Here is a 72,089-nt window from a genome sequence, read left to right as displayed (position 1 = left end):
GCGTTCAGTTTTGTCGTCATAAATAAAAAAAATGTGCTTCTTCTCTTTAAAATGTTGAAAAGAAGTTCGCGACCTTCAAGAATTTCCGGCAAAACGTGGCAATCTTCTTTCTTTGCGATTTGTAATGTAACCTTTGAGGGTGTCCAAGAATGATTACCACCTGTAACGTTTGTTAGTTTGTTTTCCTCTATCAACGCCGGAAATGGCTTTTGAGCCTTTTCGAAATTTTCGGCAATATTTAAAAATGGTTAGATCCAGATTCTAATTGGAAAATTCCCTTTTCAAAATTTATATTTCTCAAATAAAAACAACCAAAGATGCGCTCCGTTTTGCTCATTTTAATTTCACCTCACAACAAATCGATACAAACAAATAGTGGCAGGGCAGCACTTCCGGATTAGTTCACCGCGTCTCGTCGGACAAATATTTTGCCTCCTGATAGAGTAGCTTATCGCGTAGATTATCGCACGCCGGGCTGGTATCTTGTCTCTCGTTTGGGCAGCTTAGGATCGTTTTGCGCCACATACAGTAACCGAAGCGGGCTGACGACGGATTGCACTTGTTTGCTACCGTTTCGTCGGTTTTCGATTCTCCCAGGCAGGTATCGACGAATTCCTTGATTTGTTCGTCTTGGAAGACCTCCGGAGCGTAGTACTGGGATACGAACGGAACCAGGACCTCCGAACCGAGCAGATTTCCACTGTCGTCGGTGATGTTCTCCTTTCGAGCTACGCAATCCGAAGCGCAGATGTATTGCTGTTTAAGTTTGTCTAGCCTGTCGCAGGAAAACATATCGACCGGGGATACAGCTAATGGAATAATAGTTATAAAGTATAGATTTGAAGTTTAAGCCATGTTGGTTACTCACCTCTACCGGACTTCGTTTTGGTGGCACTGAGCAGGGAGTTTTCCACGTAGCACACAATCTGCGTTTGTTGCAATTTGCTGAAATTTTCTTCATTCAGGTAATCGCAACAGGTGTACTGCAGTTGGCTCTCCTCCGAATCGGATGCCTTCTTCAAGGCAGGACGGCCTTGCAGGACCATCAAGTCTTCCAACAGAAAGTCATCTGCAATGGAAATGATGTGATTAACAATCAATTAGTAGATAACTTCCAGTAGAACTTACTGAAGTATGGATCTTTGAAGTCGTAGGAAAGTGTTGCTCCGACGAAAAATGTTAAGAACAGCAAAACTCGAATCATGATGCCTTTCTGAATGATGTTTCTTATTTGCTTTTCAATATATACCACGTTTGCGGTAACCCAGCAAAAGTTGTCGTTGAGAGAGCAGATACGAAGAAAGTTCGTTCTTTCTGGTTCTAGAATACGGAACCGGTTCTGCAGATGTAAAAAGGGAAAATATTTCGATCCATGCAACTTATGATATGGGAAATGAATCGCTTTAGGGGGTCATCGTTTAGAACAGGGTTTCCCAAATCGGTAGTCCGCGGAGCCCTAAAAGGCTGTTAAGAGTTCTCAGGAAGGTTGCGAAGCCATTGCTAATAGTGGGTCAATTAATTGAAAATTTCAGCTTGATATAATGGCTAAGATTGATGCACGAGAGTCGTGAACTGAGAAGTTAATCTAAATTCGATTTCAACACAATAATCACGTGGTCCTCTTTCGGAAGAATTAGATGCCCATCCAAATACAACGCTTTCTATTGTTTATGCATTGTATTTGTAAATGTGCATTCATATGGTATACGTATTGTGGTTATATAAATGTATCCTTCAGCGATTTGTTCTCCACTAACAACACGCAACTTCCCGTGATGTCTCTCTGCAACTCTCTTTAGTAATCATCTCTTCATATTCCCCAGTTTTTGCAAGGACGTGGCCAGAACAGCTCTCGAGGAGGAGGATGCCTCAACCTTGTCTAATAGTCAGAGGTTAGTTTTGAATCTCTGGCCTTGGTACATACAACGATCTAGAACTGTACCGCCTACGAATTTGTGCGTTTTGCTCAAAGCTAATGCTGTCTTAGAATCGGACAAAGCCAACACAAACAATGTTATGATCTTATAAAAGATACTCATGATTAAGTGCAGTTCTACCCTTCTTCCTGTGAAATATAAATTAGCTACCTACATTCTACTTATTGCAACGGTTCAATTCCCACGGAAAACTCCCATATGGGTGAGAATTAAGCTTTTTGTGCTGCTATACTGTGGTGATATGTCAACTGTATCGCAATCTGTTAGTTCTGATAAATGATAGGTGAATGAACAGAATGTTCTATTTTTAGCAGAACACAAAAAAAAAAACAGCGGTTTAGAATGATAATATGTTTACATGGTTATTTTATTTCTATTTTGGGGAATCCCCACTATGTCACTTGAACAATTTATCTAGGTGTTTTATAATGGGTAACTATTCATTGTAGCATTCTAGCGCATTTTGTGGAAAGAGTGTGGGAAAAAAGCTTTGATAGTACCGTGATGGCTACGGTGTAGCAACACGTCATTGCCATGCGTATTTAGAGCCTCATATTCTTCGGTACTAGGCACTTTTTCTTTAGTTTATCAAAACAATTTAGAATTTCAAGGTCCACTACCGCTGCGTGCCTATATCCAATGTACCGTTTATTGACGTTTTTGATCAATGATAGCCAAGATAACTGCGGATACTTTTGATAAATTCTAAATGAAATTTTAACAACTTTGATCATCCGCACGGCCCAGCTTTATGAAATATTAGGATTGATCACTTTTTCGGGAATCCCGGAACCTGCTACGGAACCAATAGGTGGCCAATGTTACTTTAGATAATTGCACATTTTTCTGATAAATTTAAATGATTTTGGCACTTATCTGGGAATTCTGTGGCCTGTTTCGAAAGCACTAGGCTAATGTTTCTTTAGAAAACTGAGGATATATCTGATGCATTTTGAATTTTTTTAAAATTTGATGTATCGCATGATATGGTTCCTTCAAAAGTTTGAGTCGGCCACTTATTCGAGAATTCCGCAATCTTTTATGGCAACACTGAGTGGCCAATATTACCTTAGGATACTAAATAAATCACTAATAAATTCTGTATGAAATTCTGAAAAGATTGATATCTCGCATAATATGGTTGCATCAAATGAATAAGTTGACCACTTATCTGGGAATCCCAGAGACTGGCACGGAACCACTACGTGGCCAAAGGTGATTGACGGCATCTCTAATAAATTAGATATGGATTTCTGAAGTTCGATATGTCACATGTTATGGTTGTATCCAATGAATGAATTGACCACATCTCCGGGAATCCCGGAACCTGTTACGGAACCACTGTGTTGACTAATATTGACTTAGAGCCGATTTCTTCACCTTCGCTTAAGCCGTAAACCACGTTTACCCATACGATTAAACCAGGTTTAGGGCCTAAGCGGTGGTGAAGAAACCGCTTATTAGATAACTAAGTAAATATCTTATGAATTCTGTATGAAATTCTGAAAAGTTTGATGTGTCGCATGATATGATTGCATGAAATGCATGAATTAACCACTTCTCCGGGAATCCCAAACACAACCAAAAACAAGATTTTTAGCCAGTTTCATAAAATATAAGCCTTGACGATAATTTTGAGTACAAAAACATTTATATTTGTTGAAAAAACGACTGCGAAATTCGTATGTCAAATCCGGGTCAATATGACCCGAACACCTTAAACGTAACTTTTTTTTCTTTTCGATATTTTTGCACCATTTTTTCACAATCCTTCAAAAAACTCTTCTATTTTTAGAATCTGTATCAGTATTATTCATTGGCCATTTGGTTTTAAAGATATTCAGATGTTCTTTGGAGGATAAAATTTCTTCGACCGCCATTTTGTTTTAAGTCAATTTATCAAAAAAAAAAAAAACTAATATGTGGGCTATACAATGTTAGGTTAAAAGGAGCTCCTCTGGAAAAATCATATAAAACGATTGAGTTGTCTCCAAATAATCTAAAAATTACAAAATGATGTTTTTTTTTAAGTTTTCAAGGTCTTAATACGGCCAGATTAATACCAGAAACAAAAATGTTCATTACTCAAAAACGGTTGCACTAATTTGCTTCATTTTTCACAACAGATTCTCATTGAAGTGTTGTTTCGAACAGTGAAAACCCAATCATTTGAATAATTCTATAGATCGAGATATTTATTTACATAAATTAAAGCAAAATGTCGGTCTCCGAAGAAATTTCTGATTATCTCCGGAATCAGATGCCCAATGGTCAATTTCAATACAGATTCTTAAAATAGAAGAGTTTTCTGAGGGCTTGTGAAAAAATGGTGCAAAAATGTTGAAAAACAAAAAGCAATCGCTGTTTGAATTCCTCGTGTTTGATAATTTTCTTTTACAGCAAAACTTATTAGTCATAAATATCGTAGTATGTGTGCACTAGGGTGGCCCATATTACAAAAAAAAAACTACTTCGAAAATTTGAGTAGAATCCATCACCTCTAAGGATGGGTTGAACGAGGTTGAAGTTTGTAAGAAGAACATCATCCAAATATATAAAAATGGTCCAAACGGTTCTAATTCCTTTTCCAACCATAGGTGGCGCTGTTTTGACGAATCTCTTGAATTATTGATTTAAAGATTCCCCAATCAATAAACGAAAAACTGCAACAAACCGAAAGTCCTGTCATTGAAGAAAAAGCAAAAATGTTTCACCTTTGAAAATTAAAACTTGGTTTTCCACGGATTTTTAAGGTCTATGTGCTATTTACTACTTATCATTTACCTGGATTTTCACAGCCCAAAATTTTTGTCTTGGGAATGTCCCATTCTGGGAAATGGCGTTCTGCGAAATGTCGTTCAATTAACTTGGTCATCAGATATCGGTTTCTGTAGAGACTCTAAATGGGCATTTCACGGAATAACACGCACTTACTTTCGACAGCCCAAAATTCATCATTTTGTACACAGGCGTGAATAAATGTCATATCATGAATTATAAATTGGTTAAGTCAGTAGACCATTTTCGAACACTCGGTGACAGGTTCCAAAAGGGCATTTTTGGAGTATTTTGTGCCGTTGACGTGTAAAGGCTTGAATTTCATGATTTTCCATATAAGGTGGAGGGTATCCTGGGAATTATGAGAACGCACCTAAACATTTGTGTTTCAAACATAAGAATGCAGATTTGTTTCAATGTTAAGAAAAATGGGTGAAACCTGTTTTTTTCCAGGCAGTCGTGCCTAACATCATGGCTACCCAGGCAACCAGAAATCGCATGAAAGTTCACGTTGTAACTCGTTTATTCATACTAATTACATCAAACTCGCAAAACACCGTGGATAAACTCGTCAGATTGATGAGTTTCCTCGCCTAAAACACTTTTTTTCTGAGTTCATTTGTACATTTTGCTTCGTCCCGTACACTCGTACAAAGTAAGTCGAATCAATCCGTAGCAGCTGTCAAATCAACATTTGTTATCATAAGTTAAGTCACATAAGATCACAGGTTTGTTCGGTAGAATATTTATACACTCGCATTGTCGCACTCGTATGTCACATAATATATGCACGCATATTGCCTCCACTTTTGTACGTAGAAGGCCATTTCGCGACATCTTATAAGTGAAATTTTGCACATAAAAAGCCTTCAGGTGATTTCGTTATACGTACATTTTGGTTGTCTGGGTAACTTTTTTCAAATCAAAATCCTGTAAAAAAATCAGTTTGGAAAGAAAATAAGGCAGCGTCCATTTATTACGTAACGCTAAAATTGGAAATTTTTGACCACCTACCCCCCTCCCACCGTAATGCTTTTTGTATGATTTTTTTATATTTTTGTATGAACCGTAACGCTCGAGCCTACTCCCCCCTTCCTTTAGAGCGTTACGTAATTTGTGGATGCCGCCTAGGTGGTTTGCTCATAAGATTTAAAAAAAACCTAGAATTTTTCAGATTTTTCTTTAGATTTTCTGTAATTTTTAAAAGGTAAACAAAAAGTTGATCCAAAAAAATATTTGGCAAATCCTTGACAGATTTATTAAGAATTCTGTCTGGCGCATTTCGGGAGTTACTGGTTGTATTGATTTTTGGTGAAGCCTTGTATGGATTACTAGTTTGACCAAGGCATGTTGCCTTTTATGAGATTGTGTATGTATTTCTGCAGATTTGTAGTGAGTTTGGAAGAATTCCCAACAAATAATATTGGCAGGATCTTTGTTAAACAATTAAATAGCGAGGTAAGGTCTTTTGGTAATCTAGGGTAGATCTTTGATGTATTACTTGAAAGATTCTTGAATTTATGTCACATATTCTAAGATTTTTGTCAAAAATCCCTACATAGATCTATAATGGGGTGTCATCGTTACATTTAAAATACCTTCAGAAGTTCACTCAATCCACTTTGTTTTCCGTTTCAAATTGTTTCTACGCATACAATATAATACCCATTAATCCAATCGTATCCACGTTTACTTGTCGTCGAAATCGTGCTTGTGGTACATCGAGAACGATTCGTTATTGGCAAACTTTTCGCGCATCCTCTCGCACTTCTTGGACGTATCCTGCTTGTCCTTGGGGCAGGCCAAAGTCATCTGACGCCACATACAGTACCCGAAGTTCGACGAAGATGGATTGCAGGTCGTGTGTTCGCCGGATGACTTCATCTTCTCGTTCTTCTCGGCAACTTCCTTCAAACAGGATTCAACCAGTCCATCGACGACGGTTTCCTGCCACGGATCGGCAGCGAAGTTGTCCTTGGTGAACTTAACCAGTTTGTCCGTGGTCAGGAGGTTTCCGTCCTTGTCGATAATGTCGAACTTGCGGCCTACACACTCCACGGCACAGATGTACTCCTGCTTGGTTTTGTTCATCTTTTCACAGTCGAACATGTCCACTGGGTTCATCATGCCACGGGCAGAACGATCCTTGGAGCGGACCTCGTTGAAGCACTGTTTCTTCGTTTCACGGAACTTGTCCATGTTTTCACCGTTGGCATCGTTACAGCACTTGTGTCGGTGATTACGTTTGCACTTGTCGTCCATCATCTCCGGGTTGGATCGCTTAAAACGATCCATCAACGATGGGGCATCCTCGCTGTCCAAAATCTCCTCCAGGACCAGTTCATCTGAATAGAAATATATGTTAATAAATTTGGACGAGCTTTGGATCATAGATCATACTCACTGTAGAACGAATCCTTGAAGTCGTAACAGGCCACCAGGCCCAACGCCGAAAGACACAATACTAATTTCAACATTCTGCACAGTTTTTCACTTTCTCCGATCTCGCGGGTTGTGGGCGTGATGCTCGTCCGGCAATTACCACCGGAATGAATGATTAGCGAGTTTTGCTTGTCATTTTTATAGGTGCCCAATTTCACCTGGACCTGATGGCTGGCCGCCGATCCGGTTAACTGGTTTGCAAACAGCTGATCAGCATCGTCATCGTCGCGTCGTTGGAGCCGTTTAGCATCCACGCGAATGGGAAGCGAGAGGTGTGATTGGTTCTCGGAACTGACCGGGGGTTCACTTTTTTTTGTTGCTGGATTTTCACTCCATAAACCCAATTACCTACAGGGGATCTTTTGGGATGGATGATCCTAAGAGCCTGCAGCGGGATGTCGCTTGAATACATTATTGCACCATCAGTCAGTGGGCGGCTTCAAGATGGGTAATAGAGTGAAAGGTGCGTATGCTGGCGTGTGTGTTTCCGGGACGTTGAGATACGATCTGCTTCGGTGTAGAAAGAATTGACTGTGCAAAAGCAAAACAGAAGATCAGAAGAGGCTTGAAGAACCAATCAACAGTTAGACGTTTTGCTGATTGCTGGAGCCAAGATTAGTGCTGGTTTAATGGCCACTGGAATGATACGCTTCGTTATATGTTTTATGCTTGCAGTCATACGTATGACTGGTAAAGCTTTTCAACCCACATTTTCAAGTTCAAGTTTGACCATTCTGTTTTCTCGAGTTTAGTTATTTTTTGGAAATCTTAATTGTTTAGAGTATTCTCATATTACTCAGAATAGAAAATTTTTGCCAATTTTTTTTGTTTGAGCCCCTACTATTTTCACTGGGCTATGCTCCTCGTTTTTGCAGAACAACTCCACACCCTCGAGATGTCGATTGCACGCTGTTTGTCGAGAGTTGTTAAGAAGAGTACGTTTCAAGCGAATCGTTTGACTTGATCGCGCGGATAAGTGTGGTGGTATTGGGTGAAGTGTTCTTAGTTGGCGTTTTTACCTTTGTCGCACATCTTGAAGTGCTGATAAGCCATATCATCAGCCATCAGTTATGAATTAAGCGTAGTTAGATTGATTGGTTTAAAATCTCGGCTAGCAATCTATTTTGTGTTCAATATATTTACTCTCGGTTGTAAAATTAAAAGTTCTATCAATTCTCTAAAACTCTATAAGGCAAGGTTTTTGTATATTTGTTTTCAGGGCCGGATTTAATATACAACCATCAAAAACTCTATCAGGAAGTCAGCATTTCCTTCTCCATCAGGGCTGTTCACGTTATTCAACGATTAACGTGATTTGTTCAGAGAATTTATTCGGGGTTTCCACGTAATTTCATCCAGGAACTCTTTCGGAAAACGAGCAAATCACTCTCCACAGTTCAGCTAGTCTTTTATTCAGCAATCAATGATACTCGAGACCAGAAACATCTCCGAGAATTTCCCCCAGAAACTCTTCCGGGGATTTCCTCCACGAATTCCTCTAGCGATTTTGTCCGAAAATTCTTTCGTGGTTTTACTCCAGAGAATTTATCCAGAAATTCCACTTAAGATTTCTACGAGGAATTCCTCCGGGGATCTTCTTTAGGAATTTATCCAGGGAATTCGCCCATGAAGTTTTGCACCGGGATTTTCTCCAGAAATTCCTCCAGGAATGGCTCATTTCTTTCTGGATTTTTTCATGGGATTTCCACAAAAATTCTTTGGGATTCTCTCCAGGAATTCCACCAGGAATTTGCTTCATGAGTTATTCCGGGGATATCCTTCAGGAATTTCTCTAAAGAATTTCTCCAGATATTTCTCGGGAGTTTTCCTTCGGGATTTTCTCATGGGACTTCCACCAGGAAGTCCTCCGCGGATTGCTTCCATAAATTTTTGCAGCGATTTCTTACAGCAATTCCTTCGGGTTTCTTCGGGAATTACCTCTAGATTTCCTCAGAAAATTTCTCTAGACTTCCTCGTGCAATTCCTCCGGAGTTCCTCTATGATTCTTCTTAAGATCTTCCAGAAATTCTTCCTGATTTCCTCCAACAATTCCTCTGGATTTTATCTAGCAATTCCTTGGAACCTTCTGAATTTCAACAAGGAATTCTTACTGAGTTCTTCCAGAAATTTCTCTAGAGTTCCTCAAATGGTTGCTCTGGATTTCATTCAGTAAATCCTGTAAAGTTCTTCCGGAGATCCATCGGGAATTCTTTCGAATATCCTCCAGGATTTTCTCCGGAGTTCCTCGGAGTTCTTCCAGAAACGCCTCCGAAGTTCTTTCGGTAACGCATCTGGAGTTTCTCCAGGAACGCCTCCAGAGTTTCTCCAAGAATTGCTCCAGAGCTCCTCCAGGAAGTCCTTTGGAGTTTCCTTAGGATTTTGTACAGCGTTTCTCTTGGAACTCCTTCCAAATTCCTTCAGAGTTCCTCTGAAAACTCCTTCAAAGTTCCTCCGGGAATCCGGTAATTCTCCTGAGCTGCTCCAGAAATTCCTCGGGAGTTCTTTCAGCAATTATTCTGGTTTTTGTCTAGCATTTCCTCCAAAGTTCCTCCAGAGCTCAACCGGGAATCTTTGTGAATTTCAGGAATTTCTCCAGAGTTCCACCATGATTTTTCCCGGTTTTCCCCCATGAATTCCTCCGCAATTAATCCAGCAATTCATCCGAACTTCTTTCAGCAATTTCTTTGGAGTTCCTCCAGAAAATCATCCTTAAGAGTCCTCCGGGAATTCCTTCAGAGTTGCTTCGGGCACTTCCAAGAATATTTTCAGAGTTCCTCCAGCAATTCCTACGGAGTTACAGTTCTTCCAGACTTCCAGACTTCCTCTGGGAAATCCTCTAGAGCTCTGGCGGGAATTCCTCCAGAGTTCCTACAAGCTCTTCTGAGAACTCCTCCAATAATTCATTCGCAATTCCTCCAAGATTTTCCACGAATACTTTCGGAGTTTTTCCAGGAATTCTTTCGGTGTTCCTCTAAAAGTTCCTCCAGGAATTATATCAAAAGTTTCGCCGGGTATCCCTTCAGAGCCCCACCGATCGCTCATTCGGATTTCCTCCATAGATCCTGCAGGAATTCTTCGGAGTTCCTCCAGAAATTCCTTGGAATTCCTTCAGAAGTTCCTCCAGGAATTCCTTTGAATATGTTCTAGAAATTTCTGCAGATTTCCTCCGGGATGTCCTCCATATTTCCTTCAGGAATTTCTCCTGAGTTTCTCAAAAAAAAAAATTCAGCAGTTCCTCCAGCAAATCCTTTGGAGTTCCCTCAAGATTTTTTTTGGAGATCCTAAAAGAATTTCTTCAGAGTTCCACAGATTTTCTTTGGAGTTCCTCCGGTAGTTCCTTTTGGAGCTCCATAGGTAATTTCTTCAAATTTCCGCCATTGTTTCTCTAGCAATTCTTCAGAGTGCCTCCAATAATTCTTCAGAAATACTCCGAAGTCTCCTCTTCTGGAGTTACTCCGAGAATTGTCCTAGATCTGCCGAGAAATCCTTCAGGCTTCCTCTGGGAATTTCTCAAGAGTCTCTTCCTCCTGGAACCCCTCCGGAGTTCCTCCAGGAATTCATTTCTTCCCGAAATTCTCCTTGATTATATCAATTTTTAGGATACAGATTAAAAATACAGATATTTTGCTGCTGGAGGAAATATTTTGCTGCAGGATGCAGAAATACAGATATTTCAATTAAAGAATACAAATTTTAATGTGGCAAACCGAGGCAAGGTCATTCAAGGCAATTGTATGTTCGGGGAAACAGCATTCGGGGTAATAGAATTCCGAGTATTGGTACATTCGGGGTAGTGGCATTCTGGGAGATGGCATTTGGGGTAATGGGGTAGATTCTCATAAAGGATTTCACCAAAAGTTCCAACAAACAAATGCACTTAGTATTTCCGAAAAAAATCGGTTTCTGCACAATTTTCGTCATTTGGTCTTCCAATAATTTCTTTAAAAAAACTCAGAAGTTCCAGTCGAAATTTATTTTAGAGTGTGAAAAAACTTTTCTTCAGTAATAATTTCGTCAGTCAATTTACTTTGCTAAAAATTGCTACAATGTGTTTTCTCTGGAATTGCGGTAAGTCTTACCGAAAATTTGGTAATGAGCTCCTTGTGTCATTTCAGTTCTTTCAAAAATCTGGTGTTGATGTTGCTACAGAAATCATGTTATAAAATCCAGCAAGTTGACACTTCAGTAGTCGCACAGTTGTATTTTGTACAACAGGAGTGAAAAAACCTCGCTCACACCACACTCTGACTGTGAAAAAGGTTTATGAATCATCCAAGAAACGGTTTCAAAAATTCTTGTTAGAAATTATCGAGAATTCCATATCAAAAAGGGCTCATGACGCGTTTTTTGCCACATTATATTCGGAGTTACAATACAAAAAATGGATAGAAGATCTTATAGGAAATGTTATTCCTTTATTGGTATTTCTAGTACCGAGGCAAAACGTGATAAAATATAAGAGAAAAAACAGGATTTTTCATATTTCATTTTACTATATCTCATCAATATCGGTATCGGTGATATATCGGAAATAACATTATCGATATCGAACCGATTCCGATATTTGAGAAATGAATTATCATGTTGTTTCTCTCACATGTTATCACATTTTTCATTGGTACTAAATAGACAATACAATAAAGGAACAATATTTTCGATAAGGTCTCATATCTTTTTTTTGTATTCTAAGATATGTTGCCAGCTCCGAATATAATGTGACGAGAAACGCGTTATTAGCCCTTTTTATATGGAAGTCTCGATAATTTACAGTAAACTAATTAGACAATATTGACTCGCTTATTAAGCTTCATTGAGTTCTGAGGTGATTGTGACTTTCACTTATTTAGTTTTGTTTGAAAATCGCACGCTTAAAAGTTTTTATTTAAGACAAGCAAAAGTTCTTGTCAGAAAAACTTTGTTCCTTAGGTTTGTAGTTAACACAATCTTGAAAAAAAATCTTTCAATTAAATAATGGTTATTTATTTTAAATTCAAAGTATACTGGTTATACCAAATTGCCTTGCTTATTGAGTTTCATTGAATTCTTGGAAAAGTGAACTTCACTTGTTTAGTGTGTTTTGAAAATGACACGCTATGAAATGACACAATTTTATTTAAGGCAAGAAAAAGTTTTTGTAAGAACCATCTTGCGATGTATGGACGGTTTGTAGTAAACATAATTACATATCTTGAGACAAAGTTTCATCAAAATTATAAATGATCATTTTTTAAAATTTACTTTAAATTTTTTGAATCAATTTCTGCGGTGCATTTGGGACCGAAATTTGTTTTACTATCTTTATTCAAAAATTTTTGACAATTATTTACAAGTCATCCATGGAATTATACACGGTCTTCTTTTATCCTCGACTTACTTTTTCTTTTCTGCTCTAAATGCGGGCAATGTTTACTTTAAATGACATCCGGACCAACATCCGGACAACGAATGTTCACCGGATGAACATAAAGTGGATGAATGCACAACGAAATCGTTCATTTTTTGTAAACACGGCCCGCGGTAAAAGGTTTTCTTCCTGGTGGAAGAAGCAGCGTGACGTCATTGTAAATTAGTTCATACAACACTTTTTTGTACAAGCTGTCATTTTTCGATTACCTTATTAAAAAAAAATACAAAATCGGGTACAAAAAGTTTGACCCGTTCCAAAAGATAAACCAGATGAGTTTTGGAAAAACTTAGTATGAATGGCTTACTTAATAAAATTCTACACATCCAGAAATATTTATTGAAAACTGAGAGGGTGCTGCCGAATTTCTGGTGAATTTGGTTGGTTGGCGGTTTTTGGTACAAAAACAACGTTATTGTCTCTGTACCAATCCAACGTCGATCGCGTGTAATGGCATTATACCAGATCCGGCCAAAATAATGTTTCGCCTCCGTGATACCGCAGGAAGGGCAACAGACGCTTCTGGAGGCACTCGGTGCGGTAAATTTCGCTGTTTATGGTACCCATTGTAATGTACGGTTTACTCAGTTTACCGTAGTGGCATATGGCATGCCAGAGCAAGTAGTTTTTGGCAAATTTGTCAATTTTTTCTTCCTTATGGCTTCCGGAACATCTAACCGTGATTTGGCAACGAAGAATTTCAGCCCCGGTATCTGTTTTGCGTCTGCCTTGATGTAGGTTTCGTCATCCATAACCACACATTTCGGTTTCGTTAACCACTCTAAATGATTCTACCCCATTACCCCGAATGTCATTTCCCCGAATCCCATCACCCCGAATTCCATTATCCCGAATGCACCATTACCCCGAATTCCATCACCCCGAATGGTATTTCCCCGAATTCACAATTATCTTCACATGATGATATTGATGACATTTCCCAATGATTTTGAAATTCGGGGTAATGTCATTCGGGGTGATGGGTCGTTCGGGGTTTTGGAATTCGGGGTAATGGCGTTCGGGTTAATGGCATTCGGGGTAATGGGATTCGGGGTAATGGGGTAGAATCCTCTAAATGCAACTTCCTTGCGCGGGCTTTGGTCGCCGTGTTTTGTTGATCATGCTGGTTCGGTGCTTTCCGGACCTTTAATACACGAAGTCCAGCTCGTTTCATGATTTGCTGAACGAACCAGGTGGAACACTAGGCCTTCAGAGCCGCGTCGTGAATCGAAAGGTTTGGATTACGCTTGAAATAATCCAACACGCCCCTTCGCAGGGTCAGCTGTCCTAGAGTCTCTTCCACTTCCAGCCCACCACTCGGTCGCCCGGTTCTCCTTCAAATATTTTACCACCCGAGAGACAGTTGTATGGGTGATTCCCAGTTGTCTTCCGATCCATCTCATGCTCGCAGTCGGATTTTCCATGACGACGCACAAAATTCTGCGGCGATTTTCTACTCGTTTCGATGCCATCTCAATAATCATTGTACCCATTGTTGTGAAATTTTGCACATGTAAACAATACACTCCAATCTAGTTATACCCATATTTTCACCAATTTTTACCCACGGGCAAAAAAAGTTACACACATATAAAAATGTTGCAATTTTTTTTTTCGAGTACAGGCCTTAGCTAGAGTTTTGATTGAATATTTAGATTCATCTTAAAGTTATGAAGTAAGACAAAAAAAAATTTGGAAAATTTGCTGACAGAATCGTGTTTATGTGTATATAGACAGGTTTTTGTAAGGCGAAATCTGGAGTTTTGAAAACATAAACAATAACCAGATCTAACATTATATTTTATCTTTTTCTCTAAAAGACAACCAATTTTAATAATGCATCTCCACGCTTTCACATATTTTTCATATCCATACCTGAAATATTGAGAGAGTCTTGAATATTGAAGATTGATTTTATTTTTTTCTTCTGCTTTTCGAATCCTTACAGCGATTGATTTAAAAAAAATCTTGCTTGTTTAGAAGTCAAATAAAAGACACTACACGTTAATGCTACCAGTGGGCTATTAAGCCCTTTGAAGGAAGCACCACACTAGACAACGTACTAGCATGCAACGCCCAGTGGCACAGCCAGAAAACATTCCTCACGAAAAGTTTTTCGGCCAGCGGCGGGAATCGAACCCACACTTCTTAGCACGATGCGGCTAAATGCCTTGGTGACACTAACCGCACGGCTACGAAGCCCACAAAGTCGTGACAATTGTTACAAGTATAAAAGGCAGACGAGTTGAGCGTTTAGCAAAAATCATCGTTTCAGAATTTATAGCGACTGAGCTGCCGTTCTACGCATATTTATCATGCAGTACATAAGGTTTACATAGAACATAGAACGTAGAAAGGCAGTGAGTGTCTTGAACATACAGTGCTTGTTCGATTTTGGCAACATTCTACAAACATTCATGTTGCCAAAATCGAACGGTTGTTTTTATTGAAACTTTTGAAGATATTTCATGCCTTGAGAAATCGACAAAATTTCCATGTCGAAAAGATCCTCGAACGATGGGATTCGAACTCAAGCCCCCTGGTTGGTCTCGCTGAATAGCTGTGCGTTTAGCTCTACGGCTATCTGACCCCCTTATTACTCTGCAAGTGCTGGAATCGGCTTTAGAGGATTTTTCAATTTTCAAAAAGGCTTGGGGTCCAATTTAAATATATTATTTTCAAAATCATTGTTTTCAATTCTTTTCGCAGATCCTACCATATAATTTTTGTAGCAGCTTTCAAAATATTCACAGTAATGTTTGTCGAGAATTGCTAAGAAGAGTGTGTTCGAGCGAATCGTTTGACTTGAACGCGTGGATAAGTGTGTCCCAGCAGGTGATATTTTGTGAAGCATTCTTAGTTAGCGCTCTTACTTTTCTCGCGCATCTTAGAGTGCTGAGAAGTTTCAGAGTCACTCTTGAGTAACAAGAGCTATGAAGCTTTTGTGACTGACGATAATTCCATATTCACTGCTGAGTAGATTAATCGAAAGTTTTATCTGTTTGCAAACGACATGGAAGGGTGGCACAGAGAAGATTTGTGTCGCGCTTATCTACCCACGATAATTACAATGATGGGACTGACTTCGGGAACATCGGAAGCAGCGTGATGCCTTTAACAGCGGGATTATTCTCGGTGCGTTGGGGCGTATGGCTAATGAACGGTGTTCTTGCAGGGGTCCCGCTGTTTACTTCCAACCGGTTCCTTCCATGCCGTTGACTTGAGGGCAAGTTTTAGCCGGAGAAAGGTTATCGAACGATGCGTGATAGATCTTCGTTTTGTTGTTGATTGCCGATCCGGAGTAGCTCAAATCACAAAATCAAATAAACAAAATTTTATTTTTATGGCCGGATTAGTGCGAAGTGGTTTTGGGCAAAAGAGAAATTGCGAGGACTAGACCAGATTAACGGGTTGTGCTAAACTTGGTCAATGTTGTGAGGGTTTTTAATATTTTTTAGTATCACACTGTTTGACAAATTGACTGTGGTTAAGGTTTTGGATTGAGCTATTTTACAGAGTACTTCATAAGCTCAGAATGATAGCACAAATTATGCGAAAAGCTTTAATTTAAATTGTTTTGTAAAGTCCTTTATATTTTCTTAAGTGATAACAAACTAATAGGGTGAAGAGCTACTTAGGCACTTCCATAATTCATTTTGGCATGGGGGGTTTTCTCGACCGAATTTTATGAAACTTTGCAATAAGAGGCGCTTTAGTATGACGCATATTGTGGCCAAATCTGGTACTGTAGCTTAATAAAAACACTGCTGAAGTGGAACAAAGATATCAAATAAGGATCTGGCTTTCGATGAATAAAAATTTTACTTTTTCAAGTTCAGATGGAAAACATTCAGCACCGGACTACTTGCATCACAGACACTGTTCAAACATGAAGAAAACATGATCCAACCAAAATGATGTGTTACAACAAACATAAACTTCGATGACATTTGCCGCAAAATGAAGCAGCTCGATAATTTTTGAGAGTAGAAATCATTACACATTTAAAGTTCGTCTTATAATTTATTAAGGCCAAAGATATGCGTACCACTTAGTACCATCAAATTGTGTATAAGATTTATCCAGCCTTTTTGGGACTTTCAAATGTGTTTCCAACTTATTTCCGATAGTATTTTGGTGCGTCGATGCAGTTGCGATTTCAAGTTTGCTGATTCTAAATGTTAAACATGCTTGAAACACTCCATCCAATTTGGGCGCTACTTGGCAATTGAATAAAACCAACATCGTGGCTGAATCAGCGCGTGTGACTTCGGAAGCAGGTCATAGCTATTCACAGCTAATCATATGAAATTTGTTGTGGTAATCTAAAACACACAAAACATTTTTTTTTTTACAAAATAAAGTTCAGGCGTACCTATATAGATTTTTTAGGTACTGGTGTTAGATTTCTTCCGGTTTCGCATGCAAACGTAATTGTCATACGCTTTTCTTATGCATCGAGCTCCAATCAACGGCTCTGAGTACGGTCAGTATAATTGCACTGTAAACGATGCATTGTGACAACAATTGCTCACCGATTATCTGCCGTAGTGTAATTTAAGAATTTCCTCTGATTGATATCTTCTAAGGTGGATCTCAAACGAACGATTCCCCCACTATAAAAGCACACAGAGTGAAAAATCATTGAGTTAGTTTTCTAGGAAGTATCTTAAAATGAACAAACTTATTCTAGTAGCAATAGTAGCTACAGTGGCCATCGGTACCAGCCAGGCATTTGTGCCGGTTTTCCACCGTTTCCGCCGTAGTCCTTCGGTTCGTTGTTGTAACGATGGATTCGAGGATTCCATCAACCATGAGAAAGTGGTTGCCGTGAGAAGGACTTGCGCTGAAGAGTTGGGGTTGAACGAGATGTCCGGTAGGTTCCGTGTCAATGCTACGGTGTGTCTGAAATAGTTTTTAACAAAAAACTATGTGAATTTGATAATATTTTAACGGGGGAACAAAGATTATCGTGATTTGAAGTTTTTGGGTGATTTTGAAGGAATATTATATCATTAAATATTTCCTAACAGTGCATCATTACACACCGTAACAAAAATGACATTTTTGTGTGTTTCTGAATTTGGTGTCGTTCTCAGAAATATTCCTTCTCGTCACAATTTTTAGATACAGGTTTTTTAAATGATATAAAATACTGGTTTCATTGATGTTCACATGAAATTTCAAGTATAATTCATCAACCTTTTTTATGATCTAATCCACGCAAAATAGGACTTAAAATTAAATTTAGATATAATTTAGTTGAAATTGCAAGTTTAAATTTGCATTCAATCGATTTTTTCAACATGACAACAGTCTCCATGCAAAATTCTTCGTTTCTCTTATATGGCAAAATACAATACTTTTTTGATCCACTAACTTTTGACCATCGAAAGTATTATAAACTTTGTTGATATGTATTGTTATACACATGAAGTTTTAATTCTGTGGCAAACAAGTAAATAAATTCTCATACAAGCAAGTGAACTTGCGTGCAAGTTGGCTGAAATAGGCAAATTTGGCATTTTCAACAGTCAATATCTAAAAAACTAGAAGTGCATCCTCATGGCGTAGTGGTTAACGCGCCCCAACTAGAGATCGGGGAGTCGTGAGTTCGATTCTCACTGAGAAGACGTGTAACTTTTTCGCAAATCTTCACATCAATTTGTCCATCTAATCCAATTGCAAATTATATGTAATGTTTAGCTTTTCGGTAGTTGTTAAACTTCCACTCGGCTGGTTGGCCGTAAACCACGATTCATAATTAAAAACAAGTATTTATCGAGCAACGGACTCATGTTCCGTAACCGGTCGTTTGAGAACGTCGCGACCCATTGGAAGCCCACACAATAGAAACCTCAGCCAGCGCAGTTGCTGGCTAGTGTAGTGTGCTATTCCTATACCTAAAAAACAATGCGCTCTCGGGCTAGGCATTGGATATATATAGAAAGCGTTGTGTTTGGATGGGCATCTAATTCTTCCGAAAGAGGTGCACTTTGCGAAAGAGGACCACGTGATTATTGAGCTGAAATCGAATTCAGGTTAACTTCTGCGTTCATGAGTCCTCTCATGGCGTAGTGGTTAACGCGCCCCAACTAGAGATCGGGGAGTCGTGAGTTCGATTCTCACTGAGAAGACGTGTAACTTTTTCGCAAATCTTCACTTCAATTTGTCCATCTAATCCAATTGCAAATTATATGTAATGTTTAGCTTTTCGGTAGTTGTTAAACTTCCACTCGGCTGGTTGGCCGTAAACCACGATTCATAATTAAAAACAAGTATTTATCGAGCAACGGACTCATGTTCCGTAACCGGTCGTTTGAGAACGTCGCGACCCATTGGAAGCCCACACAATAGAAACCTCAGCCAGCGCAGTTGCTGGCTAGTGTAGTGTGCTATTCCTATACCTAAAAAACAATGCGCTCTCGGGCTAGGCATTGGATATATATAGAAAGCGTTGTGTTTGGATGGGCATCTAATTCTTCCGAAAGAGGTGCACTTTGCGAAAGAGGACCACGTGATTATTGAGCTGAAATCGAATTCAGGTTAACTTCTGCGTTCATGAGTCCTCTCATGGCGTAGTGGTTAACGCGCCCCAACTAGAGATCGGGGAGTCGTGAGTTCGATTCTCACTGAGAAGACGTGTAACTTTTTCGCAAATCTTCACATCAATTTGTCCATCTAATCCAATTGCAAATTATATGTAATGTTTAGCTTTTCGGTAGTTGTTAAACTTCCACTCGGCTGGTTGGCCGTAAACCACGATTCATAATTAAAAACAAGTAGAAGTGCATGATATTTTTGAAAACGGTAATGGATTCAGCAAGCCTTGTAAATAGCGGTATTTTGGTGCTTGAGACAAAAAAGTTTTCCGCTGTGTTATCGATTTGTAAACCAAGTAACTATATTGTTTGCATTAGGGTGAAGATGAATCGAAGCCAAACTTCAAATTTTCAAAAGCACGGATCTGGAGAACCAAACACCCGTTTGAGCTGAAAACCTAATCGATTGGTCACCACCAGCTAGAGACCAATCGATTAAGTTTTTAGCTTAAACGGATGTTTGGTTCTCCAGATCCGTGCTCTTGAAAATTTGAAGTTTGGCTTCGATTCATCGTCACCTTAAGCATTCATAAGATATGATATATGAGGTATCTTCTCAGAGAGTTTGAAATTATTTGGCCGACAGAATCAAAAGTTGCAATGTTTTGTACATTGGCCATTGTTTCGATTAAGTTTCACTTGGTACTATATCAATGGACACAATTTTCATATCAAAATGTCCGCGGAATTTTAACGCGGAAAGCAAAAGATACATTTTAAGATTTTTTTTAGATAGTTCCAATAGAAAACAAAACAAGACTACTTTAAAGTTTAAGACCATTCTAAAAAAATCAAGCGTCTAAAATAGTTTTCACTACATGCAATTGAGCACTGCAACACTAATTATCGAAACAGATTTGTATTGAGTTTGTAAAACACATTCATAAAAAGTAGTTTTTCATTTTTTCTTCTACAATTTTAAATTCATTAAGTTATGGGCTACCTCATGTTTCATGTATAGCTGATATGAATAATTACCGCATTATCAGATGATTTCTCTAGCATCAGCTCTGTGCTCCTTTGTTATTTTCAAGATTGTTATGAACAACATATGGTTGTGCGTTTGACACTTTATCGACAATGTATGCAACTGAGTACCTTGGTCGTGAAGTTTAGAATATTCAACTAGAGGAACAAAAATTTAGAGTAATTGGAAGCCAAAAAATATTGAATCATGCCTTATAATAGATGCTTGGCAACTTGGCTCTGACATATATTAATAAATATGTGTTTTGTGTTATACCCAAGAAAGATATAGAGTCTAAGCATTTGTTTTCTCGGATTCATTAACACCTTTGAAAATATGTTATGTTGGATAAACCACAATTTCATAGATTCATATGCATACGTCATTTATGTAACCTTCTTGAGCTCTTGTAGGTTACTAACAAAAAGAAAAAGTCCAACCAAAGTATTTATATGATTCTACCTTATTTTTAAACTCAACAATATTGATGCTGATATTTGAAATTTGCGTCAGATAGCAAGTTCGTTTCTTATGCAAAATTGCATCTTGTTAAACTTATTGTAATATTATGTTGTTATAACCAACCTTAAACAAACTTCTGCCAAATATCTTTCCAGTAAATTTGGCGTTGCTTTTTCCCCCCCCTGACGGATAGATTGATTTTCACCATGGAAATTAGCATCTAGTTTCAATTTCTCATCATTTGACTTGAGCATTAATATTTTTAAAATGATTGCGCTCTGATTGATTAAAAAAAATGGGTTTACCAAACAATCCAACTTTTGCCAAAGACCATCCAATGGTTTTATCCAAAATCTGAAAAGTCTGTAATATTTTTATTTTAGTTAGGAATCTACTAAAATTATTTTATGGAACTCAAATATATAAGTTAGCTTTAAATATTTCCCAGCAATTCCACCTGAGATTCCTCTGAATGTTTTTCTTTTGATTCTTCAACAAATTTCTGCAATAATCACTACTGGGTTTCATCTCCGGTTTATTTCCAGAAATCGTTCCTGGGGAATACATTGAACTTCTCCAACGAATTGCCAGCAATACCTCAATGATTTTTTGGCATATTTGGTAATCTACTAGAAATCATTTCAAAACGCAAGAAATGGCTCTAGAAATTGAATTCTAGCGATGAGCTTAGAGTAAAGTGGAGCAAAAGTTTCAGTGGGGCAAGAGTTTGCTTTTAAGATTTCTAACTAACAGTTTGACCCATGTATAAACTTACGACTCAAATCCACATATTATTTTTAAATTTCGCAAGATTTGCCTGATCGTGCAAAAAATGTCACAAAAATATTACATTTTCACTTAATTTTGCGAAAAACTGCTATTTTGGGTATATTACAATTAATCCTGTTTTGTGCAATTTTTTGATGAAAAATTAGTGTGTGTTTTTGGCAAACATAAGTGTTTGGCTGGTATAAAGTTTGCCTGTCTTAAAGTATCCATATTTTGACACAAGTTTGTTCAGCAAAATTATGGCCAATATGTTGAAGGTTCACTGTATGGTATTTATTTTGTTTCAACTGCTATTGTTTTTCTGATAACTTTGATTATACCACTTCCCAGTCAACATTTTGGTTGGTATAACATTTGTTATACAGTGCTGTTCTGAATAATAGCAGCGCATGTCGATTTTCATACAAAATGCTCAACTTTGACATGCTGTAGTTTTGTTCCCTTTCAAGCAATCGAGCTGAAATTTTCTCCAAAGAACTACAAATATGATCAATTTTGTAACTACAAAATTTTAGTTTTTTCTGAGTCCCTGCCGAAAAGTGAGACACTAGGTGAAATTTTTCGAAAAAATAGCAGTTTTTCATTTTAAAATTTTTCTCCTACAAATATTTTAAAAATTTTCGGTTTAGGTGTAGGTTTGATAAGTAGGAGGAGATTGTTCCAATGGTAAGTGATATACAATTTAAAACTATAATGTCAAGCCGAAATTCAAATTTTTAAAACTGCTATTTTTTCGAACAATTTCACCTAGTATCTCACTTTCCGGCAGGGGCTTAGAAACTTTTGAAATTTTGTGTTTACAAAGTTGGGCATATTTGTAGTTCTGTGGAGAAAATTTCAACTCGATTGCTTGAAACGGAACAAAACTACAGCATGTCAAAGTTGAGCATTTTGTATGAAAATCGACATGCGCTGCTATTATTCAGAACAGCACTGTACATCATTATACATGAATCAATTCAATCGTATAGAATGCATGAAATGGTTATTTACCTACTAAAGTGGAGGCCATATGCGTACTTGACACGACTTTTTCAGACTTTCTGCGACCAGAAATAAGATGCCACAAAATTTGGATGAAAATTAAAAAAAAAAGTTTCCAGTAAGCCTCGAACGCAGGATCTCTTGATTAGGACGGCGGACCTTACCACTGTACTCCCAAGGGTTCCTTGACTGCGACGGGGTTTTTTGCATGTATTAATGCATGTTGCATGTACAGCGACAGTTGCTTTATTGTTCTTTGAGGCCCATCGTTTTTCGGGTTCGGGTCGGGTTTGAAGGCTAAAAAATTATCGGGTACGGGTCAGGTTCGGGCTTAGTCGGGTTTGGTGGGGATTGTTCACAAAGTAACAACCTGAAAGCTTCCCTATGCATAAAAAACGATGAATTTATCATCGTTTCGAACTCGGGTTCTATTCGTGTTTTTATTAAAAACATTTTCGGGTTTCGGGTTGGGTTCGGATTTGAACAGCGAAAATTTTTCGGGTTCGGGTCGGGTCCGGGGTTGCTTTTTAATTTTTGTCTCGGGTTTGGGTCAGGTCCGGGTTTGAAAAATGTGAAACCCGACCATCTCTAATACCAAGTTTGGGTGGCATTTTTTGCTAAGCTATTGCGATTTCATATGATGCTTTTTGGATTGATATATGATCTGTCAGTTTATACAACATACAATATACAATTTGTGTTGACATTGATAAGGCTCAATTTGACATCTTGTGCGATTCTGATTTTTGACGTGCGAATATGTGATTTTGGATGCACATTCTTATACGCTACGTGGTTCATTGGGTTAGGTCGAACTTTTGCCCTACTGAGAAGTTTAAAGGTATTTTCTCATTTCACTATTCGTTTAAAATGGTACTTCTCGGGAATTGTGTTGCATGTGTTTTAAAGATTTTTTTTCATGCGTTTAGGAATTACATGAAATTTTTCTTTTAGGGTCGGTGTTCCTTTAGTACACAGTCCCCTATAGTTGCACTAGTGTCTTTTTACGGTCATTTTGCTATAAATCGTTGCTTTTTTTTGTTTTTTGACATGAAGGTCGGGAGCTATTTATCTAAGTACCATTAATACACAGCTCGATTTTGTTCAAAAAATGATCGAAATAAATAGTTTTGCTTAAAATTTAATCTTCCTTGAACCTATAGTAATCCTATGGTTCCTATAGTAGCACTACTAAGACAAATTATTTTATATTAAATATATTAGTTGATGATTTAGGGACTATTTAACATCAATCGAAAGCTTTTGATCCACGTTTTAAAGGAAAAATATAAAAGTTTAGCGAAAATAGGTTTTGATATGTATTTTGCCTACACTGTGAAGCTAGTGCTACTATAGAATAGAAAATAGAAATACTGCTACTATAGGCACATGTGTTACTATAGTAGCACAAGCGATAATTAATACAAAAATATGAGTTTTCGTAGTTTTAATTTTTTTTTTTCCACAAAGCACAAGTTTCAAAAGATGTAGAAATAAAGATGCTGGCTTTATTTTTCGATTTTATACGAATATTTGTTTTTCTACATGTGGCTATTGGTACGACGACCCTATTCCTTGTTCGTATTTCGTCCAGTTTTTACTTTACATATTCAAATACTCTTCGACATATTTTGTTAGAAATCGCCTCTGATGAATCTTGGGAATAATGAATAATTCCTTAGGCTTCTTCAAGGATGTATCCGAAAATACCTGTTCCTGAAATATTCCCTGAAAATCCTCAATTTACACCAAACTGATTTGTTCATGATCATTTCCACCAGAAATTGCTCAGATTATCGATGCACTTTTACATGAACTATTCTAGGAAGTTTAGTTATATTATGTTGCTATAACTCGGAGTCCAACTTAAAACAAACTTCTGCCAAAAATCTTTCCAGAAAATTTGGTGTTGCTTTGTCCCTCTTAGCCTCTAGTTTCAATTTCTCAACATTTGACTTGAGCATTAATATTTCTAAAATGATTGCTCTCTGATTGATTAAAAAAATATGGGTTTACCAAACAAAGCAACTTTTGCCAAAGATCATCCAATGGTTTTATCCAGAGTCTGTAATATTATTATGTTATGTTTAAAAGAAGCTAAAATTCCCAAAATAGCAATTCGCCAATAATTGAATACCTAAATGCTCGCTGTTCTCCAATTTAGAACACGTTGTTACGTCATGTTCAAAAATAGTCGATATTTTCATCCGCTCAATAATAGGAGAATTACCCAGCTGAGTTTTTAAACTTGCATCAACGAATCTTTGTAGAATTTAAGACAAAACATCTCTCTTGATGTTTTCCTTCTTTAGAACATTGGCTGTTCTTCATGCTCAATTTCTGCGCTTTTGTAGATAAAAAATCAATATAATTTAGAGACTAGTCTAGACGGTTTTATATAACTGCGTTTCCAGCTACGACAAAATCATGGCACCCAAGCCACGGTCAAAAATTATAGATGCAGTATTATCACTAAAAAAAGGAAGACAGAGAGCATTATAAGATTGATTAAAGCGAGCTCACTCTAAGGTGCCAAATTAGTACTCACAGCTACAAGTGTGACTTGGAAGGCGCCGGTTGAAATGATTCAATTCCATTGTCTAGAGTTGGATTGGATTAATCGAGTCCAAAGTTGAGAAAAACTCTTTTTGGCAATGTGTTCTTCAAATTATGTTAAATGGCGTTATGCCAAATGGGGTAAAGCCCTTAGGACTTGCTCTACAAATACCTTACAAGTAGTGTGTTTTCGGCATTTCCATCCGGATTATTCTATGAACTATCCCAAGTATTTATATGGTGATTCCTGCGCAATTTTTTCCTGACAATGGTTAGAAATTCCGTCAGGAATTTTTCAAGAAATAAATCTATGAATTCTTCCTGAAGTTCTCTTGTGGATTTCTGAAAAAGTTTCCCAAAAGTGGTTTGGTGTCCGACAGAAATTATACCTGTGATTTTCCTTAGAAAAAGTGTAGTATTTGTTCTCAGGATTCCTCAAAATATTCAAACAGGATTTTTTTTTCAAAATTCAAAATTTTGTATGAGTTGTAACGCTTGAGTTTAATCTCCCCCTCCGTCCTTCGAGCGTTACGTTATTTGTGGACGGCACCAAAGATATATTAGAAGAAATATCCTTGGAGGAGTTCTGGAGCATTTTTTTAAGTTCCTTAAGAAACACCTGAATGAGTTTTCGCAGTATTCTTAGGTGAATGCTCGAGACAAGGCCTCCGAAGAATCTCACCTAATTGTTGACTTTCTAAACGCTTCCATCTCAAAGATATTGAACTCATTGACAGCATGATAAAATTTGAAGGTATTCTTCCGATTTCTTTCTAGTAAAGAGAAAGTGACATAAAAACCATGTCCAAAGCAAAAAAAAAAAAACAGTCCAATGCTAAATCTATCTTAAAACACGATATGGCGATTTTCGCATTTTATTATGAGCAATGTTATGTGGTAAATTCTTAAAGGATTTTTAGAGTTTTTCTTTAAGAATCATTTGAAGAACTTTTGATATATTCTTTGATAGATTTTTTAGAAAATTGTCGACTCTTCTTATTTCGATGTTCTACATCTCGATATCTTTTCCCTATGTCGATGATTGCTTCGTTCTTTTTATTCTGCATACGATTTCTCTCTCCATATCTCGATATCCTCCTTATCTCGACATCTCGATGTGTTTCTGTTGATTTTTTGTTCCCAATTTTCTCTCCGTATGTCGATATGATAATTATCATAGGTTGCTAGATCAGATTTTAGTGATTCAGAACTGTTTGGAAACTCCAAACGAAGTTTGTTTGTTAATTTATTTTCTCAGTCCGTTGCTAGAGTGATTTTCAATCCAGTGTTCATTAAATAAATGTTCTTTGTTTCGATCTTTCCCTATCTCGATGGTCCCTTCGATATCGAGATGTGGAGAGACGTCTGTACATACACCCGATTCTGTTTTTGCACGGATTTTTTTTTACACGGCCGTGCAAAAAAAGTTTCCATACATTTTTTTTTTCGCCAAAACCTTATTTTTGCATGAAACATCGAGAAGTGATGTTACTTTTTTTTGCATGGTTTTGAAATTTTGAACTAAAAACTTTTTTTGCACGGTACGCATCCCCCGTGCAAAAACAGAATCGGGTGTATTTTGATTATATCTCAGGAAAAAATGATTAAATTTAAAAGAATTCATTAAAAGCATCTTAAATTCATCCCTGGAAATACCTTGAACGTATCCTTAGACGAATTTCAAGTGTAATTACTAAAGAAACTCAAGTGGAAATATTTGAAAACATCTGTTGAGAAATTGAATGTTGAACTTGTTGAACTTGTTGAACTTGTTAAAAAAACTTTAATGACAAAAGTTGTTACCTTTAAAGCAGTTTACAGAGAAATCCCTCCAACCAATGATAGAATAAAACTCACGAGTTCATGAATTGTGTTATTTAAGCAATCAATTGGATAGAATACATTGAAAAGTTTCTGGAAGAAATTCTAGAAGAAGAAAATAACCGAACCACCTAGAAGTGAAACTACAAACAAATCATAGAAAAATCTCTACAGGAATCTGTGGACATTTCTAGGATTTTTTTTTGCGATTTTTTGGAGGAATCCCAGACAACCAGAAGTCGCATAACAATTTACGTCAAAAGTCGTTTACTTGTGCGAATTACATCACACCCGCACATCATGGTGAATGAAATCGGTTGATTTATGAATTACCTCGCATAGAACGCTATTTTCTGAGTTCATCAGTGCATTTTTTTCGTTCCGTATAAACGTACCAAGGAAGTAGAATCTATCCGTAGTAGTTGTCAAATCAACTTCGTTGTCATAAACTCAATCGTATAATGTTACAGGTAAATTAGTAATTAAATCCGTACACTCGCATTGTTTGTCAATTGTCATCATATAAATTATGCACATATATCGCCTCCACTTTTGTACGCATGAGGCCTTTTGACGACATCTTGTACGGAATCTTTGCACATATATGATTCACATAAGGTAAAAGGTGATTTCATTATATGTACATTCTGGTTGTCAGGGATATTTGCGAAATATCTGGAGAAATTTGGGAACTTTTCTTGGAATAACTGTAAGAAAACTGTATAAAAGAAATGTATCAAACTTCTCAGACTATTATTAAATCAAAATTTGGGCGAAATAAGCGTGATACCGACCTGTGCGGTTAGTTTTAAATCATGCATACACTTTTTTAGGCTATTACCTTTATGGAAACGTTATTTCAATAGATCGTAATCGGCTTCCCTAAATATAATAATAGAAGCCCTACCATAAGCCTGAAAATTAATGGGGAATTCAGGAAAAATGAGCATTATAACAATCCGTGCGGTCAGTTTCGATTCCAATACTAAATTTCTTAGACTCCTATCGCTTAGAAAACATTATTTCAATAGCTTATAAACAGTTACAATATGAGAAATCCTATCATAAGCCTTATAAAAATAAAAGAGGAATTTGGGTAAATGAACACAATACTAATCCGTGCGATCAGTTTTAATTCACAGGGAGTATGTTATCGCTTGAAGAACGCTATGTTTATAGTTCATAAATGGTTTCGTCACCATATACCTAATATGATATTTCATGTAAAATAATGACAAAATGTGGAATTTGAGTAAAATGAGCATGGTACCGATCCGTGTGGCGTTTCAATTCTGGCACTCGCTTCTTTATACTTTTGGCACTTAGAAAACTTTATTTCAGTCGTTCATAATCTGCTTCCCAGCATATAATATAAGAAGTCCTATCGAAAGCCTAATTAAATGGGAGATTTTGCTTAAACGAGTATGATAACGATCTGTGCGCTCAGCTTCAATTACAGTGTTAACTTTCTTAGACTCCTATCGTATTGAAAAGGTTATTTCAACAGCTCATAAATAGTATATAGCTTGAGAAATCCTACTAAATCCCTGATAATATGTGTAATTTGAGTGAAACAAGCATGGTAACAATCCTTGCGGTCAGTTTCAATTCCTAAACTCACTTACTCAAGCTGTTATCGCTTAAAAAATGTTATTCTAATGGCTCTTAAACAGTTCCTGTAAATTATATGAGAAGTCCTAAAGTAAATTTAGGAATTCCAGCACTCACTTTCTTAGACTCCTATCACTTATAAAACATTATGTCAATAGTATATAAACAGTTTCCCCGCATATAATATGATGAATCAGAAGAAACACCTGATCAAATGGCGATCCATGCGGTCAGGCCCAGCTCATGGAATCACATCCTCATATTATGTATCCGGTAGAAATCAAGACCAACATTTATTTATAATTATTGTTTTCTCGGGCCCCGTGCGTCGCAGCTAATATGTGAATAGTGCGCTGTGTTCATAAAAATCATAAGAATGCAGCGCCACACTAAAATACTGATTTCAAAATCGCGCGAGTTGAGGCGCGTCGCGAGTCTTACTGGCGTGATCCGGTTTGGTGGCGGTGCGACAATACTCCTATTGCCTAAAAACGTTATTTCAATAGCTCTTACACAATTTTCTTGTATATAGTGTGAGAAATCCTATCGAAAACCTAATATAAATGGGGAATTTGGGTAACAATCCGGGCGGCCATCTGAACCACTGCCATTCGATTCCGTAGACAATTTTACAAAAGATACACTTATTTTCCTCAAGGTTTACGCTTTTCTTTAACAAGATTCAGAATTCTTCGTCGGTTTGCTATCTTTTTTCCCACTGTGGACCGGTAAAAGTTCATTTTAGACAAACAATTTTAACTGTTATACCTTAAAATGGGTAAATATTTGGACATATTAATTAATTAATCACGGTATTAATTTATTCTCAACTATTTTTTTTTTCTGGAAACATTGTTATTCTACTAAGGTCGCACTTTTGCCCTACCTTACTCTATCGTTCAAAAATAGCACAAAACATTCAAACAACGATAACTTTCGTTACTCTTTTAGAAATATTTTCAAATTCGCGGAGAAGATGCTCGACTACTATATCTTTCGAATGGTGGGTGCCGAATTGGTGGACATTTTCACGTTGCTAACGGTTTCAGACACACCGTGGACAGGGTTTGAACTAGTGTGTTCTCATTGAATCTCGAATTTTTCACAGAAGAGGAGCTCCTGAAGAATCGGGAAAATCTCGTTTGCCTGGTGGAGTGCATTGCCAAAAAGCACGAACTGGCCGATGAAACTGGAGACCTGTTGCACGAAGACCTTGCCAAAGCACTGAAGGAGCACTTCAGTGTGGCCGAGTGGAAAGCTCCACTGTTGGACGATTTCATCAAACAATGCTTCGACCATGCCGAGGAGGAACATGAAAAGCACCCCACCGAGGAGGGAAAATGCAATCCGGAGGGATTCGATTTTTCCTACTGCCTGTGGAGACATTTCACGCTGGCTTGCCCGGAGGAGCTGCAAGACGATTCGGAACGGTGCGAAGCGATCCGCGGAAAGCTGAAAAGCGACGAAGATGTGGGCTTTTGGAACAACGACCTCGACGAAACCAAGTGAGGCGCGATGGCGAGAGCTTTTTAGCGCTTGGAGCTTTCCCTTGTGCGAACTTGATGGCCTAGTGTAACGCGTAACGCTGTATCTCTTTATAGTCTAACGGCATAATAATAAAATGTGATTGATTGCTGCTTCCTGAATATATTGATATGTTTATCAAAAACTAATTTGTTTATTGACTTTCATTTTTTTTATATTTTGGAGTATGATGATTTTATTTTTTTGACAAAAATTACACAGAATAAGAAGACTGTCTTGTTGTATCTTAAATTTACTTGAAACAATTTCAGTTACAGCAACTATATAACTTAAATAGGAAAAGATGTTCTAGTAGTGTTTATGCACATCATAAAAAGAAGGCATTCCTATTCAAAGTCAAAAATAATTCACATCGGGGGCCTAAAATTCAAAAAAGCAGAATGAATGTAATCCTCAACTCGACTTCGGCAAATATACTTATGACGTGACAGTAACGTCTTTTGTCATGATTTAAAAAGAATAACCGGGAAGCCTTCGGTGTATATTCATGGTCGTTCATGGATACCAATTAACGGAAATTTCGGATAACTAAGTTGGAGGCAAATGCGACTTGTCATGATAAAATATATTGATCATAAATATTTGGTCAACACGCATAGGTCAACATAGTTAAGTACGGATAAAGTTTGTGCGGGTCGAAATAATGTGTTTGTTTTGTTCATATATTACTCTTTTGGCTGATTTTGGTCCAGTATCTGTTGGCGAATACTCTCGTATGATGGTTGTGACTGTGGAAAAGTATATGAATGGAGTGTTACTATTATGAATATAAATTTAGAACACCCAAGATACTTAGTACATGCAGATTGACGAGGGCTGTTCTACAGGGTTAGATCTAGGTCAAGCAGGATCAAGCTAAATTATATTGAGGTTTCTAAGGAAAGTGACATTGATCGAAACTTAGAGAGTTAGTGAAGGCAAACCAAACAAACGTTAGCAAGTGCAAACCCAATTTTTACCCAATTCAACAACAGACGAGCTACAATCGAAACATTCCAACGTCACGAGAGCTGAACAGACAAGTGGTATAAGGGTTCTTAAGAGGAAAAATAATATAAATTAAACTAGGTTAACAAAACGAACGGGGTTTCAGTGACGAACCTCCCAGTGACCATCGTCCCAGGCGGGGAACAGCCGCTTGAAGCTGCGAGGCTCTTCGCCTTGCTTCAGAATCACGATCGGCACCGTGTCCTCGTTCCGCTCCGATGGGTCCGTTCGGATGTACTGCTTGGCCATGTCGATGGATTTGGTGCGTTCCTCTTCGGTAGCTCCGTTTCCAATCCAGACGTAGATCTCGTCGCCACCATCCAGCACCATCACGTCGTCTACGTTGAGGTCCTGAGGGAAGGGTTAATTAGTGTTTCGGCTGAGAATAGATAAAGTTGATACTCACTTCTTGCTCAAAATGTGGCACTTCTTCGACGCGGAGTCGTTTGTTAAACAGGATTCTGCAGTGGAACAGACGAGGAGTCAGGAACGGAGCGCCGGTTGGGTCTAGTTCACGATCGTATTCACCCTCTCCTCCAAGTGCTGCCCAGAATTCTGCGGGCTCAGAGCCCTCGTCAATGATCTGTGGGGTCGCATCCGGTGAGATGGTTCCCACAATGTTAGCTGCCATATCCTTCTCCAAATCAGAAGCTCCGACGCCATGCCAAACATAGGTTCCCGAAGGTGTTTCCAAGATGAATACGTCGTCGGAGGCGAGAGAGCTGGCCGTCTCAGGGAGTTGTTCAGCTCTTACGTCATCCGAGCAAGTGCCACGGATTCGGAAAAGGCGAGTTCCGTCAACATCATAAGTGTCATGATCGTGGATGTTCTTGAAGCCGGAAGCATGACCACCGGTGAAGTTGATTAGCTTACCCTTGAAAATTTTCAAGAAATGCCTGGGTTCGTGACCTTGTGTTACACGAACCTGAATGGCCTTACCGTTAAGTTCGTCATCCAAACGAACGGCATGAATGGCAGCGGAAGCCTTTTCGTCCAGTGAAGACTGCTTACCTTGCCAGTAATAGATGATGAAGCCATGGCCACCTCTTTTGTTTTGGTACTCGTACTTGATTACGTACGAATCACCTCCGAAGAACATGCCGTAGGTTTGTGGTTCAATCGGAACCAGATCGAAGTTTTCTACACGCCAGACCTCAGCTTCACCCTGACCATTATCCGGCATGAATCCAAGAGCTCGACCTCCATTTTTCTTGAACATGTGCAGAATCTCCGGATCGAATTCACGTTCTTCACCTTCCACGGAACTGTCGTCATCCATAGCAGCCTTGATGAGATGGGTGTGATTGATTCCCTTGTCTTTCCAGCTGGCAAAGTACTGCTTGAAGTCCGTTGTTTCCCCATTTTCGATCACACGATGAACTTGTGTGTGCATTGGGTAGCCTTTGGTTGAGATGAACTCCTGTGCCTTGATCATTGATTGCGATCTTTCCTGGGAAGTTGCACCCTTGCCAACCCAAACGAAGATTCCTGAAGCTCCCGCGTCCAAAATGAAGCAGTCCTGCTGAAAGTACGAGTATTAGAAACAGGATTTTGTTCTTAAATAATACGATCTTACATCGGAATCGAGCATGTTCTGCTTTAGGGGCCGCTCTCCTACAAGGTCGATACTCAAACTGCCACCAGCATCTGAGACCTTGTACAGGCTAACGGTGCTGTTATCAGCTTGCTCGTACGTATCATCACATTCCGATTGCTCGGGAACTTCATCGGCCGATCCCTCACCAAGAACGTCGAAGAACTCCTGTTGTTCAGCCGAGCTAGCAAATTCATCTACAATCGAAGAAATAAATTACAGTTTACGAGCATCAAAACATCACGTTAGTAATAACCAACCGAGGATGTGCAAATTTGCGCGGCCCGCATGATCTTGGTCTCGAATTTGCGTAGCGGCACTAATTGCCTTGATCTTCTCCACCCGCTTGGCGCTCGGTCCAACGTAAACGTAGATCTCGTACCCTCCGTCCAAAATGTAACAATCACCCTTGTTCATCGAAGCCAGAGCAAGCGGTACCTGTCTTACGCGAACATTTTTCGAACCCTTGACCTGGAAGAGGCGCTTCTCGCCGGCGGCATTCGTTTCGACCTCGTTGAAACCGCTCTTTACTCCGCCCGCAGCATAGCGAACCCCACCGGGGAAGTAGCTCAGGAATAGGCTCGATTCATGGTCCTGCACCTCGCGGTGCTGAACCGGCGCTCCGTTGTGCCGATCGTCCAGCTGGACGCTGAGGATAGCGGCCGATCCGGCTTCGTCCTGGGTTGTTTCCAAGCCCAGCCAGAAGTGGATATCCCAGGACAGAACTCCACTCTTGGACTGTTTGGTCTACAATGGAAAGTATTTTGATGGAGCTTGATTGAGCCTGTTTGATTGACACTTCTCAAGTCAAAGATAACTTATCTTACATTTTGACTACCAATTCTATTAGGAAGATCTCCTTAGCTTTGAATTCATTTGAAACAATCAGTTCGAATCTGTTCAGACTTTTTGTAACACGTTGGAAAAAAATGAATTTAATTCACAAAAAAATCATATTATAACCCTTTGAGACTCATAGTGTCCAGTTTGATATTGTAACATATTGGATAAATATTATAAGTTTATTAGAACACTCATATATCCTACTTGATGATCTAATAGTGTAACTATCGATAAACAATCAAAAATATATTGATTTTTCTTACTCAAAATTGGGAGGGAGTCATGAGCGGGAAAAGATTAGCTTGAAACGTTCGAAAAGTTCAATTTTTGTGCCGCTCGGATCATCAATTGGTTCATGGAATTACGGCTCTTTTCTCGAAAGTTCTCAAAACCAAAAATTCGTGTGTCCTTTTGAATTCAAATCACATCAAAAGATAAACCTCGAAGCTTGAGCCAAAAATACTAAGAATCAAAGGTGGCGTAGAAACGCTTGATGGTGTATTTCAAGTTAAAAAAAGAGCTTCAGTGAAGTCACCATAAATTCATTATTTTCTCACCAATTTTTGAAGTTTTAGCACCATTATCTTCAAATCTATATGAAAACTTAGTAGAACATCAATTTGATCTTTATTAAAAATAGTTATCCCCGAATTTTTGCTCATTTTACTGAAAAATTCATCTTTGTTAACTACGCTAACGCTAACGTTAACGCTAACGCTAACGCTCTTTTACTGAAAAATTCATCTTTGTTTGACCATAACGCCATGAATACTAAAACGCTTCCAAATCTTTTTACATGCGTTTGATGTTAATTAATTTGTTTTCAAACTGTGTATACAACACATTTTACTTAAAAACTGGTTTTGACTTAGTTGTTCAACAAAATCTACCCAAAAACATAATATTTTTAAGAAAATTGAATTATTTAATTTTTTCTTCTCGAAATTACTTTTTTTATGATAAAACCAAATTTTATATAGCCTCTTGTTTTAAAATCGAATCGAAGAACTTCTAACGGTTCAACAAATGAGTTTCAGCTTAAGAAATAACGTTTGACTGATAAAGCTTTGAAAAAAAAAATGTCATTTTTCGTTCAAAAATCAGTTTTGGTTAAATAACTTGGTCGAAACATGAGAGAGATTCGGGAAGAGGAAAACTATAAACGTCATATGCAGCTTAGATTCCACTGTCACGAAACGTCAAATGCAGCCCGTCGTTTTTATGGCTGGAAAAGTGAAAAGTATTGTAGTCAAAATAAACTATTATTAAAACCTCAGTCAGTCAGTTTTTCCAAAGATGCTGATAAATCTAAACACAAGGCTAGTTGTTTATAATGTCTGTTACGTTTTCTGGCAAGAAATTTCACTCAAAATGACGTTCATGATTCGGTGTGATGCAAACGCTGAGATGGTCATGTGAGAGCTTGAACGGCTTGCGCAAGATTGATGTAAACACTGAGTGGAATAAGGAAAAAACTCAGCAATCGCAGAAAAAGAAGACGAGTCTCGTCTCAGGTTAAAACCATTATAGGGAAATGTGTCGTATACAATAAGCTTCAAATGCAAGTAAAGATTGGACGCGTAAAAATGCGACACTTTGTTTTGGGTGCAACTTTTCATAGCGTCGGTAGAAATTAATTAAATTTTGGGTAATACTAGTTTAGAGTGTTATGTTTATGTGTGCAAAATTTTATCGCGATCTGTCAAGTACAAGTTACAAGATGCATTCGAAACAAGAAGAGCTTCGCCAGCAAATCTTGGGCGCGTCGATCGATAATTAAGTCGCACAGATGGATCGGCAAAAGGCTTGGAATCCACCATTCCACCGTGTCCCGTTGTGAAGATGTTCTAGGAGACGAAGACCATCGAGCGGCGCGCTGGAAGCGGCCGAAACCGAAAACGAAATATCCAGAGGAGGCGCGGAATATAAGACAGTACTTTAAGAATAACCCGAACCTTTCCACCCGAAACGTGGACAAAAAAGTCAATTCGTCGAATTGGTTCATCCAGCAGATCATGAAGCGGGCTTAGCTACGTGTTTTTAAGGAATCAAAATTCTATAATGTACCAAAACTTTAAAGGCACAAATCTCGCGAAAGAAGCATCAAACTACACTGCCATTTCTATTTTAGCTTTGTGCACTAGCAGAAAGCTTAAAATAAGAAGATTGACTTTGTATTCTCATTATTTCAGAAGATTAGTCCCTTTGAAATCGTGAGTAGGGGCACAAGCCGGCCATTGTGCCTGCCATGTTTGGATTCCGAGATGTGTCACCTTAAGATCAGGAAGGCGCCAAACCGGACTGACAAGGGAAACACGGTGGCCGAATTGCTTGCGCGGAAGTTGTACCGTGAGTGGCTGGTCAAGCCAGGCCGTCTCGTCATGGAAGACGAGACATACATCAAGGCGGACACCAATCAAATTCCCGGCCTCGAGTTTTTTGTCGGTACGTCCCGCATAGAGGTTCCGGAAAAGTTCCGGAAGAGAAAGATGGACAAAATCCCGAAAAAGTACCTGTTGTGGCAGGCGATCTGCGAGTGCGGATGGTACAGCAAGCCGTTCGTTATAACCGGCACCATAAACAAGCAGATTTATCGAGAGGAATGCTTGCAGAAGCGCTTGCTGCCCTTCCTCCGCTCTCACCGTGGTCCCACGCTGTTCTGGCCGGATCTCACTTCGTGCCATTACCCCAAGCCTGTAATGGATTGGCACGAAGCGAAGGGCGTTAATGTGGTCTCGAAGCAGGTGAACCCGCCAAATGCACCAGAACTTCGTCTGAACGAAAAGATTTAGGCTATAATGAAGAAGAAGTTGAAGAAAAGCGGAAAAAAACATTCAAAGAAAAACTAGGAGAAATTGTGTTAGAAAGATGGGCAAAGCCTCGCCCGAGATCTTATGAGCGGTGTTAAGAGAATGTTAAAGCATTCAGCTGGGCCGAGGAAATTCAATAAATAAATTTAAGAAGTTAAAAGAAGGATTTAAAATGAATTTTTGGTGATCATTTTTGTGTATCTCATGTTTTCCGAGTCCAGTCTTTAAACAGATTTAGAATTGGATGAGTATTTATGAAGTTATGGTCAAACAAAGATGAGTTTTTCAGTAAAATGAGAAACATTTTTGAGAAAACTACTTTTAACTAAGACTTATTTTGATTTCAGACAAATTGATATTTGTCCTTCGCTGAAGGTCATTTTTTATAACATGAAAATTGACCTTCAAATCGCTTGCGTCACTTCTAAATGTTAATATTTTGAACTCAACTTTTTTTTTCAAGTTTTTTTTCTATGAGATTTAAACACAGAAAACTACGCGAATTTATGGTTTTGGGAGCTTTTGAAAAATAAACCGCAGGGGCAGGGGTTGATTTCTGAGAAAGTGAGAATATCTCTCATTTATCACTCTCTGTATCAATCATGATCCGCAACACATCATGAGAGTATGTTTATCATATTCTGCCACAGCTCTGATTTTATCGAGGGGATAAAAGTGCGTTGAAAATACCTATTTTTATTCAAAAAAATCCTTTGAACTTACATAATAACTTTTAACTTCCAAATAGGTTGAGCGATGTATATTACAGCATAATCTTTCAGCAGAAAATAAAACAATTTCATAAGGGAAGCTATAAAAAAACAACCTTTGATACAACCAAAACTCAATATAAAGATTATGAATACAGTGAGATTCCGTTTTTGGCATGCTCCGTTTTTGGCATGCTCCATTTTTGGCACCCCCCGATTTTGGCAACATTTTTTAACTCCATCAAAATTAGTAAATTTTTGTAAACATCATCGTGTGTTTAGTTTTAATTATTTGAACAGGAAGCCAGCTTCACATTAATCGCATTCCAGAGCACCATCTCTGTCGATATTTCATCAAATTCTAACAATGACTAGAGATCTCGCATGTGATTATTTACTTCTGGATGGTCTTGTGATCGCAATATTTCATGAAGTCATTAATCTCTGTGAGAATCCAAACTAGAGCTCCAACATCTTTTCTCAGGCATTCATACTGTGTAACCAGCCCACTTGAGTCTGTCGGCAATGAATACACCTTATAAAAATAATTCTTTCTGGTTTGGAACAACCCGTTTGAGCAAATCACAAGCACTGACACAAGAGCAATAAAAATACAGTAGTTTCTTTCTGAGTGCTTTGTGTCACATATTTCGTTACGTAAAATGCGTCAAAAAATGAACAAAATCAGATTTTGTTCATTTTTTGACGCATTTTACGTAACGAAATATGTGACACAAAGCACTCAGAAAGAAACTACTGTATTTTTATTGCTCTTGTGTCAACAATGAGAATCTTATATAGTGAAATAAGCGAAATCGAATGGGCCAAAACAGAAGCCGGTAAAACAAGATGGATAGCCCTCTGGTAAACAAATTTTCAACTTCTATTTATTTCTCTTATCGCTCGCTTGTGATTCTATCCATCTTGTCATTTCATTACTTTCGTTACTCCCTTTCACTTTGAGTATAGGTATTGTATTCACCGAAAAAAGCCAATAAATTTTCATAATAATCAAGCAAACTACGTTGAGAATGGCTCCTTTGATTTCTGTGTTAAAATTGCTGTACACAAAATTTATGGTATTTTTCAAAACAGAGTTAACAGCGTTTTATAGGATTTTTTCTTTATAGAAATTTGGATGTGAAGTTCAAAGAGAAATGATTTCAAAAAGGTATAGAACAGTAGTGCTCAACCTGCGATATGCGGTCCGCATGAAGTCCTCATGATCCATAAATGCAACTTATAACTTCGTTGAATACACAAATAAGTTTCTTATCATTTTAAATTTTGAAGCATCAACGCTAGGCATCAACAGGAGCCCGCTTACAATTATCAGAAAATCGCATAGGATTCCGATAGGAAATTACATATGCCCAAGAGTTTGCTGGGAATTCTGAGGCTATGGCTTAGATTCTTGAGATTCCACTGAGATTTTGCTGAAAAATCTTAAGTCTCCCAAGGTATAATTAGTATCCCGCTAGAAATTCTAAGAACGTCCTATAAATCGCAGGAATTTTCTTGTAATCCCTAGGTTCCCTAGAATCCCACAAGAAAACCTTGGAGTCCACTAGGAATCCCCAGATTCAACACAGTATCCTTGAGAATTCGCTGAAAAGTCCCAGACGCCCTTTAGTAGAACCTAATCCCAAAAGGGTTCTGCAGGATGCAGTTAGGAAACTTCTAAACCTAGCTAGAGATCGCCAGGATCTCGTAAGAAACATTTTGATTATTTTGTGTGGCTAGTATCCTTGATTAAAATTAATGATATGGTACGCAGTTCACTTCAGCCAGAGCAACATTAGTATATAATGTTGGATTGTCTCTTGGAAAATTGATCGTCATACAGAATTTCCAGCAAAAACTGAAAATAATGAACGAAAATAGATTAATTTACATATTCATAACATAGACAAACAGTGAAACTCAGTAATGCAACCGATACATTTTGTTTCACATTTCGGGTCATCGTATTATTTCGCATATTTCGCAATATTTGCACCTTTTTTTCTCGTGTTTTTGAAGAATTCCAAATAATAAACTAAGCGACATAACGTATAGGCCAAAAATAGAAATCGTTCATCAATTCTTCTAGCTTCTGCCATAATTTATATTATGAAATATACTTGAATAACGCAATTTATTTCAAAACGATCCACAAAAGTTAAAATACACAACTTTTTGCTGAATTTGTTTCTACTACAGCGATATACTTTTGCATATGCAATGCATGTAATTCCACAATGATAAGAACTGTGAGCTGAAAAGCCTAGACAAAATGTGTGCTTTGCTCGATCGCGTTGTTTCAAATCTGAAGAAAAGTGGTTTTTATTAAGTGTACCTAGTGGCAGACTGAAGTGGGCTGATCACACAGTATGTATGCCTGAGGAAAGACATTGGAACTCTATTTGAGATACCCTTAGGCAGTAATTACGCCATGGAACGCTCATACGGGAGCCCTAATAGCTGGGATCTCGGAAAATATCGACGAAGGTGCCTTGGAATGTGGCCGATGTGAAACTGAGCTGTATTATAAAAGTCTGAAGCAAAAGACACGATTGTATTGAAAAACGAGATATAAATTTTGATGGTATTCAAAAATGTTGCCAAAAACGGATCCATTTTATTGGCAAAATTAGGGGTGTGCCAAAAATAGAGCATGCCAAAAATGGAATCCCAATGTATATCGAGATACCGGAAATTGAAGAAAAAAATGTTACTAGCGTTAGGGGAAAAGCACTAATTGTCAACCTACAAGAATTCGGTGCCAATTTTCGGATTTTCATATAAAGTAGACCAAAATCGTATGAATGGGTAAAAAATTAGTGCTCTTACCCTATCAAGCAATTGAATGCTCAATAAGATAGTCTATGATCAGCTGCTAAGAATCTTGAGATACAAAAGATTGTACGAAGTATGTTACACACAAGATAGCCTTTAATCTGTTGAACGGCTTGGCCGAAGACACCAACCTTCTAGCTGATGAGGATCTTGAAAAATAGAAGATTGAAAATTTAGTTTTACTAGCGCCACCTAGATGATGAATTCCCAATCAGACTCTTCACCGCCAGATAGCCTAATCTGCTGAATATATTTGCCGAAGACACCAATCTCCAGTTGATAAGGATCTTGAGGTAGGCAACATTGGAGATTTTTTTAAATAGTGCCACCAAGCGGATTAATTTCCAATCAGATTCTTGACCTTCAGATAGCTCTTGAGCTGCTGGACAGCTTTGCCGTAGACACCAACCTTCTAGCTGATAAGGATCTTTTGATACAGATGGTTTAATGAAATTTGTCACTAGCGCCACCTAGCGGATAAATTTTCAGTCATATTTCTCATCACTAGATAGCCCTTGATCTGCTAAATAACTTTGCCGAAGACACCATCTTTTAACTCATTTGGATGTTGAGATATCCGTTTGAGGCAAATTTTAGACCCCTCGTGTCCACACTTTTCCGTTACCTGGGAAAAGGGGAGGTGTCAGGGGGGTGTCTCACCCATGGATTGTAAGACTAACTAACTGCATTGACTGCAAAATTTATTTTATTTATTTTTTATTTTCTGCTCTCCGAATTATGGCCATTTAAAAATCAAGATTCGTCTCGGGCTTTTAAGGTTTAAAAATAAACATATGATCAGCTAGAAAATCGCGTGTCCAGGAAAATAAGATTCGTTGTGATTTTTTAACTGTGCTGAGTTTACATATTTGGAGGGCTATGATTAGGGCTGTTCAAAATTTTAAAATGTTTGAGAATCCAATCTCCCATATGTTCCTACCATCCATACCATAAAAATAGTGTTCTGTTAAATTTTCATCTTTCTCGGTGGCCCAAAGACAGAGTAGGTTTATATGGAAATTACTATGGTGAAATTTTGAGATGTGTTCCAAACACGCTAGTACTGTAATGTAAGTACAAACTTATTATCCTATAATAAATACTCATTATTCAAACCATAATAAAGAAATTTGCTCAATCCGAAGGGATAGCAGAAGAGATATTCATGAGTTTGTTTGCTATTATTTAGCTTAATATGGGATTATGGTCCTGCAAACATATACAAAAATCCCAAACAAAATTAGCTCAAAAGGGATTTGTTTCTTCAGTAAAATCCTTCATTGAGGTTTGAAGAATGAGTTTTCAATATGGGATGATAAGTTTGTACTTACATTGCAGTACTAGCGTGTTTGGAATATTTATATAATTTCTCCATAGTAATTTTCATATAAACCTATTCTGTCTTTGGGCCACCTGTAAATCATCACCTAGAAAGCTGAAAATTTCACAAAAAACTATTTTTATGGTAAGGATGGTAAGGAGCATATGGGAGATTGGATTTTCAAACATTTTTAATATTTGAATCACCCTAGCTATGATGTTGCTATGCGATACATATTCAATAAAAGCCATGCTAAAGTTTTAAAACGAACGTTGGTTGTTCATGGAAATGGGTATACAAAGATTTAGGGTATATACAATCGAAGTATTATCGAAGGCTATTTCATACACTCTTTACAATAATTTTTATGAGCGAGTATAATCAATAATTATTGATGTGAAACCAAAAAGTTCAATTTCCAAGCAAATGTGCAATTTACTGAACAATACACAGTTTTTTTTTCTCAAAACTGCACGTGTTACAAAAATTTTGATGACAGATTCAAAATCGGCGGATCAAACGCAATCAAATCCATTGCAAATGGTCAAAGTGCGTGAAACACTGTTGCCTAGTATTATTGGATCTGAATGTTTGATTTTTCTACTTATCCTGTTTACCATTTACTGAAGAATTTTCCACAATTTTAATCCATAAAATTGCAGGCTATCTAAAAATTTAACCAATTCAATAGTAAATTTTCGAGCAAAGATAGCTCCATTCGGTTTCTGCATATCACCGAAAATCTGAACTACATATGATTCATACGATATGAGTTAATACTTACATTCAAGACGATGTACGAATCGCCGGTGTGGAATTTCCCATAGGAGGTTTTCGCCACTGGAACGGGTTCGAAGTTCTGAAACGAGACGATCGGATAGAGAGATGGTTAGTGACGCGTTACGAGTGATTGTCATTGGATATCAAAGTGTATACAGTCCCGTACAAAAGTTTGGGGTTATCGCACTGAAATTTTTTTTATTTTTTATCTCTGTGATAGCACGTCTTATTTATGCTCTCTAACAATTATTCGATAGGGCTTAGTTAAATCTTACATCATATATATTGAGAACATTTTTCTTTAATTGTTTTTCTACTAAATTATTAGAACCGTGATAGGAATAGGAATAGGAACCTTAACACTTGCGAAACTTGGAGGAAAAATCTTAAAACTATTCAAAATCAATAAAACAGCCGTTTAAGTAATCGTGTGAATATTTTGGGTCACTTCTCAGTACGGTGCATGTAACGTGTAAAAGTTTTCGATCACCTGCAATGCAATGATTTACATATTTTTGTTAATATCTCTACCAACCTTCGATTACATTCGATAGTCTATAGCTTATTTGAATCTAAATAATAGTGCGGACATACCAATAAGATTTTACAGAATTTTCATGTTTTTAAGTTCTAGTGATTCCAAACTTTTGCGGTTCTGAGGAAATTAGCCATGTTTTTTTCAGTGCATTTTAACAAAATTAAAAAAAGTTTCGATGCAAATATCTATAAAGTTAGAGTGACTCATTGCTTTTTGAATGAACCATAGAGAACTATACTGCCCATAAATGCATGTCAGTTCCATGCTCGGTTTCCTATGCACATGGGACAATTATGCGTTAATGGACAGTATAGTTAGACGTGTTATCACAGATATTTGGACAAAACACTTTATATTTTTATACAGGGGGTGACCCCAATTTTTTGCACGGAAGTGTATATGGACGATCGTTTGGGTTTTACATGGGTTAACTAACTGGAAGGCGGGAGAGTGAATGGTCGCCATTCATTTATGCCGCACTGATTGCGGTTGGTCCAGGGGGAGTACGCCTGTCGTACGGAAGTCTTCAACCCGCTGCGCGTTCGTCGTCAGTTGAGCGGAAAGGTTTTAGTCATTCTTTTGATGAGTGGGTCTTGTCGTAGCTTCCAAGGCCGTTATCGTAAATTTAATTTGATTCAAGTTAGGTTTACCCGTACGCTTTTATATCTGGTGGTTCTATTTGACTTGGTTTCAAAATTTGTACACAAACGTTAACTGGTTTGAGGAGTTAACCCGTATAGGCCTGAGTGAAAGAAAAATTACTAAAACTCTCACCGCTCAGCAAATACTTAACGGATTTCATTTATTTTTTGTCAGTATACCCGTACACATATCTAGTTTCTAAAAGTGGTCAAAGGATCTCGGGAATGTTCTTGTGGCCGGAGTTATTGCGGTGGACCACTGGGTCAGGTCGGGTGACAAGGGTTCTGTGCTTCTGTGCCCCTGAAGGTAAGCAAATTTCAAGTCACAGATAATTTCCAGAACCGACTATAATGTGGCCACTATATAAAGGAGTTTTAAAAAAATCGCATCAGCGTAAACCTTCTGATAATCGATTAAATTGAATAATTATGTCAACTGCAGTTGATAGATTCTACAAATGATCATTTTCGGGTCCCCGGGATGCCTCAAATTTATGATAAATTGCACAATTCGTATCTTAAGATATGTGTCAAGCTTATGGGAACACATTTTAGTGAACTATTTTGTTCGAACTATACTTATAGAGATTTTAAACGGTTCAATACCTAACAAATCTAGAGCCGGTTCTCCAGCACGGTAAAAAATCAGCACGTTCGATTGAATAGATTGATCACTTGACTCAATTCAAAACACCAATCACCATGATTTGAAGAGTTTCAACTTTGGATTTGCTCTACTGTCTCTAGAACTAGACTCTGAAGTGAAAAGTCGTTGATTTTGAACATCATGTCTTTTGTATGAGAGCAATCATTGACAGCTCGTTGTAGAAAGTGATTGAGGTCAATTCAATCCCTTTCAACAGATGCGAGTTGGTGTCGAGGTAAGACACTAGACTTGCACGCCGAAGGTTGGTGCTTCAAATCTGGGTCAGGCGGAAATGTTGGTTTTAACTTTTTTTTTATTTCAAATCAAAACATGCAACGTTGTATTCAAGTGCTGTTACCTTGATTTTGTCAAGATTCAACAGTAGTGCAAATCCAAGTGCAGAACTATTGATAGCATGGTGCTTATTTTTTACCGGCATTGAATCCGAGTGGCCGCATCTGGTACACTCTAAACGGTGCAAAACTATTTATTTATAATTTTGTATATCAGATCATACTGATTTATGTAAATTGATGATTGCCATTGGAAATAAACAAAGATAACTTGGCATGTTCCAAAAAATCGCCTTTTTCTACCCGACTTGATCCAGTAACCAACAGCAATAACTCCGGCTACAGGAGTTTTCCCGAGTGCCTCTGGCCACTTCTAGAAACTAGATATGTGGGCCAGTATACTGACAAACAAATATTTGAATCCGTTAAGGGTTTTAGTATTTTTGCTTTCACTCAGGCCTATATGGGTTAACGGTGGTGCACTCAATGGAAAACCTTTATATTATCTTATCTCGCTATCATTGTTTGGATTGCTACTATGGGATAGCAAAATGCTGTTCGTGATACAAACTGTTCTAAAGATAAAGATATCAAAATTGATAGCTTGCTGTATTTTTGGATGGGATCAAAATCCACAAGCTAGACAGTTTTTCAAGGGCCATATTTAGTATTATGATATCATATTATACTTCCTAGTATGCACCCTCAGAAAGCGTTTCAAAAACTTCTGATCAATAAATGAAAAGCTTCTTCAGAAATGCCACGTCCTTCTGTTTGCTTACGATGGATCTTTTCAGATAGATGAAAATACTGTGCTCTGACCGCTTGGTAGGCATATTTTTCATTTATATAAAGGTATTCCACTAAACAGCTCGAGGGTATAGAAACTTCTGATGGTTTATTTTTGATCTAGTTTATGAGATATTGGCTATTAAAAGTGCAATATACAATGATTTCAGTTAACTTGCATAAAAGTTTGCCAGCTTGTACGGTAATTTATTTGCTTGTTTCACTACAGAATTCAAACTTGATGTGTTCAATAATACTTATCAATAGGGTAAGTGGATTATTTGTCCATAGAAAAAAAACTAAATACTGAATACTTGAATGAAACATTCGAAAGTTTTCGCATCATTGCTTCGTTTTAGTTTATATCCTCACGTTCATTCGAGAATTTTCTTGGAGAAAGTTAAGAAGAATGTTAGGAAAAAATCCTGAAGTATTTTCTCAGTGATCCATGTCTAGAGCAATGGTTGGAGGTGTTGTAATGAAATTTTTGGCCACATTCTGAAAAAAATCCTTTGCTGATTCCTTTTGGATTCTTTTGATAATATTCGAAAAAGATGCTGTTGGAATAATAATTTTTTCTTGCAAGCTATTTTGGCGAATTCGAAAGCTTTCTTCAGAAGACCTGCTGGAAGATTATTGTTTAGGCTTTGGAAGATTTAACGATCATTGACACCCGAGCCATAATTTCATCCCATTTATCCGTTTGCATTCATACAACACGCATGACATTTACCGTTCGTGAAAAATAACGAGCCATGAACGAAAATAAGTCAGACACACACCACCCACTGTATGGCGCCGATCACTGTGTGTCAACACTTGAAACATTCGCTGACCCACTCTCATTCTGATCAAGAAACAGAGGTGAATATTTTCCATATTCTGTGCTATGCTTGCAACTAAAGGGGTGTTCAATGATCCAATAGATTGTAATTAGGTAGTTAAAGGCTGCATTACCAGAATATATGAAAGTTATTATCAATTTTATGCAAAACATAAATCACCAGAATTACTCGATACTGTTCCAGTCTGTGAGAGTTGCTGCTCTTGAACGCTCTCGTGCCACGTAACAGACATTCATAGGGCTCTCCGATAGCGTTGTGGCACGAACTTTTATGGTTCGCGAACTGTTGCTCTCCGAATAGCTGGATCGGCTTATTCTGAACAAAATCCAAACACTGTTATTATTATCTGCATTTGACACTGACACGTTAATGCTTCCAGTGGACGATTCGTCCTTTGAAGGAAAGCACCACACTAGACAACGGACTAGCATGCAACGCCCAGTGGCACAGTCGAAATACGTTCCTGACGAAAAGTTTTCCGGACTGAAGCGGGAATCGAACCCACACTTCTTGACTCGATGTGGCTAAATGCTTGATAACATTAACCGCACGGCCACGAAGCCCACAATTAAGTAGTAGTTTTCGCTTTGGACGAATTCATAATTTTAAAAATTCCGGTAGAATTCTTGGAGACATTGCTTAGGAAACTCTGAAAGAATTCTAGCTTCTACAATTTTTCTGAGGACTCTGGAGGAAAAATAGGATAAGTTTCTGAATTCATGCTGTAAAGAATTATTGGCCTTGTTCGCAGATATGTCTCTGTAGGGTAAATAGGGATAATGCCCCCCAGCCAGGCAAAACGCCCATTTCATTTTCACGGGAATGAGGCTTCTTTAACGCGTAAATATGATTACATATCCTGATTATCCGCGAATAAATGATGTTGCGCATATTAGTTCTTTGAGAAGTATAAACAATCAATAGGAACACCAATAATATCGAAAATCAGCTTTTTATCGTAAAATTTTTAATCCGATAAGCAAGCCTCGTTATAAATAAAGTTCGTTTATAATCGTTTATGATTGCACTTATTACCAAAACTTTTGCCGGAAGGCGACTGCTAATTGCCCCTTTTAAGCTTAGCAAGTGGTGGAATTCTGCTTGGAAACTTTCTACAACGCTGTAGACTTTTTTCTACGGGAGGGGTATATTGCCCGGTTTGTTTTGAAACGTCAAGATTTGGACCGTTTACAGAAAACGTCTTGAACTCATTTGAGAAGCTACCTGGCAAGATAAAGTTGCATGCAGACCGTGACCAGCTAAGTATAAAACACTTCGACACCAAAAGATATGAAAATAATGCATTTGCCGACAGAGTATTTTACCTGTTTACCCTGTTTTTTGCTGAGTTCCAGCCTGGAACTTCCAGGTTGAATCTTTTGATGGTGTTATATTTTCATGAATTGGGTTAGAATTCCCTAGAGGAAATCTAAAAGTTCCTTTTTGATATAAAATAAAGGCTCAAATAATCACTGACTGAAACCTTTAATGAATCTCTGAAATAAATCCTCATGTATCATTGGATGAATTTCTGGCTAGATTATTAAAGAAATCAAGGAAAAATATAAGTTCAATGCTTTGGTAAATCGCTGGATTAATTCGTGATGAAATCATTACAACAAATTTTGAACGAACTTTGACATAGCAACTCGAAATATTAGACATATTTTCTTAAAGAGTTCATTAGAATAAAAAAAATGGAAATAGAACAATCCTTAAATCTCTATATGTTCATTTTTTTTGAAACACCTCTCAAAAAATACTTAGGAAAATTTTAAGAAGAATTTTTGAATGAATTTCCTAAAATAACTAATTTATTCGGCTATCTCAGTCTTAATGTTTTACAAAGATTTTATTTAATTCTGCCCGACGTTTCGGCCACGGATTTTGGCCTTTTTCAAGGTAATTTCTTGGGTGCTAAACTGGTTATAATCCAATAAAGACGAAGCGACTGGATCGATGAATAGTGCCTAAGAGTGACAGACATGAAGGATGTCGCCAGAAGCCGTATCTTTATGGCCAGTACCCGACAGAACAGAGAGCGGTACAGGGCAGTGAGAGCCGAAGAAAAGTGAACCCACCGCAGAAGAGAAAGGCAGCACGAAGAAAGTGTGGTAGCTGATGCGCAAGATAGCATGAATCTGAACGATATGCGGGGATTTTATGCAACGGTCAATGGTGCGCGGCACAATACCGTACTAGTGCCCTCCATGTGCAATGATCGAGAAGGGAAGTTGCTGACCGATAAAACAACGATGGCTGCCAGGTAGAAGATGCTCTTTCAGCAATTTTTGAACGGTGAAAATCGAAATGGAAAATTATGATGACGATCAAGCTGTGGACCCGCCGACCATAGGATAGGTTAAAAAGGCTATCAGCGAGCTGAAGCACTGTAAGGCTGCTGGAAAGGGCAAGATTCCGGTCGAGCTTATCAAGCACGGAAATGAGCAGCTTTACCAGTCGATCCACCGAGTACTTCTATGGGAGGACGAAGAAATGCTCACCGACTGGTTGGATGGCTTCATACGCCCAATCTACAAGAAATGTCACAGACTGGAGTGTGCCATTTGCAGAGGGATTACCCTGCTGAATTCGACGTAAACATTCTGTCCGCATCCTGTTCAACAGACTGAGACCGCTCGATTTTTGTGAGCGCCACTCGAAAACGGACCAGATGTTTACCTTGCGAATAATCCTAGTTAAATTTCGGGAGTATAACTTGCAGACTCGCCTGCTGTTTATTGATTTCAAGGCGGCGTAAGACTCAGTGAAAAGAAAGGAGCTGTGGCTGATAATGTCTGAAAATGGTTTTCCGGCGAAACTAATTAGGCTGATACTAGAGATGGTCGGGTCTCGGGTTTTCAAACCCGAAACCCGACCCGAACCCAAACCCGAGATTTACGTTACTCGGCTCATCGCAGAAAATAAAGTTTAATTTTCCCAGAAAACTGGTCTAATTGAAATTGACCTGGCTTGGCACACACGTGTTACTCTTCCCGAGTAGGAACGAATAACTCGCGCCTATCTATGCATACCATATATTGGTCTTGCTCCACAATTATGTATTGCTCAGTGGTCTAGGTATTGTGCACACTTTAATTTGACATTATTTTGGTTTTGAAGCTCTATCATACCTTATTCAGGTGGTAAGTATTGAAAACTATCTGGTATGGAAACCCCCAGTTTGGTGTTCTGCAGCAATTTTCTTACGCTCGGGTACCGGGCGACTAACCGTTTCGCAACTACGTTACTCACCTCGATTCTCCACACCTCCAGGCCCTTGCTAGTGCCGGCATTGTCGAACGCTGGATGCATCACAATCTTATTTTTTTTAAACTGCTGCTACACTGTGTTAATGGTTTAATCGCGACGCAGCGGGACTGAAATAATTTTTCAAATTGCTGCGCACAGGTAGATATAATGTGTCACAGAGCGGTTATAAATTGTTTTTAGATTAAAAAATTCTTCAGTTCTCGATTACTTTTTCAAATCGACGTAAGTAACTTTCATACGGTTTTGAGAAAATTAATTCAGAAGAATCACAACCTGTCTTCTAAAACTGTTTTGAAATGAATCACCTTTTTAACATTTTTTCGCAGTGTACACCACTTAAATTTTGCATACAATCAGCTCGCGTTCAAAAACTACGTAGTTTCTATTATTTCCCAAAAAAAATAATTACACAAAATGATAAGCCGTTTCATCAAGTTACTTTCGACGTTTTTCTACCAGTGTAAAATCGGCTCAAGTTGTGTTTTGTTTTGATTCGTGGTTAAGTCACTTTGTCTCTCCATACAGCGGGGCGGCGAAAGTAGTGGTTAGGTTGCGAAAGTTGAAAATCTTACTTTCGTCGTTTTGTAAATCCGGAAATTAAACGTTCTAAAAGTGAAAAGTTGAGTTGGCACAGGGTGGAACGTGTAGAATTCCGCCTGCTTAACACGTAGGATCGATAAAGTAAGTTTGTATACTTTTTTGACTTGAGTCTGTATGAACAATTTTTCGAGAGTTATTTACGACTCGAACGACGCTTTCAGCTGGAGCAGCTGCGATTCTACCGAATACTGAGATGGTACTGAGCCAATCGAATCTACTAATCTCACATTTGTACGCTGCACAGTGCCAAGCTCTAGATACGTACTACAGAATGAACCAGTTCGATGGTGGTGTGCGGTTTTTCTCCATCATGGCACAGTGTTTAAAATAATTGATTTTGCGATCAAAATAGAAAAATATTTCAAAAATATTTACTTTAAGACATTTGGTGTATTCGTAGAAGTTTCTCAAAATAAAAAAGGTGCTTATTTTGGTACTATGACTGTAATGACCAATTCACTTAGCAGTGAGATAAGAAAAACTGCAAAAAATATACGACACGAAATTTCTATATATCCGCGTTTTGGCTTCAACACCATTGAGGCTATTTTTTTGTACAAAGTTATGTACACTTTTTTCAATATTTTGCATCTCCAACAAAGTTGTTTGTCATAGCACAGTACAGCATAGCATAGAATAGATTGACTATATACATGCCATTGTTTGCTACTCCGTGATTGATCGAACCCGTAAGAGTTGCACTTCGATCCAAATTAATAAGGGATGGGATTTCCGCTTGTTCTCGAAGTGCACATTTTAGCAAATCTCACATTATTGATTAATAACGGCACCGGTGAAATCCTTGCAGTCAGGATGGGAAAGAAATATTAATGTGTAATGATTGTTGCTACTAGAGACCGAGAAAACCTCTACTTTTCCACAATCACTATGAGAAGGGTGTTTATTAGTGAGAGAGGAAAAGATCTGGGAGTCACTTTTAGTCGGTGAAGCGATCCATGGATAAAAAAATCGTAAAATTACGACTCTTACTTGAAACTTGTTTTACAGTTTTGTCTCGCGATCAAAAGTTATTGGTGGAAAATTTAAAAATAACTTCGACATTCATAATGTGGAACAGTCCAAAAAAGAAAGGCATGCGTATATTAAAATTATATAAAACAGGAATATGAGTTTATGCCGACACTTGTGCTGACGAACCATTCGTAGTGACGATGCAATGATAGAACCATGTTAGCTTAAGCATGAAACGAGCTTACCAGTAGGTAATCCATCTTGACACTTGCACAACGTACACTGGACACGATTGATCCTAACGTCCCGAAAACAAACTGTCTTGTTTGGGTTTTCCGAAGCACTGCCTTTGTATCTTCATACATCTTTATACTGAATCTAAGAAGTTTCTAACTCCCACAGTTAAAAACTCATAAACGAGTTCGACCAGTGGATTTCAAAAGAGTTGTAACAAACAGGTGTTGTTACTCAATTCACACGTGTTTTTTTTCTGAAAGTATAAGTTATAATTTTGGCTGGTTAATAGTGGAAATAACAAAAAAAAAATCAACAACAATTCCTTCACATTAAATAAAATTATTACAAAATTTGTTTTAAACAAAAATATAACTCATTATGTTTCAAATCAAACAAAAATGAAACTTGTTTTGTCATCTTGTATAACTGGGTTATAACAATATTCTGTAACTGAAATTCATCTGCCCATATATGAGCAATTACTGTCAAATTATTCATAACTAATTGTGTCATAAATTGTTGGTGTTCAGACAGACTGGACTGGACCAAGTGCTTTTTAAAGATTTCCGGAAAACGTACCCCAAGCAGTTAAAGCATCAAAATGTTTGCATTATTTGCTGTAATAATGGAATGATGCATCTGTATTAAAATAGCATCGAAAAAAAAAAACAAAGTTGACGGAGTCCTTAACGTATCTTTAGAACGTAAAAATATGATGTAGTCCCGGACTACTAGTCCGGTCTGTCTGAACACCGATCATTTAGCCTCTAAAAGGTCCCTATTTTTTATGAGAGGTCTGCAAAGTATGCATTTTATACAACATGGTTTCTAAAGGCATTCTGGTTTCTTTATTTTCTTTAGTGATCTATCTAGGAATTCTTCTGGAAATTTCATTGCCAAATCTTCCGATTTTTCAAAATATGTTTTAGGAATTTTTTCACGAATTTGCTCCAGGTAATCCTTGAGCACTCCAACGCTACTATTTTTCTCAGGCATTTGCTTTAAGGTTCACCCAGGGATTACTTTAATATTCTGAAGATTATACTTATCTTACTGCTTCAGGATTTTCTTCAGATATTTCTTACCAACTTTCAAGTGAAAACTTGAGATTTCATTACTCCAGGAGTTCTTCAAAAGATTCCTACAGCAATTCTTCCAAACAAATCCACAAAGGTTTATTCCAGAGTTTTTGAAGAAAATCGTGGAGTGATTATTTCCAAGACACTCTTCAAGTATTCACCTTTTCATCCAAGGATACTCTCAGGACTTTCGCCAAGAATTCCTCTAGGGGTTATTCGAGGGGATATATTAAAAAATTCTCCAACAATTCAAATAAATTGGTCCTGTGTTTCATCATTTACTCTAGTTTTTTTTTCTAGGAATTTATCCAGAATTTTGTCCAAGCATTACTTATTCAGCTATTATAACTTAACAAAATATTCTTCAATATTTTAGATTATTGAAAATTTGAAAACTTAGTAGAACATCATATATTTCTATACCGGATAGTTTGGGCGATATAGGTCATTTTAGAATTTTATGGTCAAAAATCTATTTTTCCTCAATAAAAAGGAAGATAAATTTCCAGGCCTACTATTTTCTGAAGAATTTTAGATGTGAGCAAAATACTCATTTTCTCTACGTCTTCAGAGAAATACCTCTAAAATTTTCCTATAAAAAGATATGAGCGTTTTTGGAGTATTTTAATCCACTTTTCCAAACGTAACATTTCAAAATGGCGTAAGTGAAATCAAAAAGTTTTCCCACTACTTGAATAAACATATCTTAAAGTATATTTTAAGAAACATTAGTGAAGGTATTTTTGGTTTTCTTTAAAGAATGTGTTTTGAATTATTTCTTAATTTACTTATTAAAAACATATTTTTTCAACTTCTCTCGATTTTAACTCAAATACAGTCGAATATTTTATAATACATTAATAAATAATGAACCATTCTTAGTGCGAATAAGAAGACTGTATACGATTATCATGTTAATTTTTCAATGATATCGTTAATAATTGTTAATAATTACGTACTCGATGTTTTTTACCCAAAAATACCGTCAATGGTAGGAAAACTTAACGAATATAAACAAGATATTGAAATGAAGTCCTGCCAATATTAATTAAACCTACATCAAACAAAACAAATGCATTTCCATTTTTTATAAGTTTGTAAACTTTTTCGAACTAGTAAATACTTAACTACTTTTTTATGCGTTCGCCCTCCGTACACTTTAAACACTTTAAACTTCGAACACTTTAAAAACTACTTATTTTCGATACTATTTCACGTTTATCGATAACATTTACTAAACCGTCATTTAAGCGAGGTACATATGTTTATTTCCAGTAGCTCTTAACCCATTTTTAATAATAACTTTCGAATATGACCGTTACAAGCAAATAATTATAGATTTTGACTATTTTGAGCTTAGTTTTTTAAAATATACTTTAAGGTGTGCTTATTCAAGTGGTGGAAAAACTTTTTGATTTCACTTGCGCCATTTTGAAATGTTACGCTTGGAAAAGTGGATGAAACTTTGCTTACATTCTCCATTATAAGAGGTCGTTGATGAAATTTCATAAAATTTAGTGAATTATAGTTTTTCGGCGTGTGATTGCAATAAAATCCTTCAGTGAAGGAGTACGAAGTTTTTCGATAGTGAAAATAAGTGCCCAGCGAAGTAAGTCACACAAAGGGGTGGGAAGAAACTTGTATCGTAGAGTGGTGTGACTCAGTAGTTTTACAGCATTTTTGGTGTACAAGTGTACGAACCATAACAGCTTTCACAAAATTACACTTGGAAAATTAATCTATGTTGCAGGTAAGTTTGAATAGCCGCCGTAGAGGAACATTTTAAGTTTGATATGACGAATAATAGCGCTTACGACGAAGTAGAACGAAACCCTACTATACAACTTTGCCGAAGACATAAAATCTTGAACCTTTTTTCTTTAACATTTCTTATCTCACTGCTAGGTGAATTGATCATCAAACACGTAATACCAAAACAAGAACCTTTTTATATAAAGCAATTTCTTCGAAGACACCAACGATTCTGAAGCCATACTTTTAATAGTGATATCAATGATTCCAAACACTGTGCCACGGTGGGAATCGTAAACAGAGAGAAAATGGTTCGAACGGTTTTTTCCTCGCGTGAATCAGCCAGCATGACGGCCCGCGACTCTGTGAGAATTGGCTCTCTGTTTTGATCGAGATCTTGCCGGTACATAGGGGGTTATCCTATAGCGGAGACCGGTTTTTCATCCGACTTAGTTGTGAGTATTGCTCGCGATGTTTAGGATTGCAACATGGAGCATAACATTGTTTCACATAGTGTGAGTGTAACTTGAAACCGACAACTATTTGGAAGCTCAATGGTTGTGCGTAAAAAATGATATCTATACCCTTGTATGATGTCATTCCATTGACTTTCAGCAAAACGAATGAAGCTTCATACTATAGAACACCATCATATCATAACCCGACATTCAACAATGACTGGCGGTTGTTGTCGAACGTTGCATGGGAGCTTATCAGCTTCCTCGCTGGCCCCTCTCGGCAACGCGACGCCAAATTGTGGTTGAAATTTAGATGACTGTGTGCAGTCTTTTATCTATCTACAATTTAACACAGATCTTATGAATAAGGTATCCCGAGTGGTAATGAGTCACCTAGCAATTAAGATGTTCGTTTGTTTATTAGAAGCCTTGTGAAATAGATCAACCATTTATTCACAGACAATCAGAGGTTATTGAAACGCATCGAAATACGCGTATCTGTGGAAGGTAAGTCATTAGGGCGGAATTAAAAGGTAAAAGGTATTTCTTCACGAGATACCGTCGTTGGGGGTGACAATGGGTCAAAAAGGGATATGTGAGATTTATTTTTTGAATAACTATCGCAATTTAACTCCAATAAACTTCAAATTTGGTGTGTATGTACTTTGATGGTACATTAACAACTGTTCAAAAAATTAAAGACAAATATTTATTCACAGCGGCACCCCAAGTGAATGAAAAATGACCCAATCTCACCCCATAGAGGGGGTGACATTGGGTCACTGTAATTAAAATAACTTGTTTTTGAGAATATGATTTCAAAACCATTCACAACTGAAAAATATTGATAAAAAACGTTGCAAACAAGACAAAAAGATATCTAAGATGTTTCACAAGTATGATAAACCCACTTAAAAGAAAAATTATACAGAAAATTGAAGAGCTATGAGAAAAAATATGTAAACCCAACATTTATCGTCAAGTTTACATAAATTTTCTTGGTTCTTTCCCTCAAATTGTCTTCAAAGTCTCATCCCCATTGCTATAAAGCCCGATTGTACCCCGTTTGGCATAAAGTCGTTTGGCATAAGGTCGTTTGGCATAAAGCCGTTTGGCATAAAGTCGTTTGGCATAATGGCCATTTGGCATAATGGTCATTTGGCATAATGGCCGTTTGGCATAATGATTGACTTAGAATGAATATCGGCATTTTCGAAGCTTTTACCGAGATCAACCCCACCAACCCCATAGCAAAAATTTTTCGTAGGCTCTCAATAAGCGTGGTGGTCGTTCAGAGATATTCCAAGCTATGAATGTCAAAATTGTAGAGAGCATAACTAAATAAAACTGGTGACGGTTCTGGTGAAGGATCTTTTCAGAATATTTTTTTTTCAACATCCCAGAACATAGAGTATTGTTGAGCTTACTGCGATATACATATTTGAAAATAGTCAATTAACAAAGAAACTTCGCAGTTATTAATAAAGGGAACGCGCATAGAATATTTCTCTGCAGGTCAAGCTCTGTCCCAGTTTGGACGTAACACTGGATGAAAATTATTTGCTAAAAGAAGGGAAAATTTATTTTCAAAATATTCAAAGCTCTTATCCATAAATCTATTATTGCAGCATACTGCAAAAATAGCCTTAGTACGAGAGCAGGTTATTTTTCGTTTAAAATATTTAAGGCTTTAACGAAAAATATCTTCTCACAGCATAAATCAAACGAACAACACATTTTTGATAAAAAAAATGAAGATATTTGTGGCAAACTTTTGAACGATTCTATATTAATTTTAATTTTGAAAGTGTACATCAAAAACACTGTCCATTATCGAAAGAAGAAAAAAAATGTGATTGAAATTTTTTTTCCGGCATATCTCAAAAGGAAATCTTGTGTTTGCAAAACAAAAAATATATGATGGATATTGGCACGTTCTATCTATATATTCTATATTGGCACGTAACTTCTTCTTTTAACGTCTAGTGTCTTCTAACTATCATTCCAATAGCACGTCTTTTAAATATATAAGACACGGACACGTTAATGCTTCCAGTGGGCATTTAGCCCTTTGAAGGAAGCACCACACTAGACAACGGACTAGCATGCAACGCCCAGTGGCACAGTCGGAAAACGTTCCTCACGAAAAATTTTCCTGCCTGAAGCGAGAATCGAACCCACACTTCTTGACACGATGCGGCTGAATGCCTGGTGACACTAACCACACGGCTACGAAGCCCGTGCAAGAATTGATAAAAAAAACAAAAAAAGGTTAACATTTAGTTTAACTAAATAATAAAATTTACAACAGTAATAATATAAAGAACAGCCTATTATTAGAAGAAGGCAAAATAAGCCAATAGAAGATTGCACGCCAAAAATTATTGCGGCATATTAAAACGAATTATAATTGCGTTCAAAATCATCGAAGTGATTTTGGTACTTTTCCCTGAATGTCGTTTCTCCGAATGCCGGTTCCCTGAATGACCCTTTTCCTTTAAAAGTGGTGCAGTTTAGATAGGTGCTATAACAGCCTTCAGTGACTGTATGGTGAACGAAAAGAACGATAAGCAATCTAAAGAAGGATGTATTCTATCATTGTCGGCTATACACATGTTGGCAAAAATGCTGAAGACGGAAAAACTCGAAAGAACCGCAAAATAAATAAAGAAGGATGCATATCAGATGATCAATTCGTTCACCACCCCGAAATGTATAAAGTTACGACAGTTATGAGTGCCACAAACTTTTCGGGGAAGTAGGCTATTCGGGGAAGCGAGATATTCAGGGAACTCGCATGCGGGGAATTGGCGTTCGGGGTGGTTATCAAAATCAATGATTGTAAGAAATTGGCTGGAAAATTCGATAATTTATATTTTCTATTTTCAAAAATGGCTTGTTCTTCGAAATCATCATCAATCAGAAGCCTGATGGAAAAAGCAAATTATTTTTGGAGCAACAATTTTACAGATATAATAAAATCAATTTTCCCGTATATTTTTAAAGAAATTTTTTTTAAATTTGATGGGAATTGATATGAGTAGAATTTTTTGTGTAAAATTACGTCCTGACGGAAGTCCTAATATAGTATTAATATGAAAAATAACTTACGCCTTCATAGAGTTACTTAGTAAGTCCCCACGTCACATTCAAAGCACAACAGAAACACAATTGTTTTATTCTTAGAAGACCTATCAAAGTACATTGACAACCATCAAAATTGGTAACACTGCTGTAATAAAATCGATTTTATTTTCCACAAATTTTTTTCATAATATGTTATTCTGAGATTACCGATTGAAAATTTCGGAGAAAACTGTTTACAATTTGCTGTAGATCGATAAATATGCGTACATGATTTTAAATGTATTAGACTTTTTAGTAAAACTACCATGAACAGTAAAATTTATACTTAAGACTGTACCGTCGTTGGGGGTGACAATGGGTCAAAAAGGGATATGTACGATTTATTTATTGAATAATTATCGCAATTTAACTCCAATAAACTTCAAATTTGGTGTGTATATACTTTGATGGTACATTAACAACTGTTCAAAATATTAAATAATAATATTTATTCACAGCGGCACCACAAGTGAATGAAAAATGACCCAATCTCACCCCATAGAGGGGGTGACATTGGGTCACTGTAATTGAAATAACTTGTTTTTGAGAATATTATTGCAAAACCGTTCACAGCTGAAAGGTATTGATGAAATACGATGCAAACAAGACGAGAAGATATCTAATATGTTTCACAGATATGATAAACCCACTTAAAAGAACGATTATACCAAAAAATTGAAGAGCTATGGGAAAAATATGTAAATCCAACATTTATCGTCAAGTTTACATAAATTTTCTTGTTTTTTCCCTCAAATTTTCTTCAAAGTCTCTTCCCCATTACCATAAAGCCTATTCAGTTTCCCCAAAGGTGTACTGGAACAGTTATTATTTTAAACCTTCACAAATAGTTAAATTTCGGTGCGACATTCCACGATCAGTGCATTTCAGGCAGATGTTGACGTCATTATCCCAGTATTTCAGCGATCCAACTCATTTGTACTTCCATGAGATGTTTCTATAATATGAAAACACTGATAAATAATTAAATTTCGAAAAAAAAAATCCACTTGATAAAATTTTACGATGTTGCTGCGCACGAAACACAGTTCCTGGTTTGAGAAGTTGTCAAAATGCGTTGCATTGTTATTCAACGCACGGAATACTCATGTAGACTTGTTTGATGTTTCAGAGATGCTGTATTTAGAAAGAATAAACACTTCTTAATGAAAAAAGAGAACCCCCGGCACCGTAAAATGTCAAAAAAGTGGACTTGCAATTTCATTTACTATCGTTCTTGCTTGACCCAATGTCACCCCCATTTTTGATGTTTAAGACACCGTACCGAAAAAAAAAATAATTTTTGTGGAAAAATCAAATAGATTCCTGAAAATACGTATGAAGTGCAATGAAAAGACTTTCAACCTTCTACTAAAATAACGATAGAGGTTAAAGTACATGCGTGATACTTTGCACAGGAGAAATTTAATGTGGTAAATTTCATCTAGTTTCAACATACAAGTTTATTGGTAAAGTAAACGAAAACTACTATTTCTAAAAATGTATATTGTGATGAATTACGTGTAATACTATGTTCCCTAACATATGAATTATTAATTTTAGTAATATCAGCGTTATTAGCTGAAATATTTTATAAATCATAATTTTCCGTTTTGACCCAATCTCACCCCCTAGACCCATTGTCACCCCCATCGACGGTAGTTTAATCTCACGATTTAGCTTTCGTTTATACTAATATAGTTTCTTTAGTAATCCAAACTAGTTTTGAACACGCTTTTTACTTTTCTCTTTTGCTGGGAGTGAAAGGATGGTGTTTCAGCAAATTTGGCCATAAATGGGTAAATCACTAAAGTTACCTAATGTCATAGAATGGTGGAATATAATTGATATTTTTAAAGCTTTACCTTTAGTAGAATAGTAAAGGATACAAACATACAATTTGTTCATAAAAATAAGGATGTTTGTTTTGCGAAAAATAATGTTAAACTTTGACGGACAGCTTTTTTTAAGAGTTTTTGGAGAAACTATTTAGCTCTTCAACCAAAAGCATTTTCAAAGATTTTATATTTTCATAGCATTTAAGAATAATAGGTCAACGATACACAGAAAACCGATAACGATTTTATCAATAAATAAAAAATATATAGCATAAATAAAGTGTCCACTTTATAAAATGAACAGTCCTTAATATATCAAAACCTTCTGTGTAAAATTCTATTCCAATATCGGAACTCAAAAAAATAATTAATATATGAAAGAAGGGTAATTTCTGGATAAATAATAAAATACTATTGGCAATAACTTTCCTAATATGCTTTAGCTTATTCAAGAGCATATGATTGTTGAATAAAGTGACATTTTGTATCAATTGACCTTACAACAAGCCTGATGTCATCAGAAAAATTCAATTGAAACGTAAAATCGAATGTCATGTTAAGAAATTCTTGATTTCAGACTTATTATGCCAAACGACTATTATGCCAAACGACCATTATGCCAAACGACCATTATGCCAAACGACCATTATGCCAAACGACTTTATGCCAAATGACCATTATGCCAAACGACTTTATGCCAAACGGCTTTAAGCCAAACGACTTTATGCCAAATGACCTACCACCATAAAGCCCATTCAGTTTCCCCAAAGGTGTACTGAAACAGTGATTATTTTAAACCTTCGCAAATAGCTAAATTTCGGTGCGACATTCCACGATCAATAAATTTCAGGCAGAAGTTGACGTCATAATCCCAGTATTTCAGCGATCCAACTCATTTGTACTTCCGTGAGATGTTTCTATTAAATGAAAACACTGATAAATATAAAAATAATCAAATTTAGAAAAAAACACCCTTTTGATAAAAATTTACGATGTTGCTGCGCACGAAACACAGTTGCTGGTTTGAGAAGTTGTCAAAATGCGTTGTATTGTTATTCAATGCACGGAATACTCAAGTAGACTTGTTTGATGTTTCAGAGATGCTGTATATAGAAAGAATAAACATATCTTAATGAAAAAAGAGAACACCCGGCACCGTAAAATGTCAAAAAAAATGGACTTGGAATTTCATTTACTATCGTTCTTGCTTGACCCAATGTCATCCCCATTTTCAATGTTTTAGACAACGTACCGAAAAAAATGATTTTTTTGGGGGAAAATCAAACAGATTCCGGAAAATACCTGTGATGTGTAATGAAAATACTTTCAAAATTCTACTAATACAACGATAGAGGCTAGAGTACATGCGTGATACTTTGTACAGGAGAAATTTAATGTTGTAAATTTTATCTAGTTTCAACATGCAAGTTCATTGATGAAGTAAACAAAAACTACTATTTCTAAAAATGTATATTGTTATGAAATATGTGTAATAATATGTTCCCTAACATATGAATTATTAATTTTAGTAATATCAGCGTTATTAGCTGAAATATTTCACAAAACATATTTTTCCGTTTTGACCCAATCTCACCCCCTAGACCCATTGTCACCCCCATCGACGGTATGTCTCATATTTCCCTTGAAATACATAGCAAACTTAGTGGCATCGTATAGAGAAAGGATATAGCTTCCATTTGAAGTAAAAAAAAAATTAGGGGCTACAGTTAACTCTCCCTTACTCGATATTCCGTATCTCGATATCGAGTTAGAGAACCATAGTAAAAGTTGGTTTTCATGGCTAACTCGATGGTCCCTTGGAACGCAGTTGCACTGCTTTTCTGTTCTGTAACTCGATACCTCCCTAACTCGATGGTCCCTTCAATATCGAGTAAGGGAGAGATGACTGTATTTTGAATTTGGCCGCCATCTTGAATTTTGTTAGAAAAATCATTTTTTCAACATTAGCGCACTGCTCGTTTTAAATTCTTAGATCACCATCAGAAAGCTGAGAAAAAATAGCGTAAGATAGGCCACAAAAACTAAGTGAGCAATGGTATTTACCCTATGAAATGAACGATTTTCTAAATCATGTTCTACGATTTTGACGTATATGGCGAGTGCAATCAATGCAAACATCATTGTTTGTACAACAAAGAGTCATGTGTAGAATAAGAGTATTATTTTGAGTGAAAAAATCTGGTGGCCATCTTGCATTTTGATGCCATCTTGGTTTTAAGTAGTAGCATGAGTTTTCACATTGTTAGCACTCAACATGTTGAATTTTAATGCTACCGTTACACTTACTCTTCTTCTTGTTCTTCATTTACCTGACGTTACGTCCCTACTGGAACAGAGCCAGCCACTCGGCTTAACTTGCTTTAAAAACAAATTATCAAATAAGATTTTATAACGCTTATTTGCTATTGCATATCTTCAAGTTGAGGGATAGCATTAATTCTTTCATTTTTTGGTCTAAAATCATTGATAGAAATGAACAATCAGTTGAACAGCTGAGATGAGATAAAAAAGAATCTGATTGTTTCATTTTTAACGGAGGCCTCATAATTCAACATGATGAGCGGTAAAAAAACATTCAACTGCTAAAAACCAAGATGGCGTCGAAATCCAAGATGGCCGCCAGATTTTCCATCCTTAAAATGATACACCTGCGTTTCGGCATTACGTCCACATTAGAACAAAGCCTGCTTCTCATCTTTCAATTTCGATATTTTTCACATGTATGTTAGGCGGTAGTGAAAACGATGCTTTATGGCTCAGAAAATTAAGGATTGTTTTGCTCAAAAACTTAAGTTTTCCATATCAAGTTAATGTACTTAGGGCAATATTTTACGTTAAAGCTACATATATTATCACAAGACTTACTTATGTCCCAACGCGCAATCTATAAACTTCATTCAATGAACAACAATATATATGGTAAATAAAAAGTTTGTTTATTTAAATCAATGTTTTTGAACGATTTTCATTTATTGAATTTGTTTGATCATTTTTCCTAAATTCAAAGATATGTAGAAGAATTATCCTGTTATCGAAAATTGCATTATAAATGAAAATTCCTACTTAATATCCTGTATTCATAACTGATACTCAGCTCGGTTCCAGTACAGACGTTATGTTAGGTAAATGAAGAATAATAATAAGAAGAGTATACGTAACCTTGTTTCGACATGTTGAGTGCTATCAAGGTGAAAAATAATTCTACTACCGTCGATGGGGGTGACAATGGGTCTAGGGGGTGAGATTGGGTCAAAACGGAAAATTATGATTTATAAAATATTTCAGCTAATAACGCTGATATTACTAAAATTAATAATTCATATGTTAGGGAACATAGTATTACACGTAATTCATCACAATATACATTTTTAGAAATAGTAGTTTTCGTTTACTTTACCAATAAACTTGTATGTTGAAACTAGATGAAATTTACCACATTAAATTTCTCCTGTGCAAAGTATCACGCATGTACTTTAACCTCTATCGTTATTTTAGTAGAAGGTTGAAAGTCTTTTCATTGCACTTCATACGTATTTTCAGGAATCTATTTGATTTTTCCACAAAAATTATTTTTTTTTTCGGTACGGTGTCTTAAACATCAAAAATGGGGGTGACATTGGGTCAAGCAAGAACGATAGTAAATGAAATTGCAAGTCCACTTTTTTGACATTTTACGGTGCCGGGGGTTCTCTTTTTTCATTAAGAAGTGTTTATTCTTTCTAAATACAGCATCTCTGAAACATCAAACAAGTCTACATGAGTATTCCGTGCGTTGAATAACAATGCAACGCATTTTGACAACTTCTCAAACCAGGAACTGTGTTTCGTGCGCAGCAACATCGTAAAATTTTATCAAGTGGATTTTTTTTTTCGAAATTTAATTATTTATCAGTGTTTTCATATTATAGAAACATCTCATGGAAGTACAAATGAGTTGGATCGCTGAAATACTGGGATAATGACGTCAACATCTGCCTGAAATGCACTGATCGTGGAATGTCGCACCGAAATTTAACTATTTGTGAAGGTTTAAAATAATAACTGTTCCAGTACACCTTTGGGGAAACTGAATAGGCTTTATGGTAATGGGGAAGAGACTTTGAAGAAAATTTGAGGGAAAAAACAAGAAAATTTATGTAAACTTGACGATAAATGTTGGATTTACATATTTTTCCCATAGCTCTTCAATTTTTTGGTATAATCGTTCTTTTAAGTGGGTTTATCATATCTGTGAAACATATTAGATATCTTCTCGTCTTGTTTGCATCGTATTTCATCAATACCTTTCAGCTGTGAACGGTTTTGCAATAATATTCTCAAAAACAAGTTATTTCAATTACAGTGACCCAATGTCACCCCCTCTATGGGGTGAGATTGGGTCATTTTTCATTCACTTGTGGTGCCGCTGTGAATAAATATTATTATTTAATATTTTGAACAGTTGTTAATGTACCATCAAAGTATATACACACCAAATTTGAAGTTTATTGGAGTTAAATTGCGATAATTATTCAATAAATAAATCGTACATATCCCTTTTTGACCCATTGTCACCCCCAACGACGGTACTAAAAATCAAATTGGCGTCAAAATCCAAGATGGCCGCCAGATTTGTTCACCCAAAATAATACTCTTATTCTTTGCTCGACTCGAATAAAACACCAACGATTGAAAATTTGTTTCTTTGTTGTTCAAAAAATAATGTTTGCATTGATTGCACTCGCCATATACGTCGAAATCGTAGAACATGATTTAGGAAATCGTTCAGTTCATAGAGTAAATAGTATTGCTCAACTTGTTTTTGTGGCCTATCTTACGCAATTGTTCCCCAGCTTTCTGATGGTGATCTCAAAATTCAAAACGAGCGGTGCGCTAAGGGCCCATTCACAAATTTCATAACGCTGAAGGGGGTGGGTGGGTGTCCTTGGCGTGTTACAGCTCATACAAAATTTGCTGAACACTCATATAAAAAGCGTTACAAGGGGGTGGGTGGGTGTCAAAAATGGCCATTTTTGGCGTTTTGAAATTTGTGAACAAACCCTAATGGTTCTTCTTCTTCTTGGCATTACGTCCTCACTGAGACAGAGCCTGCTTCTCAGCTTAGTGTTCTTATGATCACTTCCACAGTTATTAACTGAGAGCTTTCTTTGCCAAAGTTGCCATTTTCGCATTCGTCTATTGTGTGGCAGGTACGATGATACTTTATGCCCTGGGAATTCAAGGAAAATTTCCATTACGAAAAGATCCTGGACCGACCGGGAATCGAACACAGACACCTTCAGCAAGGCTTTGCTTTGTAGCCGCGGACTCTAACCACTCGGCTAAGGAAGGCCCCTGCGCTAATGGTGAAAAAAAAAACGATTTTTTTTATCAAAATTCAAGATGGCGGCCAAATTTAAAATGGTCGCCAATTTGTTTTAACTTTAAAAGAAAGCTATATACTTCCTCTATGCGGGGTATGAAAAATGTTTTTTTTGCAAACTGTTTAGCCAGCTGGCTTTTTTTTCGAAAACTAGCGATCAGTGACATAAAATTGGAATTCTAACGATGGGTGCCGATGGCGGCCTGGTTTCAGCGAGAATTGCGCAATACATTAAAAAGAATCTCTGTACTATGTTTTCTTTAAAACCAACAATTTCGCTATTTTTTTTTCAAATAAATTCTTCGTAAAACTCATTGGCCGTTTTTAGAAGTTATTCTTGAGTAGAAATCGATTAATGTATGTAAACATATTATTTCAGATAAAAAAATCCAAACTTCGCCGATGTTAGCTAATAAAATCGATGTACCCTTAGTAGACAGTTCCCTATAGTCGCACTAGTGGCACAGCCGTTTGGCTATAAATCGTTGAAACATATTTTTTAAATGAAGGTCAGTTGCTATCTAGCTAAGTACCGTTGATTCACAGACCAATTTTGTTAAGAAAATTATTGTGTTTGTACAAATGAGTTTGTATGTGTCTCTGTCCTCATATCAGTTTGTATGTGTACTCTAAGAATAAGACAAATAAAGTTAGTTTGTACTGGACTATTGCCATGGCAAGACATCACTGTACTTCGTGTCGTTTACAGCCCTGTCGTCGTAAAATGTGAGCTTCTTAGTCATATCCTTTTGAGGAGGACGTTGCTATAGCCCACAGGGCGGTTGTACTCCCAGGCGGTGATAAGTGAGTCTCACAAGAAAATTGTATCAAATGAATATATATTCCAAACACATGAGTACTAATATGCATTTGCACATGTTTAGTTTGTGGTCAATGCTCATTCCAATTGAAATGTGAAACGGAGAAAGACATATAAATTAAAAAATATATAGATGGCATCATAATAAGAGTGGATATAGCTATTTCTACATTTGATCGGTGATAAGTCAGAGTGGATCAAGTTCAAAACTTGAGAAACCGGATTATTCTGTTATTAGATCAAAATTATGCAAAATCACCATGGCAGCGATAGCTTCTCAGGAATGCGAGAAAATGCAAAACATTCCAAGTAATTTGTCATATTTTTTGGTATTGAATGATTTTTCTTCTCATTCGTCAATAGAACTTGATCCATTTTACATTATTCGATGAATTGGATTTTGATTTCCGTCGATTTATCATGTTTGGGTAGTTACTCAGAAATTACAACGATTTCTGTGCAGACAGAGAGGACCATGTGTCAGAAAGCAACGAACTGATTGATTATTTGTTTTTGTAGTCGAATCCAGAATCCAATGAAAGTTGTTGGTAGTTATATGGTGTCTGTTTGGAATATCCTAGAACCCACTCATTTTACCAGTATATTTTGGCCGGTATTCAAGATTGTTACTCGGTTCTTTCTGACTTAATGCATATTTGGTCTTCAACGTTCTGACCTAACAAAACTTTAGTTTTCAAGTTATCGTAGTGTTTGAATTATTTAAACGATTTGTGAATATTTACAGTTCACTTGAGGAAAAAATCAGCGATTGAATACTTATTACTTTGTTGTACGAAATATGTTGTTTTCATAAATTTAGAAAATCGTTCATTTCAAACGGCTAATACCATTGCTCACCTAGTTTTTACAGCAGTTCTAACTCAGTTTTTTCTTAGAGAAGTTTCAAATATGACGTCCATCAGTTTTCTGGATTTCTAGACCCCCCCCACCCCCCTCTGTCATGCATTTTCCAATACCTAATACATGCACTGTCACATTTTCGTAGACCAACCCCTTCCTCAAATGATGGATGTCGTTTTTGGGTGACCCTTTAGTTAGCTTTTTGAGGGTGACCACAAAATTAAAAACGAATGTTGCACTAATGGTGAAAATTATTTTTTTTTCTAATAAAATTCAAGATGACCAAATTTAAAATGACCAAAATTATTGCATATGAATCCTACATAGGGAAAGTGTACTAGTTATGGCCATAGTGGTTCCCTATTTGGCCATATGTGAAGCTTCGATAACTTTTACACTTTTAATCTTTTCGAATGTTTTAACATCAAGATATATCCTATATCTTAATGTTAAAACACACAAAACCTTTCAAAATGTGGAAACCAGAGCTGGGAAAAGTTATGAAATTCACACTACAGTAGGCTAGCGCTGCAAGTCACAGTCAGCGAAGCCAGTGAAACTCACGCTTATTGCTGCTGTAGGAAAAATGCCTTGAAAATAGCAAAACACCCGTTGCTAAGACAGGATTGAACAGCGCATAAATGTAACAAATATTTAGTTTGTCTGCGTATGTCCGAAAAAATTACAAATAAATCACGGCATCAGCTTAGACTGCTGAAAATACGTAAATTCTCTTGTATTATTTCATATGAAAAATTAGAATCAAAAAATTAAGTTCACGAACAAATGTTCAAGGTTTTTTAAAGCAGAACATCCAGAAACTTTGAACCTTATTTTTGGATTAAACAAGAGGTTCGAACTTCAGCCAAATATATTGCTTAATTTAAAATAAATTGTCACTCTTGAAGTGATATCAAAATGCAAAAACTTTGACAATTGCCCTGAATTTCAAAATATTACGCTATTGTTTACTATATTAGTTTGGCGTTGGATCTATTAGTGGATTTTAGAATTACTAATCATTCATTACAGCAGGTTTTCAAACTCATTCCAGCAAATACCGTTTTTGATGCGTACTTGATAATTATTTTTCGTCACTATCACATGAAAATTATTGGCCCAAAATGAACAAGAATACGAACTGATTGTCTTTAGAACATATGAAATGATTTTTTTTTCTTCTTCAAAACTTCAAGAGTTACTTGAGATGATTCGATCGATATTGTTGCATGCTGAAGTTATGTCGAAATTTCAACAAAGTTTTTATTTTCACACGAAAAAGTGATTTATATACCAAAGGAATATCCGATTTTCAGAATTTAGTGGTGGCAAGGGGTCGTACAGCTCGGGAATTCCAATTGTTTTTCTACAGGGCGTTAATTTGCTCTTGATTACTCTAGGGTGTTCATAAAGATGTACCTGATATGTTTGGATCGAGGTCAAATTTTTGCAGGGCGTTGATAAAGCTTTGAATTTTAAATTATTGCTCTAGATACAAATGATCTACATAAGACAATGTCAGAAAAACTATAATGCGTTTTAGAAGCTTTTATTTTACAATTAATATCCTTCAGGGCGTTAAGGTGCACCTAATCTTATTGAAATGAGGTCTAATTACTCCAGGGCGTCGATACTTGGATAGCTTGGAATTTTTAATTGATTTAGGGCTTTAAGACGCACTTCATCTACATAGGATAAGGTCAAATTTGTCGTAGGTACCGCTTAGAATTTGCAATTGATTTTAACCAGGGCGTTTAGATGCAGCTGATCCACATAACACAAGGTCAAACTAATTCGGTATGTTGAAGCAGCATGGAAATTTCGATTGATTTTCCAAAGGGGGTTTAAGATTCTCCAGATCTTCCAAAGATAAAGGTGAAATAAAGTCGCCCTGGAGCGTTGAAATAGCTTACCAATTTTAATTGTTGTAGGACCAATTTTAATTGGATACAGGTCGTTCAAATACACCTGATCTATTTAGAATACTGTCAAATATCTCCTGGGTGTGGATACATCCTGTAATTTACAATTGACGTTCTACAGGGCGTTAAGATGCACCTAATCGACAAAGGATAAGGACAAATTACTCCAGGGCGTTGATACAGCAATGAATTTATTAAATGATGTCCTACAGGGCGTTAAGATACAGCTCATCTATTTGAGGAAAAATCAAATTACTCCAGAGCGTTGATACAGCTTGACAATCTCGATTGATATTATACAGGGCTAAGAGGTGCGCATGATCTACTTAGAATAAAAAAACGTTAAATAATCGTAAGGGTTTGTTACAGCAAGAAAACTTCGATTGATTTGCTATAGGGCGTAAAGATGCTTCAGATTTCGCCAAGATCTTTGTGGACTCTTACTTCAGGGCGTTGATACAGCTTGGAATTATCAAATTAAGTCCTAAAGGGCGGTCACATGCACTTGATCTACATGAAAAAAAGGCCCAAATTAATGCAGGGCGTTGATCCAGCTTAGAGTTTACAATAAATGTCCTACAGGGCGTTAAGTTGTATCTGATATACATGGAATAAGCTCAAATTACTCCGAGGTGTATCAACGCCATGGAGCACGTAAGTTTCGATTGATTTTCTACAGAGCGTTCAGATGCTCTAGATCTCGCAAAGATCTGTGTGGAATAATGCCATTTTTTCCCAGGGCGTTGATAAATCTATGAATTCAATTGATGTCCTGCATAGCGTCAAGATAGACCTGATCTACATGGAATTAGGTCAAATTACTCCAGGACGTTACTACATCATAAAAATTTCGATTGATTTCCTACAGGGCGTTGATATGTTTTAGATCTCACAAAGATCTATGTGGAATAATGTCAAGCTATTCCAGGGCGTAGACACAGATGGATCGATTTATGTCATACAGAGAGTTAAGATGCATCTGATCTACGTGAAACAATATCAAATTACTGCACGGCGTTGATAAAGCTTGGAATTTTCAATTGATGTCCTACAGACCGTTGAGATGAACCTGATCTACATAGGGCAAAGTCAAAACACTCCAGGGCGTTTATACAGCTCGGAAATTTTGATAGATTTTCTACGAGGCGTAAAGATATTCCAATGTGTGAAATATAGTCAAATTAGTCTAGGGCGTTGCAACAATTCGAAAATTTCGATTGATGTCCTACAGAGCGTCAAGATGCGCCTGATATACATAGTAAGGTCAAATAACTACAGGGCGTCGATACAGATAAGAAATTTAGATTGATTTTCTACAGGGCATAAAGATGCTCCCGATCTTGCAAAGATCTGTGTGGAATAACGTCACACTATTCCAAGGCGTTGATACAGCTTGATCGATTGATGTCATACAGGACGTTGAGTTGCACCTGATCTACATAGAGCAAAGTCAAAATACTCCAGGACGTTGATACAACTGTCTTCAGACCGTTAAGATGCACCTGATCTACATAGAATAAAGTCAAACTACTCCAGGGCGTTAATATAGTTTGTAATTATTAAATGATATCCTTCAGGGCGTTAAATGCAACTGATCTAATTGAGGCAAGGTCAAATTACTCAAGGGCGTTGATACAGCTTGACCATTTTCGATTGTTGATGTAAAAAAGTTAAATTAATTCAGGTCGATGATACAGCTTGAATTTTCAACTGATGTTCTAAAGGGCGTTAAGGAAAATATCTGAGAAAAGCTTCTTAGTCGTCGACTAAGCGCGACTAAGCAGGACGACAGGGCTGGTCGTTTATTTCTCGTATCACTCAATGGATACCGAATCCCGCCCGTGCGCGAACATTTTGGTGCCGTGACCAGCCGTAGTTGGTTAAGAACCTGGGTAAAAGTGTGAAATTCAACGAATAGAGCAAAGTATACGATACGAGACATCATAGAGAGGCAATAGTCGTCGACACAATAGGAGACGCTGTATCTCTTCCAGCTGCAATAGTGTGGACCCGATGGTAGCTATTCAGCAGATCATTCTTCGTGTCTAGTTCACCAACAGTACTGCAGCAATGGGCTCAGGAATTGCCTAGACAGAAAATGCTCATCACCGATGGACAGATGAATACCAGCAAGTCTTCTATACTGTTTGAACTGCTAGATCTCCGCAACCCTTCCAGCCACGATGGTGAGGGCAAAAGTGCAGCCAATCTGGCAAAGCATGTCACGTTCTCGACTCTGCAGACTTCGACATTCATTTGTCAAGAAACATGCTTAACCCATTAACGCCCGAATTATTTCACATTTGTAGTAATCACCTTATTCTTTCTGAAGTATCGCAATATGATAAGAGAATGCTAAAACCGTCATTTGAATGGAAATCTACGGTCAAATTTTGTTAAAGTACACAGTGGATCATATGTACGCAAAATATTGAAAAAATAAAAATCTTTGATTATTTTCGCAATTGTTTGAAGGTGGTATGGTGCATTCAAAAGTGACAAGATATTATAACAAACATAATGTAAACGATAATAACATGTTACCATAAATATAAATAACAAAAAGAGGTTTATTTGAAAACTACACCACAAAATGATGCTGAATGTGACATGTGTACAAAGCACACACAAGAACATACACGTACATGCACAACACATACTCGTTTGCACATACAAACATACAAACATCCATACACATATAACCGCAGTATTCGCATTCTCCACCTTTATTTTACGCGAGGCTGTAGTATCATATGGTTACGGGGTACATACTTATAAGACTATATGATAATTTTTGTCGTAATAAAAACCACTAAGTATTTAGTAGGATTCCCAAGATATTGACATATTGTTTCTACAGGGTTCTTGAAGGTATCCCACAGGATTCCCTCAGTATTCTCAAAGTATATCTCAGAATCCTAATTGGAATTTTTCCAGGATGCTCATGAAAAACAATGTACACGGAATTTCCATAAGGTTCACAATTCCCGCAGTATTTCTACACAATTCACAAAAAAATTCTTACAGGTTTCACATAAAGTTCACAGAGAATTCTCACATGAGTCTTTCTAATAAGACCAATCCAAACTCCCCACTTATTTCTACGAGATTCTCTCAGGTATACTAACAGTTTGCTATATAACTATAAGATAAGATTTCCACAAGACCTTCACAAGAATCCCAGCATTCGTGTAAGATTCCCAATGTATTTTAAAACTTTTTGCTCACTATTCCCAAAGAATTTTTACAACATTTGCACTGTCTTTCAACATAACTCCAACAGGATTCCCACAGTATATCTTTGGGTTACCATATGACAATTCCCACTGGAATGTCAGAATCCTTACTGGAATACAAGCATATACACTAGAATCTCAAAATCGGCACTGAAAATCCATGATCTATGCTTGAATCCAGAATCTACACTGTAATTGAAGGATCCACACTGGAAACTCAAACACTCCACTGGTATCCCCATATCGCACTGAAATCCTAGGATCCGCATCTGAAATCCATACTGGAATATTCCAGGATCCTCAGTGAATTCCATGGAGCTACACTGGAAATGCAAAATACTCACTGGTGCTCAAATATTTACACTGAAATCCTAAAATTGGCACTGAAATCCAGGCATTCACATTAGAAAACAAGGACCCATGTTCTAATCCTACGGTTCACACTAATATCGCAAGATCCATACTGGAGTACCTAGATACTGGAACCCCAAGGTAATTCCAGGTTTCACATTGGAATTACACGAACCATGTTACAATCCCAGGATTCAAACTGGAATGTCAATATACACAATGGAATACCAAGATCCACACTGACACACTATGATCTGAACAACAGTCCCAGGATATACATACAACAAACCTAATGTAATCCCAATATCTACGTAAGCAGCCAGAGTTCCCAAATACAGCAACACAATCTACACTATAATCCTAAGATTCACACTGGAACACTTGGAATTAGACTGGAACACCAGGATCCACATAGTTATTCCAAAATCCACACGGAATTCCCAGAACTCACACTGAAACCCTATGATCCACATTTCAATCCCAGAACCCTCACAAGATTCCCAGAATCCTCACGGGATTCCCAGAATCCTAACGGGATTCCCAGAATCCTAACGGGATTCCCAGAATCCTAACGGGATTCCCAGAATCCTAACGGGATTCCCAGAATCCTAACGGGATTCCCAGAATCCTAACGGGATTCCCAGAATCCTA

At 37.1% G+C, this 72,089-nt stretch overlaps 4 protein-coding genes across 8 annotated transcripts; 1 reads left to right on the top strand and 3 right to left on the bottom strand.

Annotated features, from left to right (window-relative positions):
* Positions 1 to 257: 257 nt before the first annotated feature.
* Positions 258 to 1,907, bottom strand: LOC5567450. Its single transcript, XM_001657378.2, has 3 exons — positions 1,129 to 1,907; positions 869 to 1,069; positions 258 to 809 (listed from the first exon to the last, which is right to left on the bottom strand). The coding sequence occupies exons 1-3, from the start codon at positions 1,202 to 1,204 to the stop codon at positions 403 to 405; spliced, it is 684 nt and encodes a 227-aa protein (XP_001657428.2). The 5' UTR covers positions 1,205 to 1,907; the 3' UTR covers positions 258 to 402.
* A 4,415-nt stretch (positions 1,908 to 6,322) lies between these two features.
* Positions 6,323 to 7,283, bottom strand: LOC5567429. Its single transcript, XM_001657379.2, has 2 exons — positions 7,120 to 7,283; positions 6,323 to 7,060 (listed from the first exon to the last, which is right to left on the bottom strand). Exons 1-2 carry the CDS (start codon positions 7,190 to 7,192, stop codon positions 6,405 to 6,407), a joined length of 729 nt encoding a protein of 242 aa, XP_001657429.1. The 5' UTR covers positions 7,193 to 7,283; the 3' UTR covers positions 6,323 to 6,404.
* Positions 7,284 to 17,202: 9,919 nt separating this feature from the next.
* LOC5567431 lies at positions 17,203 to 30,026 on the top strand. Of its 2 annotated transcripts, none has more exons than XM_021852297.1 (2): positions 17,203 to 17,437; positions 29,465 to 30,026. In XM_021852297.1, exons 1-2 carry the CDS (start codon positions 17,236 to 17,238, stop codon positions 29,860 to 29,862), a joined length of 600 nt encoding a protein of 199 aa, XP_021707989.1. In that variant the 5' UTR covers positions 17,203 to 17,235; the 3' UTR covers positions 29,863 to 30,026. The 2 variants fall into 2 exon arrangements, with proteins under 2 accessions (XP_021707989.1, XP_021707988.1); XM_021852296.1 differs by having other exon boundaries at positions 17,204 to 17,437; positions 29,462 to 30,022.
* Positions 30,027 to 30,444: 418 nt separating this feature from the next.
* LOC5567447 (gelsolin) lies at positions 30,445 to 49,003 on the bottom strand. Of its 4 annotated transcripts, XM_021852295.1 has the most exons (8): positions 48,789 to 49,003; positions 41,786 to 41,860; positions 32,740 to 33,226; positions 32,462 to 32,676; positions 31,292 to 32,407; positions 31,000 to 31,236; positions 30,858 to 30,934; positions 30,445 to 30,626 (listed from the first exon to the last, which is right to left on the bottom strand). In XM_021852295.1, the coding sequence occupies exons 1-7, from the start codon at positions 48,846 to 48,848 to the stop codon at positions 30,878 to 30,880; spliced, it is 2,247 nt and encodes a 748-aa protein (XP_021707987.1). In that variant the 5' UTR covers positions 48,849 to 49,003; the 3' UTR covers positions 30,445 to 30,626; positions 30,858 to 30,877. The 4 variants fall into 4 exon arrangements, with proteins under 4 accessions (XP_021707987.1, XP_021707986.1, XP_021707985.1 ...); XM_021852294.1 differs by having other exon boundaries at positions 30,445 to 30,934; XM_021852293.1 differs by lacking the exon at positions 30,858 to 30,934.
* Positions 49,004 to 72,089: the final 23,086 nt, after the last annotated feature.

This window comes from Aedes aegypti, chromosome 3 (assembly GCF_002204515.2).
Source record: "Aedes aegypti strain LVP_AGWG chromosome 3, AaegL5.0 Primary Assembly, whole genome shotgun sequence".
Classification (NCBI taxonomy): domain Eukaryota; kingdom Metazoa; phylum Arthropoda; class Insecta; order Diptera; family Culicidae; genus Aedes; species Aedes aegypti.
This window is presented reverse-complemented; position numbering and strand designations above follow the sequence as displayed.

What these genes read in the sequence shown, in the direction of transcription:
- LOC5567450 (XM_001657378.2), bottom strand. Translation starts at nt 1,204, where the DNA reads ATGATTCGAGTTTTGCTGTTCTTAACATTTTTCGTCGGAGCAACACTT. An exon ending in CTTCAAAGATCCATACTTCA is followed by an intron (nt 1,070 to 1,128) that starts GTAAGTTCTACT and finishes TTTCCATTGCAG; the next exon opens with ATGACTTTCTGTTGGAAGAC. An exon ending in CAAAACGAAGTCCGGTAGAG is followed by an intron (nt 810 to 868) that starts GTGAGTAACCAA and finishes TTATTCCATTAG; the next exon opens with CTGTATCCCCGGTCGATATG.
- LOC5567429 (XM_001657379.2), bottom strand. Translation starts at nt 7,192, where the DNA reads ATGTTGAAATTAGTATTGTGTCTTTCGGCGTTGGGCCTGGTGGCCTGT. An exon ending in CTTCAAGGATTCGTTCTACA is followed by an intron (nt 7,061 to 7,119) that starts GTGAGTATGATC and finishes ATTTCTATTCAG; the next exon opens with ATGAACTGGTCCTGGAGGAG.
- LOC5567431 (XM_021852296.1), top strand. Translation starts at nt 17,236, where the DNA reads ATGAACAAACTTATTCTAGTAGCAATAGTAGCTACAGTGGCCATCGGT. An exon ending in GGGGTTGAACGAGATGTCCG is followed by an intron (nt 17,438 to 29,461) that starts GTAGGTTCCGTG and finishes AATTTTTCACAG; the next exon opens with AAGAGGAGCTCCTGAAGAAT.
- LOC5567447 (XM_021852293.1), bottom strand. Translation starts at nt 48,848, where the DNA reads ATGCATCCAGCGTTCGACAATGCCGGCACTAGCAAGGGCCTGGAGGTG. An exon ending in TGCCACATTTTGAGCAAGAA is followed by an intron (nt 31,237 to 31,291) that starts GTGAGTATCAAC and finishes CCCTTCCCTCAG; the next exon opens with GACCTCAACGTAGACGACGT. An exon ending in GGGACGATGGTCACTGGGAG is followed by an intron (nt 30,627 to 30,999) that starts GTTCGTCACTGA and finishes ACTTTTCCACAG; the next exon opens with TCACAACCATCATACGAGAG.